At 37.3% G+C, this 61,326-nt stretch overlaps 7 protein-coding genes, 1 long non-coding RNA gene and 1 pseudogene across 12 annotated transcripts; 6 read left to right on the forward strand and 3 right to left on the reverse strand.

Annotated features, from left to right (window-relative positions):
- The first annotated feature begins 1,350 nt into the window (after positions 1–1,350).
- On the forward strand, positions 1,351–2,947 carry LOC120270888 (annotated as a pseudogene).
- Positions 2,948–6,529: 3,582 nt separating this feature from the next.
- On the forward strand, positions 6,530–7,020 carry LOC120270482. Its single transcript, XR_005539603.1, has 2 exons — positions 6,530–6,572; positions 6,685–7,020. It is a non-coding gene; the product is annotated as an uncharacterized LOC120270482 (long non-coding RNA).
- Positions 7,021–8,813: 1,793 nt separating this feature from the next.
- LOC120270481 (heat stress transcription factor A-3-like) lies at positions 8,814–12,305 on the reverse strand. 4 transcript variants are annotated; one of them, XM_039277509.1, is made up of 5 exons: positions 12,091–12,305; positions 11,654–11,985; positions 11,480–11,513; positions 11,118–11,250; positions 8,814–10,016 (listed from the first exon to the last, which is right to left on the reverse strand). In XM_039277509.1, exon 5 carries the CDS (start codon positions 9,946–9,948, stop codon positions 8,902–8,904), a length of 1,047 nt encoding a protein of 348 aa, XP_039133443.1. In that variant the 5' UTR covers positions 9,949–10,016; positions 11,118–11,250; positions 11,480–11,513; positions 11,654–11,985; positions 12,091–12,305; the 3' UTR covers positions 8,814–8,901. The 4 variants fall into 4 exon arrangements, with proteins under 4 accessions (XP_039133443.1, XP_039133445.1, XP_039133441.1 ...); XM_039277511.1 differs by having other exon boundaries at positions 8,814–9,176; positions 9,255–10,016; positions 11,654–12,305; XM_039277507.1 differs by having other exon boundaries at positions 11,654–12,305.
- Positions 12,306–19,502: 7,197 nt separating this feature from the next.
- LOC120270700 (PAN domain-containing protein At5g03700-like) lies at positions 19,503–21,437 on the forward strand. The gene is made up of 2 exons (XM_039277773.1): positions 19,503–19,757; positions 19,946–21,437. Exon 2 carries the CDS (start codon positions 19,947–19,949, stop codon positions 21,435–21,437), a length of 1,491 nt encoding a protein of 496 aa, XP_039133707.1. The 5' UTR covers positions 19,503–19,757; position 19,946.
- Positions 21,438–21,805: 368 nt separating this feature from the next.
- LOC120270407 lies at positions 21,806–22,502 on the reverse strand. Its single transcript, XM_039277404.1, has one exon. The coding sequence runs from the start codon at positions 22,401–22,403 to the stop codon at positions 21,984–21,986; it is 420 nt and encodes a 139-aa protein (XP_039133338.1). The 5' UTR covers positions 22,404–22,502; the 3' UTR covers positions 21,806–21,983.
- A 159-nt stretch (positions 22,503–22,661) lies between these two features.
- LOC120270406 (2-carboxy-D-arabinitol-1-phosphatase-like) lies at positions 22,662–25,905 on the forward strand. 2 transcript variants are annotated; one of them, XM_039277402.1, is made up of 9 exons: positions 22,662–23,052; positions 23,218–23,365; positions 23,483–23,699; positions 23,799–23,914; positions 24,172–24,270; positions 24,799–24,852; positions 24,940–25,038; positions 25,164–25,271; positions 25,412–25,905. In XM_039277402.1, the coding sequence occupies exons 1-9, from the start codon at positions 22,712–22,714 to the stop codon at positions 25,757–25,759; spliced, it is 1,530 nt and encodes a 509-aa protein (XP_039133336.1). In that variant the 5' UTR covers positions 22,662–22,711; the 3' UTR covers positions 25,760–25,905. The 2 variants fall into 2 exon arrangements, with proteins under 2 accessions (XP_039133336.1, XP_039133337.1); XM_039277403.1 differs by having other exon boundaries at positions 22,663–23,052; positions 23,260–23,365.
- Positions 25,906–27,187: 1,282 nt separating this feature from the next.
- LOC120270701 lies at positions 27,188–28,081 on the forward strand. The gene has a single exon (XM_039277775.1). The coding sequence runs from the start codon at positions 27,188–27,190 to the stop codon at positions 28,079–28,081; it is 894 nt and encodes a 297-aa protein (XP_039133709.1).
- A 19,506-nt stretch (positions 28,082–47,587) lies between these two features.
- On the reverse strand, positions 47,588–48,909 carry LOC120270703. The gene is made up of 3 exons (XM_039277777.1): positions 48,687–48,909; positions 48,335–48,535; positions 47,588–48,223 (listed from the first exon to the last, which is right to left on the reverse strand). Exons 1-3 carry the CDS (start codon positions 48,687–48,689, stop codon positions 47,588–47,590), a joined length of 840 nt encoding a protein of 279 aa, XP_039133711.1. The 5' UTR covers positions 48,690–48,909.
- Positions 48,910–49,676: 767 nt separating this feature from the next.
- On the forward strand, positions 49,677–50,611 carry LOC120270664. Its single transcript, XM_039277730.1, has 2 exons — positions 49,677–49,841; positions 49,964–50,611. The coding sequence occupies exons 1-2, from the start codon at positions 49,839–49,841 to the stop codon at positions 50,528–50,530; spliced, it is 570 nt and encodes a 189-aa protein (XP_039133664.1). The 5' UTR covers positions 49,677–49,838; the 3' UTR covers positions 50,531–50,611.
- Positions 50,612–61,326: the final 10,715 nt, after the last annotated feature.

A 61,326-nucleotide genomic window follows, 5' to 3' on the forward strand; every position in this document is an offset into this window, starting at 1 on the left:
GCTTAAACAGAGGAACACCCTAAATGAAATCAGACATACTAAAAAGACACCCTTTCTTTTATGTGCCATCTAATTATAACCAGACCTGGAATCTAGATTCAGATCCTTACCAACCGGATTCTTTAATGCTCGTATTTGCAACAATAAAAAAAGAAAAAAACCTGCTCCATAACCCCCCATATTAGCTGACTGTTCTTCCTGCAAGGCTGTGGGATTTTGAATGATAGGCACAAGCCTTTGACTGGCACCGTTGATCCTCACCAACCGTTCCAAATTTGTTTTTGATTTGATCATGTGTATAATGAGTGAAATACTTTTGTGACATGCTTGACAACTAAATGATAAAATTAAGATAAAAGTTATATCATGCAGGCAAACAAAAGGCTACGACAAACAAATTTTTAAAAATTGAACTTCCTTATCACACTGCTATAAATAATTATTCATTATTATAATTTTTTACATGAATATTTGAAGACTCAGATATATAGCTATAAAACAATATATAAATTTTCTGAAGTTTTTTTCTATTATATCTAATTTCATTTAAAATTTATCACTTATTATTTTAGCTAGTAACATCAGGAACAAAATGATACGCAATTTCTTTAATTCGGCCTTCAAATCACATGGTTCAAAAAACAATATGCTTGATTATACGTTTATGCTCATGGCTCTCATCCCTGCATAATTGCATATTTGTCACATGCATGTGTGTGGCCCTTGGTATGTTATGTATAACAATGAAAATAAAATTTTCAAATCATATGATATGATCATAGTAAAAACATTATTTTACATGCTAATGTGTAAATTAGGCCTTGGTATTCTGGCATTTATTCATACTTAATTACAAATCTCAAAAATAAAAAACAAACAAACAAAGGATGGGTTTGGGCGATGCGCTTTTATTAGTCTGATCTAATGAAGTCAAAGGAGGAGGGATCACGGTAGCCATACGAGACTCATCTTGTTTATTGACAACGGGAAGCTAAGCAGGCGCAGCACAAGTTGAAGTGGTGGATGCAAATATGCTATATTTACTTGTGGCTGGTTTACGAAGCACAGAATATTCGCGTCATGTCGTGTAAGTTGTAACTCAACTTCCAGGCTCCAGGGGTAAGGGGGGATGGCTCAGTCACATTGATTGACGACTAGAATCAGAAATCGAAAACATCACCAAAAGAAAAAAAAGAAATACAAGAATAAATAAATAAATAAATAAATAAAATAGAGCGAGAAGAAGAAGTTGATGCTGTGCAATGCACTGCGGTAGGTGAGAGATTGACCCAACCAAACACCTCCTCCTCCTCCTCCTCCTCCTCTAATTGGGTCCCATTCCTCCACCAATCTGGTTTCATTTTTCAATCAGACAAACTTTCTCTACCTCTCGTATAAAATCCCCACCTTCTTACCCGCTGTCTCTCCTCAGCTTCATCCAAGCTCTGGGTGAAGAAGAAGAAGAAGAAGAAGAAGAAAGAGGGAGACATTACCAATACCAGAGAGAGCTAGTCTTAAATCTTGTCCTTTTATAGGAAACAGAAAATAATACATATAGACAAACAGAGAGACACAGAGAGGTATATAGAGTAAATTAAGATGGCGGTGTTCCAATCCCTTGTTATCCCGAATCAAACTTTCATTCACCCCAAACCCAAAGTCAGACCCAGCACTAGTAGCATCCTCGTCCGACGATCCACCGCCATAAGTTCCATCTACCGCCCGGACTTGGGCGGTTCCGTTTTTCCCGGCGCCATTGGTGGCAACCGAGCTGACTGGCTCAGCTCCTGCGCAATCCTCTCTAGCAAGATCTTGGCCTCCAATCAAAATGATCATGCTGATAACCCTCCCTCTGGTGGTGCCGACGATGCTTCCCACCATCTCACCACCGTCAACGGCCACAACTCCTCCACCGCCTCTGCCTCGCTGGATCTGGTCCCAATCGCCAATCTCCCGAAGCCGCTCACCATCGCCGATCTCTCCCCTGCTCCAATGCATGGTAACCAGCTACGCGTGGCCTACCAGGGAGTCCCCGGCGCGTATAGCGAAGCGGCCGCTGGAAAGGCCTACCCTAGCTGCGAGGCCATCCCCTGCGATCAATTCGAAGTCGCTTTCCAGGCCGTCGAGCTCTGGATCGCGGATCGGGCTGTGCTTCCCGTGGAGAACTCGCTTGGTGGAAGCATCCACCGGAACTATGACCTCCTCCTGCGCCACCGCCTTCATATCGTCGGTGAAGTCCAGCTCCCCGTCCACCACTGCCTCCTGGCCCTCCCCGGCGTCCGAAAGGAGTACCTGACCCGCGTGATGAGCCACCCCCAGGCCTTGGCCCAGTGCGAGCATACCCTCACCAGCCTCGGCCTCAACGTGGCCCGCGAGGGCCTTCGACGACACTGCCGGAGCCGCTGAGTACGTGGCCACGAACGCGCTACGGGACACGGCGGCGATCGCATCGGCTCGTGCTGCGGAGCTTTACGGTTTGCAGGTCCTGGCGGATGGGATTCAGGATGACTCCGGGAACGTGACACGATTCGTGATGCTGGCCCGGGAGCCCATCATCCCACGCACTGACCGGCCCTTCAAGACGAGTATTGTGTTTGCTCACGACCGCGAGGGCACCTCCGTCCTCTTCAAGGTCCTCTCTGCCTTCGCCTTCAGGAACATAAGCCTGACCAAGATCGAGAGCAGGCCTCATCGGCTCCGTCCCATCCGGCTCATCGATGATGCCAATGTGGGCACCGCCAAACACTTTGAGTACATGTTCTATGTGGACTTCGAGGCGTCCATGGCGGAGGTGCGTGCACAGAACGCTCTCGCAGAAATCCAGGAGTTCACTTCATTTCTCCGGGTTTTGGGCAGCTATCCAATGGATATGACCCCTTGGATGTCATCATCTTCCTCTTCCTCTTCCTCTTCCACCTCACCTCCATCCTCACCGGCCTCATAGTCCTATCTTCCATACCACGCCTACCAAAGTACCAACCTCCTCCATACCATATCCATGTTGATGTAACTAGTGTGTGCGCAGCGTGTGAGTGTTTCCGAATTCCGACTCGATGGCAAAAAGGAGGTGTTTGAACTTTGAACACCGCATGGCAACAACGAAAATGGGTGCCTGTTATTGTTAAGCCCTTTTATTATCATTATTATTATTATTATTATTATTATTATTACTTCTGTTCTGTACTGTACTGTACTACTCCACGTGTTTTGTTGATTTTACCATTTCCTGGGTTTCCAATCCATTTACTACTCACCATTCACCAACCAACGCCCAAGGGGCACTTGTTGTGTTTGGTGGGCAGCGGCTGGTCGTCGACTCTCCCTCTGTTTGATGGGTCAAATCGAAACCTTTTTTACTTTGAAGCTATGATGTCATGTCATCATATTATATTCGGACGCGAATCATTTAATTGATTGATTGACTCTCACTCCAGGGCTTTCCCATTCACATTCACCGAAATATTAGCGGACAAGTTAATCAACATCCTGAGTAAACGTTTATGTGGAGTATTAGATTAGTATTATGGAAGATGTTCGTCAAACGTGCATAGTTAGTTATTCAGCCTCGACAAGTGCAAAATCCAAAACATTTGTTACATTGTGGATTAGGACTGTGTCCGTCCGTTCTAATATGTAGTATTTGTTAAGGCCTTGCTGCTAGCTGGAGTTTCATATGTATTGGTTACTAGCTCTATGTGGCATTGACTGATTAATGAACTTGTTAGTATGTGATTATGTTTTTATGGTAAATTGGTAACAGACTAACAGTAGAAGACAAATCACCCAGATCAATGATCAAACAGGTTTCCAACTGTGGTAGGTAGATGAGATCATAAACAATAATTAATATTCGGCTCTTCAAGGAGTAATATTCTCTTTGTGATTATTGATCCTTGGGATTATATTTAGATTTAGATTACTTAAAAGCGAGTTCAAAGTCAGCAACTAGAGATTCGAGACCCAAAGGCAGCCACGCGTGCGAAACTGCAGAGACTCCACCTAACTCATTGGAAATGACCAAATCAAATGAGACGTTTCTTCTTTCGAGTCCATTCCCCTTTGTACGTGTGGGCCTAAATTTTCAGGCAAGTCCTAAAGCGGTGGTAGTTGGTACTTGTTTTGTGTGTTCAGAGTCTGTAGAGAGTTTTTAAAAGTATGAGAGAATTTGAGATGCTACGGTTGCTGCAATCTTTTGCAACTGAGTGAGTTGTTGATGATCACATCGTCATCGACATTGTTGACGTGGCCAACAACCTTAACGGGCTTTATCTGTAGAGAGTAGTAGACATCTCCTGGTGTGTCGAGATCAGCCCAGTTATGCTTTCATATGGCATGGGCTGTGCTGAAAGTAAAGCTTCAGACTTTGGGGCTCTTAATTTGTTAGTGGGCCTAGAGTAATAGAAATCCATTGGAGTAGCAAATAGAAATTAATTTTCTTCGTATCTCTTTCTATGATTATTTATAATTTACCTATTTGAATGATTTACTCCATGGCCTAGAGGAATAGAAATCCCTTGGAGTAGCAAATAGAAATTAATTTTCTTCGTATCTCTTTCTATGATTGTTTATAATTTATTTTTTTATTTTATTTTTGAATAATAGGCACATAAACGCCTTTTTATGAATATAAATAGTATAGACAATGACTGGAGCCGGATGTACTGATATGAGAATAGTATAGAAATCCCGGGTGAACATTGTATGAACAGTATGAGGAATAGTACTGTTGGGGTGAGAGATTTGAACCCGTACGACCTCACTTCTGACTTTGGTGTCATCTGCATTTCAGTTTATCCGATGGTTGAAATAATTTACCTATTTGAGTGATTTACTCCATGTTAAATAAATACGCTATCAACTTGCAATTTTTTTCTTTTTGGAGAAAAAAAATCATCAACCCAGTTTATACATTATAATAAAATATAAAAATGTTGTCAGGCCGATGCCTTTTTCTCATTTCATAATCCGATGCTTTTTTCTCATCTCATAATAACTTAGAAGAGTCTTTTGGGTGATATCAAATCAAATCAGGGTGTCCACTATGGCTATGGAGACCTGCCATATCTGCTCCTCTTGTTGCATAAAATATCCTTCTCGCCGTATAAATGCATATCTCCCCCACAACTATGATTATCTCAGTACACGTGGGATGCACAAACAATTTATTAAAAAAAAACCAATGCCATTCTTTCATGCGCATGCTGCAAATTCCAAGGCTAATTTGGTGACTACTTATTGTTTCTGTAGTCAGTTAGTCGTGAAACGGAATGGAAGCTTTTCTTTTTTCATCTTGTGATAGAATGAAAATCCATTTCAAGTTGTTTGAGAACCATTGAATTAGTTAGGGTAATCAATTAATATGGCATGGGAGTCTAAAAGCAAGGTGTGGTGGTGTCACGTCCTTAGCAACTAGTGAATAATCTTTGGCTGGATGCTACCATACATCATATGGTGTGCAGATGGATTTTTGTATTAATGATTTGGTCAGCCCCTTTATCCCACCATCTTTTTTTCTTTTCTTTGTTTGGTCGCCACAACTATTGTCTGTATTTGAGATATCTACCATATATATCTATATATATAAATTTCAAAAATTAAATGTGTATGTATGCATGCATCCCGTGGGCGTGCGGAAGGAGGACAGTTGTCAATGCAGTAATCTGACGCCACAGAACAAACGTTGACTCAGGGTGGCATTTATGTATAGTATGTCCAAGTCCAGAACAGGAATACGACGAAACAATGCGTGTACTGTGTAACTGCTCACCTTATTCGCACCACCGCCTCACGAGCTCTTCATGGAATTGACCCAACACAACCCAACCCACCATGCCCAGTGGATTCCACTTCCCCAATCCATAAGACTAGTCCTCATAATCAATAGGCTAAAGAAAAGGTTAGTGATGAGAAAGAGAATAGAGGTCAATAACTGTGAGTGAATATTACTTCTCACTGTGAAACTGAAGAAAGAAAGGTTAAGGAAGCCCTTGAAGAGTGCTGTTGTTATAGACATCGAAGAACAGGAACAGAACAGTGAGTCATAGCTACTCCAGATGCTACCCGAGTTGAGTGGAGAGTGGGGCCCGAAGTTCCTGGCAACCGTTTTGTTTTGGGCTTCTGGGTTCATCTCTGTCACGTGTGACCACATCAAGTGCGCATATATGCATTTATATCCCCCTCCAGTCCTCCACCACCACTCCCCCAGCCATCCTACTAATAAGTAATAACATACCATCCATCTCTCTGCTTCATTCCTAAATTAACTCTCTTCATCTCTCTGTTTCTTCATCACTAGTCTCATCTTATTCCAGCATTTAGATCTTCCACCATGAAGATGAAGCAGCTGCAGGATAGATTTTTACTGCCCCATTCTCTTCCTCATAGTTGCCATCCTCCTGGCCATCCACACAGTGAAGGCCTCTCATGCACCAATGGAAGGTACTTGAAAGGCAAACAAGCACTCATTTTCATGCACACACTTGACTTTTGGCTGATGATATTGATGCTTTGCTTGCAGGAAGCAGAGATGGGGGAACTGAAGATGACGGAAGAGTTTCCTTTGTCAAACGCGAGTGATGGATATCTCTTCTTTATAAGACACACCATCTTCATCTTCCTCCTTTGTTAATCATTTATGTCAAATAATTAATTCTCTTGTTTTTGTTTTACAATACCATGCTGCAGCTGATGGAATTGGAGAACTGTGAGACCACCGGAGATGATGAATGCATGAAGAGGAGGATGATGGACGAGGCCCATCTGGATTACATCTACACACAGCACCACAAGCCATAGAAGAATGGATGATCAGCCAACTACCCTATTTCATTATAAAAAGTATGCACCAGTGTTTGGATCGGAGATTCCGAGATGCTTCCCAACAAATCTTATCATAGTAATCACCTTATAAACTACATATATATATATATATATATCAATATACATATAGATTTATGTAAGGATGTTCTGGCTAGCTGTCACTGGAGCTGGTTTAATTAATTTAAGGTGGTGTGTCTTGTCTTTTTTTAATTTTTTTATGAGGTAGCTTCTTGATCTATACGCTCTTGTAACAATGAAAATGTCAGCGCGCGTGCTTGACAGAACACCCCCGTTAACAATGAAAGCCATTGTTCTCGGTTTTCTCCGTCCATTCAGTATTAATTTATTTTTTAATAATATTCTCGACTTGATGTGTGACTTCATATCTTTCCTCTGCACAGCAAGCAGAGAGAAGACGCCATATGAAGGTCTAGGTGATCAGAATAACTCACCTTCTGATCACATCATCTTCTTTGAGAAAGCCTCTTCCTAATTTATCTTCTTATTCATTTAAATGGAAATAATAACAATAATAATAATAATATAATTAGAAAGTCACAAGTAGGGAATTATGCTGCAAACTACCTATAAGAAAGAAGAGCAGACATAAAGGAAGTAGTTCAAATGATAGTTTAGTTACTTTTGATGGGAATCTAGCATCTGCCTGTGTCTGTGCTCACCCCCACTACAGTAAATGATCAATCATCAATAAATTAAAGCATACTTTTCCTTTTTTCATCCTGTCTTCAATTTGTCCAAAGGGCTAAAGTGTCCTAGACAGAAGCTACACTGTTTGGTGTTTCTAATACTGATAACATAATAAATGAATAGCAACAGTACTCTCTCTCTCTCTCCTCCCCCCATTGTACGCAGTTGACCTCCATCCAAACTGGTAGGACTGACCTTTCAGAGTTCAGACCTTAACACCAGACAACGCCTACAAGTCATGACAGAATGCAGCAAGTTTTGCATGTTAATGTGTTACTTCTTTGTATGCCAATCTTTCTACAAGAGATTTATATGGGCAAATATATATGTACACACATGACACCTGCATGCAAGAGCAGGATGGCATTGATGAACAATGTGGCCCACTTCTTTTTCTATATTCTCTACCTTTTTATTTATTTGTTTATTCATTGACAAAAAGTTTGCCTGCTTTTTTCACAATATGCAAAACCATTTGGATCACGAGAACTATTGGGTCTCACATGTATCCCAATCAAGTAACCATCGTAGGAAATTTCAAGCAAGAACATAATTCCAGAAATGAGTGATTGTGAAAGAAAACCAACAAGCTGAACTTCATAAGACATCAAATAAGGAAGCCTGATCACTAAGACAAATCAAGGGACCAAACGCTTATCTTTTCATAAATAAGAGTACTATTTGTTAGCATCCAAAGAAACGACTCACATTCTTTCATGGATCCTTAAGGCATTAACTGATAGCTTTAGCATGAATGTGTATTTATCTTTTTATTTACCGATTTTCAATGTTTATTATGTTATGGTTCTGCACTACAAAGAATTGCTTAATTTTGCATGGAGAAAAAAGTCAGATGAACTCAAATCTTCATACAAAAGCGCTAATATATTCATGGTCACCAGCCTGCTTTCAAGAATTTAATTATGAGGAGCAACACACATGATATTCTACTTAACAATACTGAAGATATGAGACATAAATAGGCATAGAATTGACCAAACATGAAATGTGTACAAATAAATACCTGATCGAAGCCAAGAGAGAAAGAAAGAGTGCTGGAAGCACCAAGGACCAGATTCTTGCATAAGCCGTGCAAAGTTGAAAGCGACCCTGCAAATTCCACAACAACAATTTCTCAGTTAAATGTTTGCAAGTAGACAAAATTTGCTGATCAAGCTGCACTCCAGAAATAATGTAAGTCATCCAAGATTTTGTTCATTTTCAGTAAAAAACTTATTAACATAAACCGTTGTCATATGAATGATATCGCCAATTAAAAAAATGAATATGTTATAAGAATAATAATAACTGTTCCAGTGATGGCACAAACGCAACCCAAGAGGATGCTAACTATCATCCTAAACACTAGAAGACTTATGGTTTATCAATTTTATCTGAATCTTCATCTGGCAGATCAATTTGGCTTTCACACTGATAGGAATAGGAATCTGCACTCAGAAACTCATCAATATGCAATCCTTCATCCAATGTCTGCAAGACGGGATCCCATAACTCAGAATATCCAGCAGCACCTTCCAGTTCAGGAACATTCTGATCAAGGTCCGCCCACAAATCCAGGCCAGAACTGAATGAGCTCCCTCCAATCTCGAGGCCCGTGCTCCAGGCTTCCATATCTCCCATAGTAATATCTGTAGCAGAGGTAGCTGCATCAGGTAAGACTTTCTCTTGAGCAATAAATTCCGGAAATGGCATCGTAGTATCTTCACCTGGAGGAAATATGGTTTCTGAAAGGGTTTTCTCCGGACTGATATCCTCAGGAAACGATACATAGTATTCAGTGACAGCAAAGCTATCATCTGTTTGTAAGCTTACTTCTTGTGTGCAAGCATCAGAGGCTGGAGGCAATGGAGCCATTTCTAATCCGTCATGCTCTGAAGCTGCAAGAAGTACTTCTTTTGTGCTTGGATCAAGACCAAGCTTCTCCACCATGTCTTCCAGAAAATTATCTTCAAGTGGTTTATGCACACCAGCTTGAATGCCCAGCTGCGAAGAAGATCCACCAACATCAACTGAACATTGTCCATAATCCACAATTTTCTGTTCAAGGGATTTAACTGGCTCACTGCTGCAAGAGTGCTGCTTAAGGAATTTTCTTTTGGCCCTGGCAGGTACAATCTCTCTTTGTGCTTTTTGCTTCCTAATTTGGGCCAAGAATTCAGGATTCTGAAAAACCCTCGCCAAAAATGTTACCATCTGCTTCTGCCTCCTTTCTGCTGATTGCATGCGCTGATTTAGGGAATCCACCTGTCGGATTGTTGCAAGGTGCTCCTGCTGCAACTGAAAAACCTCCTGCATCAATGATTTCTTTTCCCCTCTCAGCTTCTTAAGCTCAATTTCCAATCCAGATTGCTTCACTTCGGGTTTCACTTCATTAACTAAAGAATTAATAGGATTAACCATTTCCTGTCCCTGTGATGATCGGCGCCTGCGAATGTTCTTCAATAAAGGCCTGTTCCCTTGCAAGAAATCTTCATTAGCAAACTCCCATCGATCAGTATCAATCTTACGAAAAACCCTGATGAGAATAAATAAATAAATAAATAAATAAATAAAAATGCAGCTAGATAATACCATAGAGGATTAGTAGCATGCTCCATTGAGTCAAAAATATAGACCATAAAAAAATTGAAGGTCAGAGATATCAAAAAGCATATCCAATAAATACAAAAGCAAATGAATAAGGAGAAAGAAGTCACTGCACACCAAAAGCCAACACTAGTACACTTGAATTTTTCTCATGATCCTTGTGAGAATATTTAGTATCAATTTGTTACTTTTATTTTTACATAATTGTCTAAAAATGTTCTGCAAATTCTCAATAAGCAAAAGCTCCTATGCCTAGATAACATGCCTTTACATGCGTAAGGGCATTAACAGCAATAATAAGCACAGTTCCAACTGAAAAATAGATAGTGACTTCATCATACTCGCTAAATAAAAGGTTTACTGAATGTGGAGATACTTGCCTCATCTATGCATTCATGTACCACGAGTGTTACAATAGAGGTAGGCCAAAGACTAATGTAAAACAACTTATAACAGAGGTAGGGAGCCAATATATCACAAAAATTCTGCACTACGATCTAAATCATTGAAGGTGGGAAAAATATCACCACACTACATACCTTACCACAAGATACAAGTTCTTGGAAGCACGAATGCATCATGAGGAATTTTTTTGAAGAAGAAATAGAATTACAAAGTGATATGCATGGTGTCTGGTGTTCAGTCATTGGTCAAAGAGGAAATCTAATGTCCCGCCTATAATATGAAGTTTCATAAAGAGTTTATCTCACACTGAAAGACCCACATTTTTTAGGCCAGTCACTGATGAAGTAGAAGATGCGAAAAGAAATGCATGAAGAGGATAAGAGTAGAAGCAGGTTATTGCAATGAAGGACGTCTGGGGGTGAAAAAAGAGGAGTGAATCCAAGAAACAAATCTCAAGAAGGAAAAGAAACATAAAGAAGAACGATCTTGGAATTCGATGGAAGATTTTACAATCTGCTTGAAATACGTACTATATCTATGAATAAACATTTCACTGAGATATAACTCGAGATGCTTACCAGTAAACTGCCACTTTTACTCCAATAAATCATCTCCACTGCAACATGTTGTTACAATCAACATTTTATAACTTGCCATGTACTAAATGATGGAGCTAGATTTCAGCAACTGCTCATGCTTTGAGTCCATGTACTTTATAATTATGTAAGGAATTATAATAACCATTAATTGTTATATATATATATATATATATATAGAGATATATAATTTTCAGAACAATTTCAGAGTACAAGAGAAACATCAAATAAACTCATACAAATCATGGTTGAGTGACAACAGAGAATTCACAATTTTATAACAATCGCATCATATTAAAGTGATGACGACAGAAATAATAACTACAGAATTGTATAAAGGATACACAGCGGTTCTACAGAATCCTCCTCGGAAGCAATCTACAGAACAAAGATTGATCATTTGAATCAAATAGGCATAATCAGAAATAAAAAATTATAGAGAAAACAAAAGGGGGAAAAAAAGAGTAAAATACACCGCATATAAATAAGAAACATTGATCAAAGGTTGAAATACGCACATAAGTATTGAGCTGCCGGATGAAACTGGAGAAATTGTTGTGCTTGAAATGCCGGGGCAGGATAGACATGGAGAACTCTGCAGGGTCCCACACGATGAAGCTCAAACCATTCGGACCCCACGAGATCAGCCGATCAAGGACGGGATCATCAACCAGGTCATAGGTCTTGGACAGGAACGGCGGGATGGGAGAACTTTGAAGAGCCTCAAGAGGCCGAGGGAGTTCCGGAACTTCTCCGCTGGCCTCACTGGGAAGAGTCGAACACGAAGATGAAGGGCCCGAAGACAAAAGCGGGATCTTCTCCGCCAAGGCATGAGCTTTTTGGGGAAAATCTAAATTTCCACCCGTAATTTCAATCTTAAGCTCCCTTGATAAAGGAGACGATGGGATTTCCATCAATGGAGTAGAGGAGGAGAAGGCAAAGCTCGATCTAGTACCTGACATTAGATGGTTTTTCCTCTCAATCAAGGATGACGACGACGACGACGAAGAAGAAGAAGAAGAAGAAGAAGGAAGGGGAGGGGGTTCATTTGAAGGACGAGGAGGGTTGTCTCTGGACACCATTGGCAACGAATATGGTCGCAAGCTCGAGAAGAAGAGAAAAAGGGGGGAGCTTTTGAAAAATCTGAGATGACAGAGATGAAGAACCGCGAGGCGAGGCGAGCGAGATATTTATACCGGTGGTGCTCCAACCGACTTACTAGTGGTTGGACAACGATGGTTCATTGAGAAACCAGATCCCGAGGCGTAAAAATGGTGGATTAAACATCTACGTGGTGGTCGGCTGCATCAGGTACAATGATATGAACGCAGAACACGAAAATGAGCCAATCAGTTGGGCCTGAATAGTATAAAGCTGTTGGGTCCCTCATTACGAATACGCGGGAACGTGACGAGAGCTAACAGCTAAGGCGTTGATGGATGGAGTAACCATTAACCAATGAGAAGCAGATATTTCGTGAACTTTTTATATTTATTGCGTCGATAATCCCAAGAATCTCTTGGCAGCGAAGGAAGCTCCTCCGGCACAAGTGGACCTCCGCGGACGAAGGGTGTCGGATACTTGTGCTCGTGCGCCTCTAAATTTATCTGCATTTTTTTCATAAAAATTAAGTTTTTGTTATATAATACAATTCTTTTTAAGTTGAGCAAACTATTCATTTTATGCCTCCGGAAGGCGTGGGACAGCCTGGGATTTTTTGATACTACTACATTCAATATGTTTTAAATCTTAGAACAATTAAAATTTTCATATAATACATATAATTTTTATATATAGTGAGATCAATATTATTACACTAAAGATTTTATAATAAATCCACTCATATTTTATTTGATGTTATTTAACTTTATATTTCTCAATATATATCATAAAATGGGCAGTAGATGAATGACAAAGGGACATATGGTTGGTATGAATAATTTATTACAAGTACAAATATTAATTATACCAAAAGTGCTGCGATCCAAACATTGTGGCAGCATTCTCATTCAAATCAAAACCTCAGGAACTTTAAATGATAATTGTATAAACTCGAACACCAAAAAGAAATGTTGGAACGGATGATCCATCACATTCATGCGGAACATTAATGGTACATGGTCAGTCATGCCGGTCTGACATAGTGCTATATGCTGCATCTACAGGGGGCCTCTGTTTGTGTCAAATCAATTAAGGAGATGAGCCAAAGCTTAATAAGCTATTATTGTCTAGAAACACTTGGGGTAAATTTTTTAGTAGGTCACTAAACTTTGGTTTATTTTCACTTTGATCACCGAATTTCAATTTGTATCAATTTGGTCACTTAACTTTAATTTAATTTCAACCGACAATAATTCAAGAATTTCAACCCCTAATTGATTACATGGTTGTCTAAAAATCTAAATCAGTGTTCCTCATGACACATTATTAAGTCTATTAGAGATGTCCATGTCATCGAAAAACAGCTACATCATTCATTTAGAGGTCGAAATCCCTTGATTTACAACCTAATAAAATTAAATTAAAATTGAGTGATCAAATTGATACAAATTGAAGTTCAGTGATCAAAGTGAAAATGAACCAAAGTTTAGTGACATACTCAAAAATTTATCCAAGACAGTTGCTTGCTTTAACTTTCATTGTGGCCAAGCTGCTTTTAGTTTGGATAATAAATTTATGTCCAAAAAAAGAAAAATAAATGTTTGGATGGATTATGACATTTTTTTTATTATTATTTTTCCTGTTCCATACTTTGTTCCTCTCATTAAATATATCTCATGCGTTGGTTTGTTTACTTTTATTTAAAAAAAATATATATTTTTTTATAAGTGCCTTATGAGTTATGACAATGAATGGATGGGTCTGGCATGAGAATGAGATCTACCATCAAGCAATTGAGACGAATTTCTCCAGTGGTCGCGATGGATCAAACTAATTTCAACCGTCTTTTCCTACAGGGTTCGGGTTAGCCGAAACCAGAACACGTGTTCGACGTTTCTCAGGCGCATCCTTTTTGTCGAATCAAAACTCACCACGTTTCCGAAATCACGCATAAGCATGAAACTAACGAAAGTTACGCAAAGGGCAAGGAAAGCCAAAAGAGAGAGAGGAAAAAAAAAAGGCTCTTTTTATTAAATTTTTATTTTTAACAAAAAAGAAAAAAAAGAGAGAAAAGTTCGAGTAAACTAAGAAACAAAACCAGGTGTGTGTCCTTTGCGTTCATCCCCCTTCTCTTCCTCTTTGTTTCGTTTCTCTTCTTCAGCGTATCTCCTCCACCCTACAATACCACTCGGGGGGTTTTTTATTATTATTATTATTATTATTATTCTTTTTCACATTTTAGCCTGCAAATTTTCAATATTTGAAACTAGCCCCCACCCCACCGCCCGGTTGAAACCAAAAGGGGGAAATCAGTGGCAGTTTGGATGGCGGGTGGCTGAGGCAAACCGAGCTCGAGTTAGCTACAAAGGCTCTTGTTCTCTCTCTCTCCCTGGCTCGCTAATGGCGTCCAAAGCCCAAGCCGCTTTGGCTAAGATCATCGCCATCATATCCACCGTCGTCACTCCTTCTCAACTAGACTCTGGCGCGGATCCCGATGCCCCACTTCCCAGCCGCAACCGAGGACTGGGTTTTGATCTTAACCTCAGGCTCCGCTCATGCCCCGAAGACGATGACGACGACGACGACGACGACTTCCGATCCGCCAAAGATGGCGGTGGTTATGGTGTTACGTGCGACGACTCAGCGCCGGCGGAGTCTGCTGTCGTTTCGAGCTCTGAGAAGAAGGGTTCGATCTCACTCAACGAGTCCGAAGCTGGAGATGCTTTGACGGTGGAGAAGAGCTCGCAGGGCGAATGCGACCCCGATGAGGCGGAGGGTGAGACTCGTAAAGCAATGGAGGGAAGAGCCAAGGAATATTCCGAGATTACGAATATTCCTGCGGAGCCGGAGGAGCAACCGTACCGAAGGGAGGAAGGCTATCTCGACCTGCTTCTGGAGGCTGTTCGACATGTCTCGGCCGGGGTTCATACTGATGAGCCGGATGAGAAGGAGACCGAAACCAGCAAGAGCTCAAAGCGTAGAGGGCCGTGCTGCACGGCGCTGGAGCTTTACGAGGATTGCGGCCCCGTTGTGCGATCGAAGCGGGGGGAGGAATCAAGTACTGCCGTCGAGGTATCGAGACTCGATCCTGGAGCCATGGCGGAAGATGCCCACCATCACTCGGTGTGGCAGGGCGGCCAAACCATGAACCGGTGAACCTCTGCGGTAAGGTTACCTTTCCTTCTAGGTTGCCTTTAAACGCTTGGGCAACAATTTGGTTCTTTCTAATTCTGTGTAGCGCGCATAAATTATTAAAAATAATAATAATTTACCATTTGCTTAGTTTGTCCGTCCTTTTTCTTTGCACTTTATATATATATATATATATTATTTAGAAATATATTAGATAGGAATAGGATGGAAGAAATTAAGATCAGCGTGCAGGAGAGAATAGACGGCTTGGCTTGGCTTCTTAAATGTTTTGAGGGGAATTGGTTTGCTACTCATTGTCATAATTAACCTCATGTAATTGATGTGTTCTGACCAGATTGAGAAATTAGTTTTTATGTAGCAATTAGTTTGGATATTTGATGATTAATTTGTTCATTTGTTCTTAGCTTTTCATATTTGAACTTCACTGTTAGTTAGCTTAATACTTGAATGTTTTTTTTTATTATTATTATGTGTATGATGGATTCCTTTACGAGTGGAGTTGGGGGCAGCTGGCCTCTAATTTATAATTGAGCAGATAATGAACTCAGATTTTGAGTTTGGCCAGCCTGATGTACTGTTGAGTTTGACTGCTGTCTAACTTTGAGTTGCTAGCAATCAGTTCTTATTACATGCCTCCTGCTATTATATATATATATTAATATATATAAGAGATGTTTATTAATTTCACTCTAGTTAGGTACTTAGATTAGGTGGGATAAGCGAGAAATTCTCCAGCTGCAGCGTCACTTGCTTTTTGTTGCAGTTGTCGTACCTGGTCATCCTTAATGATAATCTACTGTATTATGTGAGTCCCCGGGGGAATACAAATTTGGAGACCAGCTTAACCTGAAGAGCAACTGAATCATATATGGAACATCAAATCCAAATGCAATGGTTGGGCCAAGTAGTCAGCTCCTTGAATTTGGGTTTGCAAAGCTTTTTGCTGCTCAAGTTACTCATTATATGTTTGCTTTTGGATGCACATGACATGCATCTAGCAGCCATGATCTGGTGCGGTGGTACATGCTTGGTCGTGTAAGTAAAGTTTTTCTTTGACTCAGACTAGTATCGGATAATTTGGATGCTTCTTTGGAATGTAGACCAGACCACCATGCATATATACCCGTGAATAATACCAACTTATCATAATAATAGTCAATCGGCGTGCTTCTAATTTGGAACTTCATTCTTGTGTTGTTATTCAGAGAAATCTTGGTTGCCGTCAATTCGTCCCTGAATTTAAAAAATAAAAAAATAAAAAATTATGCATATTAAGAGAGAAGGTCCAAGACATCAAAGTGTTATTTATAATGAGAAGATTACAATGCTGTGTGGTATTTGGATAAGGTCCATCGCATGCGCTGGCTCTTTCCATTTTAACTCTAAATAGCCGGACATAAGACAACCCAGCAAACCACATCATGCAAGAAGACTCTTATCCTTGGATTTTGCTTCTTCTGGTTCTCTTGTCCCTTGTTTGAAAACCATATCGGACAATATATATATATCTACTGAACTTTAATTGCACAAATGATAATATATATATATATATATTGGACCCTAGTGTAGTTATGATAACAATTTTCATATATATATATACGTCTGACTCTGCAATATGAGAATATTGAAAGGAATTAAAGACCCTGTGTTTAATTCCTATCTGAAATAAATTTAAGTTCCACATACATTTGTGCAGATTCAATCATACATGTATATATAAACACAGTCAGGTCAGGAAGTTCCCCAGCTCATTTTCATCTTCAAGATGAGTGGTTAGTATCTATGCATTTGAAAATAACATACAATCCAATGAAGTCGGTGGTTGAGAAGTCTATATAACTGATTAGCTAGTGATAGAAACCACACTCTCCAAATGGATTGAATTCCTCATTTGTAATGCCGTAAGTTATAATTCTCAATCTGAAAAGAGGAACAAGGAAAAAGAGCAACAGTCATGAAAGATATGCTGATATTCTAAGTAAATCTCTTAATCACTGTAGGATGTGACTAGATTAGACGACTCAATAGCGAGTGTTCAGCATATACCTACTATTATACTAATTTGGAGACACCTGCTTCACGTAATATATACTGAGACTCTGGACCACAGTAAACAAGCCACGAGGACATTGATACAGGCCCATCTCTATGCATAACAGGCTTAACAGCACATGCATAAGTTTTATCAAATCAATTGTTTCAGAGAGAGAGAGACAGACAGACACAGACACAGACACACAGAGAGAGAGAGAAAAGGAGACTTTTATTTTTTATTTTTTTATTGCATATACACTCTCATGTGCATTTGGAAAAAAGTAGCATATGATTTATACTTTAAAGTCCTATTTGCGTGCAGTATCATTTTATTTTCCAGAATATTCTCCACCAGAGAGTATCACCAATAAAGAACATACAACTCTCTCCATGACACCAAATAACACAATCTCATTCACCAATTTTCCTTGCAGAGAAGTTCTTCAGATTTTAGTACAGTGTCATGCTCTAGACATCTAGCTTGTCTAAAGAGATCACGGCATGGGTTGAACAAGATGAAGTTGTACCTTGATGACTTAAAAGCAGGCTTTATAACCTTTAGTAAAAACTATATAACAAAAGTCAAAATTCATATGCTGGAAAGAAGAGGAAAAAAAAAGAAAGATGGTTGCTGGTTAGTGGATCCTAAATCCGTTAATTGTATTTATATGTATGCCGACATAGCCATGGATTGTTTTAAAAACTATCCATATGAATCACGAATGGATGCATATTAATTTGGTGGCCGAATACTAACCAACCAACCAACCAACCAGGAGTATTTCTGAGAGAGGGATGGGTGCATGGTTATCCATTATCAGAACTGTAGCACATAGTTTGTATTATAATAGCTTATGAGAGATCCTGTCAGGATTCAAAAAGTCAAAACAACTCATTAAAACGACATTGGTTGACTTTTGATCCTAGTGGCAAATGTCGTTCCCACCAGCCGAAATTTATCTTCTTTTTTTTTTTCTTCTTTTTCCTTTTTTCTTTTTTAGGCGGTCAACACAATTAAGTTAGTAATAAATGTTTGTGCCTATGGATGACTAAAAGAGAAAGTCATAAAGAGCCTTATTAAGGATGGCCCCCTTAAAGATTATACATCAATGTTTGGTAGTATATGGACGAATGAAGATAGAGAACCGATTCAAAAAATAATGTGATGGTGGATTTGGCATAAACCATTAGAACTTAGTAGTCAATCTGACTCTTTAATACTTGGTATTCAAGTCAACTATATAGCTAGGGTCACCTAGCAACTTGTCTTTTTAAGTGCTAGCTGGAGAATAACTCTATAACATTATCCATTTGATTCGCCAAGCTATCAAATAAAGAATAAGGAATTATTAATTCAAGACAGGGAAACATGATTAAGTAAAATAACCAATTAGCAACATAAGAGTAACACGTTGTTTATTGGAGCTACAATAGTATTGGAAAGAGGCATTCTGTGTATCATATTAAGTTTTTTTTATTAAAATAGATAAATTAATCATATTTTTTTTTTTAAAAAAAAACAAATACATTAAAAAAAGCAAATAACAAAGAAAAACAACTAGAGTTTTCTCACTAGCTGCAGGGAGACACTCGAAACATCGTATTATGTTTAATAAATACAAACTACGTACCATCATTTGCACAGTGGTAAAAGTGCCTTAACAGCGATATTTATAAGCAGATGGGCCATGCATCAGATTACCTCATGCATGACATCCATTCTGATGATTTCTAGCGGAGAGGCGATGCACAGACTCCCAACAGTTACAACCTACAACCAAACTTCTGAAAGTCAAACCATCAAACTTCCTTTCGGTAAACAATTAATAAATATTGCCTGATCCCACATGATCATCCACTGCGAAATTTACATTATAAATTAGTATAAATTATTCCTACAAAGGAAAGCATCTAGAAGTAATTAATCACTCTGCATGCCTAGACTTAACTATCTGATAAACAAGTCCCCTCAAAAATAAGTACACAGAGAGAGAGAGAGAGAGAGAGAGGTTCTTCTTCAGTGGTGGAAAACAAGAGGCAAGCCTTAATTGGCCAGAAAGGAGTTAGTGCGGTCTCAGCAGACTTTTCTACTTTTTTTTATCTCACATTTCCCTTTTAAAGCTTGGTTCCAGGCCATGCATCGATCGTCTAAACCTCACAGTCACAGCCATTCTTGATTTTGCTTTCCTATGCTTTTGTTTTATATTCTTTGAGAGAGACAACCATATATCCTTGACATATTCGCAGACAAGCAGTCCACAACGCAGCGCAAGGATTCTATGATTTCTATCTCAATTATCCTTTATATTATAAAAGAGCATAAACCAACAATCAGTAGGTTTTGTGTTTTTCATCTCTGTTCATCCCAATAAAATAAAATCAAAAGCACACACAAAATACTATAGATTTTTGTTCCGGACGTTTCATTCAAATATGCCGGCTGACCTTTTTCCTTCATACCCTCTTTGATAAACAAAGTTGTTGTCTTTAATTTTGTTAAGAGTATACGTGAAATCCTGCAGGATGAGTGCGAAGATAAAGCTTCCCAAACTTCTCAATCTTCTACTACTCTACATAATACATACAACTTCATGGACTGCTGCAGCAGCTGCAACCTCATCCTTCTCACAACTCCAGTTAATCAATAGAGGCTTCAGTGCAACCCCAAGCCAGTCTCCATTCCAACCAATTCTAAATGAGCCCAGCGGTGTTTTCTCTCTGGGTTTCCTCAAAGTAGGCTCCAGCCAGCTTGACCTTGCAGTCATCCACCTTCCATCCCGGCAGCCAGTATGGCGTGCTATTCCGGCTAGTCCGGGAAGCTGGGACAACTCCGTCACCTTCTCCTTTAATGGCAGTTTGGTACTGTCGGATTCCGGAAAGGGTGTGCTCTGGTCAACTGGTTCTGTGGATGGTGACACACTTGTCCTCCTCAATTCCTCCAACCTCCAAATCCAGAAGGCCGGAGAGCCAGCAGCATCAGTCCTCTGGCAAAGTTTTGACTTTCCATCGGACACCATCATGCAAGGCCAGAATTTCACCTCCAAAGCTGCTCTGTTTTCAAATAACCAAAAGTTCTCCATGAGCCTTGGCTTTGACTACCTAGCCCTTTACATGGAGTTCCCTGGAGTGGCCGCGCCTATGTATTGGAAGCGCACAGCACTCCAGGCCAAGGCGCTGGATCATCCAGGGAAGGGACCGATCTATGCGAGGGTCGACCCCACTGGCTTCCTGGGCTTGTACCAGACCGAAGCGGTTCCTGTGGACGTGATCTCCTTTGATACATTCAACAGAGGAATACCTGACCTCCGGCGCCTGACGCTGGAGTCAGACGGCAACCTCAAAGCATATTACTGGAATGGTTCATCTTGGGTTTTGGATTTTAAAGCCATCCCCGACTCCGAGGCTTGTCAACTCCTCAGTGCTTGCGGCGCATACGGGCTATGCCGTTTAGAGGAGCCCATGTGTGCGTGCCTGGATAATACTACGGCAATTTGTCCCCCCGCAGACTCAGGCAATCTTTGCAGCAGCGGCAGTATCAGTAGTGTGGGAGGAGATGACTACACGGTTTTCAGAACGAAAGGCGTCGAATTGCCGAACAAGGAGTTGGCAGGCTATCAAAAAATGGGATCTTTGGAAGATTGCGAGCAGTCCTGTGAGAGGAACTGCAGCTGCTGGGGTGCAGTGTATAACAACGTCTCCGGCTTTTGCTATTCAATTGATTATCCGATCCAGACACTGGTGGAGGCTGGGAATGTGCAGAAGACGGGGTATTTCAAGGTGAGGACGAGAGCCAGCAGCAACAGCAAGAGCAAGGCAGGGATGGTAGTGCTACTTACTGTTGGGGTTTTGGTCTTCTTGGCAGCCGCTGGTTTTGGGGCTTACAGGGTGTGGAACCAAATTAGGAGGAGAAGCCAGGATGGGCTGGATGAGTCTACAGTGGAGTGGCCCTATAAGGATCTCAAGTCCGGCTCCTCCTTTCGCTCCATCGAACTGTCTGAATCTTTCAGGAAGTGATAAGGGGAAAGTAGACATCAACAAGCTTTCAACCGGAGCCAATCCATGCCACGAATACATGTGATCGATCAGGGTCTCGCCATTATGATGAGATATGGCAGCTGCTGAGAATTTGCTGAGAATTTGTGTTCATGTACTCCAGAAATCTAATTCTTCTATATCAAAAACAGTTACTTCCTTCATAGTTCATCCCTTTCACTATGTGTTCCAATCCTACTATTCAGTTCAGTCGCCATGAATTAAAAAAAGCACAATTTTGGGAGATCCAATACAGGAGAAACATGTGAACAATACCATTGTAATCAATCATAAATTCCTTTTTAATGCAATTGGGTTCTTAATTAGAAGAGAAAAAGGGCACAATAGAATGTATAATTCCTTCTTCTTTCATTTCCATAGAAAGCATCCGATCTACATATACACGAATCACTAACACCACATTCAATAGAATTACACAGATGAAAGTTATCCAAAAGAGGGAATTCGTGACTAAAAATGTTTGAAAAAAGAAAGGTTTCTTTTTTTTATTTCTTTTTTGCCTTTGCGTCAGAGGAGGGTGATCAGAATGAAGAGAAGCAGAGCAGCGATGAAGGAGTACTTAAGAGCAGCGAGCAAGATGGCTACTGAGATAAAGAAGAGCTGCCAGAGGACCTGGACGCTGGCCCAAGCGAGCACACCCGTCAATCCGACGGCCAGGATGTTATCGGGATCCGGGTCTAGGAGGTCCCTCCACCTGAGCTTGAATCCAGGTCGGCGTTCCCCCTTGTTTAGATCTTCTCCTCCGCCCTCGCCTCGCCCATTCCGCCCATTCCCATCAGCGAATGCCATCACTCGCACTTTCAGATGACTTCTAGGGTTTCCGTTTCGGATGGAAAGGCGGCATCGTAGATTGCGATGATATGTGGCGGAAAGCCTTGCTGAAGCTGAAGCGAGAGGAGGCTGAACGGCGGGGAGAGCGGCAGCCATTCACAGCCTTCTTCGAGGATAGCATCAGGCCAAGAAACGATTTTTGGCGTTTTTACAGGTTCGTCAAAACGACACTAGTACTCAGTTTTGTTTGATCTCGAGGCATTCTGAACGGTGATATTGACGAAACGATAGAGGATAGTATGAGTAATCTCTCGACACGTGGCATCGTCTTGCCGTGAAGTTGTTAATACTCTTAAGCCATACACATACATTATACAAAGGAAAATATCGAGATATATATATATATATATGGATCGTATGATTCTGCTGGCTCTCTCATCATGTTCAATTGATTGCGTTGCAAAATGCTCTCTGTGGCTTCGCCGCCAGTTGCCGGCGGGTCCCTTCATATCAACAGGAAAAGGTCAGGACCCCAGCCGCCAGTGTGGGCGAGCTTGCAGGAGATCGAGAGACTGAGGATCGATAAGGACGTGAGACAGAAACCTCGACGAATGGTGCCAGAGATTCCGGCAATTCGAGTGGCCAAAAGGGTGGTTCTTGTGAGGCACGGGCAAAGCACTTGGAACGAGGAGGGACGGATTCAGGGAAGCTCTGATTTCGCTGTTCTGACGCCCAAGGGTGAGTCCCAGGCTGAGACTTCTCGTCAGATGCTCCTCGGAGACTCGTTTGATGTTTGCTTCACCAGGTCCCCTCTTCTCTTCTCTTCCGATGCTATATTGCGTGCAAGTTGATGTTAATTGTATTTTTGGTGGGGGGTGTATAAAAGGAGCGTTCTTTGAACTGTGTTTGAGCTAGGATTTTAAGAACAAAGTTAAAACTGAGTGGAAACGATGCCATTCTGTGATTTCAGCTTTGTTATTGATGAAAAATGGGCTTTTGAATGCTTTGCCAGTCCCCTTGCACGGTCGAAGAGAACGGCAGAGATCATTTGGGGCTCTCGGATGGAGGAGATGATTCCGGAGCATGATCTTCGGGAGATTGATCTTTACTCTTTCCAAGTTAGTACTGAATCTGGTTTACTAAAAGCAAACAGTAATTTACTTGTGAAAATTAAGAACTCAGTTCTGCGCTCGCTGATGTGGGTACTCTTGCTGTTTCTTATCTATGGAGCTCAGGGCCTTCTAAAGCACGAGGGGAAGGCAAAGTTTGGTGATGCCTATCGCCAATGGCAGATTAATGCTGCTAACTTCACCATTGATGGCCATTATCCTGTGAGAGAGTTATGGGACCGTGCAAAGAGCTGCTGGAACAAAATTTTAGCACATGAAGGCAATTCAGTTCTTGTTGTTGCTCACAATGCAGTTAACCAAGCTCTTGTTGCTGCTGCCATAGGTTTGCCCTGTTCATTTCTCTTGTATATGTTTTCCATGGTCAATGATCACATGTTGCGGTGGACACAAGCCTTTGTAAGACTCTTGCATCTCAATCCAGGATTGGGCACCGAGTACTTCAGGATTCTGCTTCAAAGTAATTGTGGAGTTAGTGTTGTAGACTTCAACCCACAACCAAGAGGCAACCCTCATGTTTCTCTCAATCGTTTAAATCAGGTATACATACACCTTACTGTGACTTATTAATCTCTATCTTCCTAAATTCCAAATTATGTTTAATGATTCATCTTGTAAAGTAGAAAAACTGTGTGGATAAGTTGTTTTGCCATGAATGGTTGTGTATTTTATCAAATCCTTGTTACTTTTTAGTTATGTATGTGTTGCTAAAAGCTTTTTATCAGATGCCCCTGAATTATCCATTAGTTCAGTGAAAATTGCTCAGAATTTTTACCAGTTGGTGATGCTGTTTCCAGACTCCAAATCCCCCTATTGCCGCTGGAGGTTCTGGAGGAAGAAAAACCAGTAAACGTATTGTTTTGGTTTGCCATGGAGCCACACAGAGCAACAATGAGGTATGGCTTAGAAGAGGAAATTGGAATATGTAATTTTTTCCCTTCTGAAAAACATTAACTATGGGCCCTTTTAAAATTTGCTGGTTCCTTGACACTGGCAATTCAAGAAGATGCGGGTCTCAATTGAAACAGATAGTTTGTTGTTTTAAGAATTTATTGATTTCTGTTGAGTGTGGTGAAGATGTACCTGATCAAGTATGTTTCTGCACTAAGATTTCTCCATGCATATGTGAAGGAGCTGTTATCAGACAGCAGATGAGCATCTCTATTTGCCCAATATAGTACTTCTTATAGAATTCTAAGGTTATAAGTCAGCATGCTCGATTTGCTTGATTGTAGTTTCCTCTTCCATTATTTGTTTCTATTTATGAATTAATCACATTATGTTGCAACAAATAAATGTTCACCAGTTTCTCTGCCAGGTGGCTCTCAAATAGCCTAGTATTTGCTTTCGATGATCAAAATCATACTGGGAAGTTTTCAAATTTGTTACTTGTACTAAAGAAGTGATTGTGCTCTTTCTTTCAGGTTACTTTTCCAAATATGGGATATGAACCCATGAACATGCTTGGCGTCATACAGGTAGCTACTTTCTGTTCTTTCAGTCCCAGGTAGATTATTGGTATTGAACTTATTCATTTAATTACCCTTTCTGCCCAAAAACAACAGTCTCAGAAAACTGCTGAGTTACTTCTTGACATGAAGATAGCTTGTATACTCACCAGTTCACAAATTGCTTCAGTAGACACAGCCGTGGCCATATCTGAGGTCAGTTGTTCTTTAAGAATGTTTTATTTCAAATATTTTTTGCAGGAGATATATCTTGCTCTTGGCAAATTTTTGTTGTTGCCCATTTTGCTTCATTTATTCCAACCAGACAGGCTTAATTGCAGGTCCAAGAAGCAGCTGATTGCTTAGGCGCCGACTGCATTCCTCGTTATGTAGAGATGAAGAAATTGCAAGACCTCGAAGTCGAACCAACTCTGCAGCAACCATGCACAGTATTAATATCTTTATATTTTGGGTCTTCTTGGAAAATAGATAAAATTTGGCTTTTTCTTTGTTATATATAGGCTATATAGCAAAGGAGCAGCAAGGCTGCCATTATCGCAAGTAATGTATTTGAGTTACACTTGTGCAGCCAGATTCTTGGGATAGTCTCAATAAAGCTACCGTTACAAAGTTGTGGAATCAATCAAAGAAAGCTTGGGGAGCCCTGCTGGAGGAATTATGTGCTGATTCAGAACCTGAAAGAAATGTAGTGGCTGTCGGTAACTCAACACTTCATGTTGCACTTATATGCCATTGTTTGAATTTAACTACAGAATGGTTGGGAGCTTTCCATCTTGATTCTGGGAGCATCACTGTTATAGACTTCCCGGATGGGCCAGCCAGGCAAGCAGTCATTCGATGCATTAACTACACTGCACATCTGGGGAGGTGGTCTATACCCATTACGAGATCCATGGCAAGTGATGAAGAATTTTAGCTGTTGCTGCTAGTTCACTTTGTTGCTCACTTTGTTGCTTGTTTAGTCATACTATAATCTTTTAACTGAAGTGCTGGAAAGGAAATTAATATGCTGGGTTGTATCATACTTAATTCATAACGTGAAGTGTATATATTTGTTTGAAAGTTTTGTATCTTTCGCTGCTTGGGTTGATTTTAGTATCTTTCCCACCGCCTCAAAAAGAAATTCTTTGACGGTTGGATGGTAGTTGCCCACTTTGCAAGCAAAAGTCTTCAGTAATAACTCTCGCCATCTAGTGAAGCAAATCCTTGTCGCAGCTGTTAAACATTACAGAAAAGGACATGGCTGGGGTGAAGTGAAAATGGTATTGCTGGTGAGATGAGATTGTTAACAGTTTCTATAGAATTAATTAATCCATATTTGTGCCAATGATGTGGCTGAGGAATTAAGCAAGAAGGCAGAAGGTAACACCGCTACCTGTGGAGGATGGGCAGCAGAGGGCACTTTTGGATACAGAATTAATTATAATTATAATTTATAAGTAGTTACTTGTACACCAAAGACAAGTTCTGAGAGTTTTCTTGTACATAAGAATGATCAAGTCCGTCTTTTGTGAAAATTTACTTGCAACCTAAGCAAAATGGTGCATATTAACCGTCAAATAAGCAAGGCCATAGTCAGTACCCATCAATTCTGATTCTTCTCTATCTAACCTGACTTTTGAGTAATCTATTAATCTGAATTAGTTGTTTATTGTGATCAATCTGTCTTTGTTGTTCTTTTTTCATGATATGAACTTTGCCTGCATTCTGGATTGTCACTGATCTCAGAAGCTTACAATCTAAGATATAGTGTCAGTAATAGTGGTCCCTTAACTAATGTGATAGATGGGATAATGAGCACAAGCTCTCCCTCTATCTGTAATTCTGTATGCTATATGCATGCGGCCTCTTCTTTTCTATTTTCTACAAAAACCTTTTCTTGGTTGTGATGGAGACACTGTCTGCCTTCCATGTACATTGAAATATATTGAGTCCGTCTGAGGAATTGTGAAACATATATACAAGCAAGCACAAAGGAATCACTTATATTTCTGTCGCACGTATATTCATCTCATTCTTGTCAAGACTCAAGAGTGCTGTGTGGGGATATATGCACCAATTTCCATATCCGTAGGTACTAACAGACACGCATTTAAAAAGCAGAGCATTGTCCATTGTGCGGAAAGACCCGACCAGACAAGGCAAAGTTTATATTCTCTTGTTAGATGTTACATAGTTGCATTCCCCTAAAGACTTCAATTTGAGGGATTGCCAAAGTTGATCCTGCCATGCTTCCCAATCAAGACATCCTCTTTGCTTTTAGTTTTACAGATAGAAAGATGAAGAGATAGATTAGCTACATCACTCAACATTCTTTCTATCTGTTTTTCTTTCTTTCACAAAGATGAGGAACTTGGCTTCATGTCTCAGCGAACATGCTGTCAGGGTCTCAGATTCTTCATGTTCTGGCGCCGGCAACAACAAAAACATCTCCTTGGCCATATTTGACCGTAATTCCTTCCAGAACTCGGTCACATGTCTCTATAAAACGAGGCTAATTTCCACTGCCAAGGAGCTCTTCTTCAAACTCACTTGGTCCAAGACCAACACCGGACCATCTCTCTCCGTCTCCATTGATGACAACACCCAAGTCTTGAGGGAAATGGAAGGGAAGCAATCATATAAACATGGAGGCTTGGTGATCTCCATACACTGGGATTTCTCTTCAGCCAGATATACATGCTACGCCCCTGACCCAGTGGACAACAACTTCTACGTCATAGTCATGGCTGACTCTGAGTTTGCTCTGTTGCTCGGAGATTTGAGCACAGACTACGTCAAGATGTTTGAAAACACTTGTAGTAGAGGTATCCCAATAGCCCAATATTCTCTGGTTTGCCGGAAAGAACAAGTCTTCACTCATGGTGTTTATAGGACAAAATCTCGGTTTGCAGACAATGGGAAGGTTCATGAGATCATGATAAAGTGCAAAGGGGACTCATGGGACGTGAAGAACTCGGGGTTGTCAGTGTGGGTGGACAAGAAGAAGGTGGTGCATGAACAGAGATTGTACTGGAACTTCAGAGGCAATCAGGTTATGTTCGTTGATGGTTTGCCTGTGGATTTCATGTGGGATTTCCATGATTGGTGGTTTGGAGGTCCTTCTGGGTGTGCTGTCTTTGTGTTTAGGACCAGGAGTTCACTGGAGAGCAGGCCATGGCTCGAAGAGGATGAGTTGCAAAAGGAACAGAGCTTCTCCGGGTTCTCTCTTTTGATCCAAGCCTTAAAAAGTCCATAAATGAGAGAGAGAGAGAGAGAGAGGCTTCAGGTTTCAGATTTCAGATTTCTTTCTAACTGCTTTACTGACTTGTTCCAATGGTTTCTTGCCTTCTTTCTGTTTGGATGGTGTTGTTACTTGTTAGTGAGACATGTTTGAGCGAGTAGAGTATTTAGTTTGTTGATTTGAGCTGCACATGTTTGATTTGTAAATTGTGCTTATCCCATGTATGCTTCCTGTTTTATTTGTTTGCTTATTTTGAATTTTCACTTATTTTGGAAGGCGTGCATGCAGCCAACATGCTATTGTCTTGTCCCTGTTCAATAGAACTCTTCCTTCTTATTCATGTATTATGATTGATGGTTAATTTCCCACCCAAAATAAAAAATAAAAAATAAAATAAAATCTCTCCTCTCTGTTTCTTCTTTTAAAGCTTGCAGGGTATTTCACTCTATCAGCACACACGCACACACAAACACGCACGCGCACATAACATGTCTGATTGGGCAACTCCAACAGATGAGAGATCTTGAAGAGCCGTCTGTATTTGTTTATTCATAAGTCAGTACAATGTGGTGGGAAATATTAATGGAGGAAAAAGGAAGTAAGTTATAATTGCACTTTCAAGTGGCAGTTAATGGAAAAGAAAAACTACCACCGTTTTATCAGTTTTCTGAATATCTTATTAGTCTTCTGAATTCATTGCTCATTTAAGCGTGGTTCCTTCCTCCTTGAATTTTCATATCTCAACTCCTAAAATTTCAGTTTGTCATCATCCATACGAAAGGAATAATATAAGACAGCACAACCAACATCCTTTAAGCGGAGTGAAAGGGCGGACCCAAATGGGCACTTCAGTGGGCCACTTTTGCCACATGGCCCACATCCACTTTAACTACAAGGGCTGGGCTTCTAATGGGCCATTACCGCTCCTATGATGAAAAAAGCCCAGATTCAGAGAGTCCAATTAAGTGAATATGCACAAATATATCCTCTTATATTTAATTGTTATAATCGTATTTTCAACTACAACATGCTTCCACCGTTATCAATCATAATAAAAATCTATCACATGTTTATCTCTTAAATTTATACAATTTGAAACCAAAGAGACTCAAGTTAGAAAAGTTCGCTTTTATAATTAAATGACACCTAAATTATTTTGGTTCAATTACCCCGGACTTAACTGATACAGTAACTCCTAACCTTAAATCAAACTAATAGGATATTTATCTTTGTTGGCCACAATGACCTCTTTGATTAATAATCCACTCCTAAGTCATTTTCTAGGTGACAATTATATTTTTATATTTTTGTTTCTTAATGGAATCCATATACTGCCTCCGTACATTTTTATCTGTCGTGAATAACCGAATCTCACATACCAATAAATTTAGTTATTTCACAAACTTTTATAAAAAATTTGTTCTCATTCCAAAATTACCCATAATTTATATCTTCACATTTAACTCTCATATTTAATTCCAAGAAAAAAATTGAATAAAGTGTTAGGGTAATTTTGAAGGAAAAAAATAATAATTAATGCTTCTTGATATTAGAAAATGACAGATAAAAAGGAACATGGGTTTACGACAGATAAAAAAGAACGGAGTGAATATATCACTCGTGAGTATAAAAGGCATCCTCCTAGTTTATTTGTCAGTCTGTAGTTTATATGCTTTAGTCTATTTTTTTTCTTCTTCTGTTTGTACCATTTTTTTTTTATTTTTTGTCAAAGTTATAATTTACATATTTTATATGTAAAAACACCTTTAATTTAATGTAATCCATATTAATAAAGCATATTACTCGTAGATAAAAAAAAATTAATATATAAGGGAGATCGTTCTCTTTCATGTTTTTTTAAATTATATTTTGATTTTTTTAAATTTCTTACCTCTATGTTAAATTATGGTTTTGCATATCTCCATTAACTCCATTATTTTAAAAATTACGTGATTTATTTACTTTAAAAAAAATATAACGCAAATAATTCAATTTTTTTTTTTTTAATGGGGTGTAAGTGCATTATTATTATTATTATTATTATTATTATTATTATTATTATTATTATTATGTTCATTTAAACTGATTAACACTCATAAAAAAATTAATTAAAATTAATTAATAATTTTAAATTTATATAAAAATGAACTAAATTTTCAAAATTACCCTTATTAAAAATCCATAAAAATTTAATTTCTCTCTCTATGTTAATTATGTCTTTTATTCCTTTGTCAAAATGGTGTTTTATGTTTTTAAAAAAAATATTGTAAAATAAAGGATTACGTTAGAAATAAATGATAAATTTAGAAGAAAAATATTGAATGCTATATAGATTTTCTAAATAGATATATAAAAATAACTAAAAAAACTTTGAAAAAATATGTAAATAGGACTGGAGGGAGAACGATTATATCTTAAAATAATTGGGCTACCATTATCTAATAAGCTTTTTATAACAATTGTTTTTTTTATTAAAGAAAATGGTGCAAGAAACTTGTATGTCTTTTTTTTCCTAATATTTTTTTTTTATCTGTAACTATAAACCATAAGATCATAATAAGATGAATGCAAATTGGCTTTCAATCTCTGTTTTATTTACTATATTTTGTTCCCTTTATTTTTGGTGAGAGAATTTCTCACTTTCTATTGTCGTTTTTCTTTTTAATAAATCAGTAATTTATTTATTTTTTTAAAAAAAATTGGTTTTGAAAAGGTGGATAAACCACTTCAATAAAATAAGAGAAGTACAAACACCCAGGACTCCCCCCACACAAAAAGGGGAAAGTACACCCAACCACCAGCAGTGGAGCAATCATCTCAAAACACACAAACTTACGGAAACAAAGGAATACATGCAAGAGAAAGAAAAAGGAGGAGAACAGGGGCCTCCTCCCCACCTAACAACCCAGAAAGAGGACTACTCCGTATGCTGTCCCGGCGCCTCCTCGGCCATAGCAACCTCAAGCACTGCCTCAGAACCGTGTTCCACCTCAGCACGGGGACGCAAGAACTCCAGACTCCTCCGAACACTCCCCATGGCCTCATCCAGCTTCCCCTTGTCACCCTCTGCACAGTTATCGTACCAGGACAATAATAAATGATCAATTTTAATAATGAGAATATGCACAGGCACGACATTGGCATTAAAAATGATATCATTTCTAGCAAGCCAAATTATCCAAACAATAGCTTTCACTAATAAATCCACAAAAGTCCTGGAAGACGGCAACACCGACCCCCTCCACGCGATCCAGAGATCGCTCACCGAGATAGGTGGCTCTGGCAGATTGGCCAAATTAACAAAGTAATCCCAAATCCTTCTAGAATAAGAACATTGGAGGAAAAGATGATCCGCTGTTTCGATCGCCGAATGGCACAAAACACACGTAGCCGTAGGCAGTTTGTTACATTTCCTCCTCTCCAAGTTTTCCAACGTAAGGACCTTATTCTTCCACACAAGCCAGTTATGAAGAATGATTTTCTGCGGGCAATTCTTGCGCCAAAAGAATCTCGCAATTGGACACATGATACCACCGTCACTGAGAAAAATATAGAAGGATTTCACCGAGAAAAGCCCGTTACCCGTTAGCAACCAACTTTTCTTATCACACCTAGCCCCCCTATTCGTCTTCAAACGATCAAAGACCTGAGAGACCCATGCATTAGCAGAAAAGAGCGGATCCTCAAGAAGATAGGACAACTCATGAACCGTAGCGTTCGGAAGATTACTACGACGAAATTCCTCCGGCCACAAATTCATAGGGGCAATGCCATTAACCCATCGATCCTTCCAAAACAGAGTAGACTCACCAGAATTTATGTTGTGCCCAATGCACCCTCTAAACGCTGGTAGAGTGTCAAGAACACCTTTCCAAAAGAAAGAGATCCTTCCCGTCAACCTGGGATAAAGATTCCAGTTGAGGAGCCCATAGTTGAACTGCACAACATCCGCGCCGCACCAACTAGGGTCCATAACTAACTTCCACCACCATTTCCCTAATAACGCCAAGTTAAATGTGCGAAGATCCAGTATCCCCCAACCACCCTGATCTCGTGGCCGGCATAAATTCCTCCACCCGACCAGTCGGCACTTAGGGTGATCAATATCCGGCCCCGACCACAAGAACTCCCTTCTGAGATAATCCAGCTTTTTAACAACCCACCTCGGAAGTCTAAAGATAGACATCCAATATGTCGGAAGTGCAGTCAGCACGGAGTTAACCAACGTAAGGCGACCTCCCAAGGAAAGATGCTTAACTTTCCAGGAGTATAGCCTCCTCCTCACTTTTTGAATCAATTCCTCCCAATCCTGTCTGCGAGGTCGTCTACCCGCAATCGGCACACCAAGGTAAGTAACTGGAAGAGACCCAGTTACACAGTTAAGTGTAGCTGCGGCTTCCGCCTGCGGTAATTCCCCCCACTTGCTCGAGAACAGGCAGGTTTTTGCAAAGTTAGTCGCCAAACCAGTCATACTTTCAAATAAATACAGTATGAGTTTAATAATCCTGAGATCTTCAAGCCCTCCTGTGGTCATAATTAGAAGATCATCCGCGTAATGAAGATTACATTTACTTCCAAACTCACCCAGAGGAACACCCACCAGAACTTTGGATCTAAGGGCATGCGAAAACATTGAGCTGAGCACATCAGTGACAAGCACAAACAACAGGGGAGATAAAGGATCCCCCTGACGAAGACCCCTCTGATACCTGATGTAACCATGAGGGGATCCATTAATCAAAAGATTAGCCTTAGAGGAGGATAAGATACTCATAATCCAACCCACCCATCTACTGCCAAAACCCCTAGCCTTCAGCAGGTCAACCAAAAAGTCCCAGTCGACCGTATCAAAGGCTTTTGGAAAATCCACTTTCAAAATATACCCAGGTAATCTGCGTTTATGAATGCTAAAGAGGAGTTCTTCAGCCGTGGCAATATTATCTAAAATACATCTCCCTTTCAAAAACGCCGACTGTTCTGATTCTACCAGGGAAGACAACACCTTGCTCAAACGATTTGCCAAAATTTTAGACAAGATCTTCAACGAGGAATTAATAAGGCTAATGGGACGATAATCCGCCGTGAACTCCGTAGTGGCAACCTTTGGAATTAACGCAATACTAGCCCAATTAATTCTTTCCAAATTGGCGTGTCCAGAATAAAAGTCCTCACACAGATGCAGGAGATCAAACTTTATCGTGGCCCAGAACTGTTTGAAGAAGAGGATCGGGAAGCCGTCGGGCCCAGGGGCCTTATTACTTCCTAACTCGAACACCGCACACTTAATTTCCTCCATTGTAAAAGGTTGCTCAAGGTGCGATAAATCGACCCTATTTCTGAATACCATAAGTCTTTCAAGATTGACCCTGATTCTCTTTTCCCGTTTCTGACCAAACTGCGTATTAAAATGCTCCGTAAAAACTCTCCCAATTTCACTAACCTCCTCCACCAGTGTAGTTCCCTGACGAATGCCATGAATGATGTTCCGGTTTTTCCGACCGTTAGCAACCGCATGAAAAAATTTCGTATTATCATCCCCCTCCTTCAACCACTGCAATCTAGACCTCTGTCTCCAATAGATTTCTTCTTGCTTATGAATAACCCTTAAATTTTCTAAGATCGCTTGCTCTTGTTGTAGCTCTGTTAAGGTAAGCCGACGACTCTCTTTAATGATATCCAAGATCTCGACTTCCTCTAACAGCGCACGCTTCTTAAGTTTAATCGATCCAAAACTGGACCTCGCCCATTCGCGTAGATGATTTCTCAAATACATCAGCTTCTTAGAAAAGATAAAAGCCCCACAACCCATTGGTTTTCAATAATAGTTGTCTTTTCTTAATGATTAAGAAAATAAACAAAGACCACAGGGGAAGAATGCTAAGATTAGGCACATCTTATCTTAATGCTATGCCAGCCATAACATTAATCACTTCCTTGTTTATGCTTAATTTCAAGGTCAATGCCCTATCATGCCAACCATCGATCTCAGTGGCTGGTGGGTGCGCCCACTTGGTTGGAGTCGTTATCCTTGGTTTCATTATTTTTATATATAGTTGCAAGGATTTTTAGTTTATTTATTCAATAAATTTAATTTATAAAAATATATAAATCAAAATTTTATGAAATAATTACAATATGCAAAAATACGATGAAAAAAATATGAATACAAAATCTAATATAGAAAAAGAACAACCATTTATATATATATATAAAAAAAAGTTACAGGTAATCTCCTATGAATAGTCAAAAACAAAATGTCCATTTAAAATGATACAAATAAATCAATTTTTGTAAAAAAATATTTTTAATAAAACATCTCTGTGACTTGTCATATAACAGTATAACACTCTCTTGTAAGGCGGCACTAGTTTCATGTGTCAAAATAATAATAATAATCATAAATTTAATATAATAAAAAATATTCCATGTATTGATTAGTTAGGGTCCATCCTATGCAAATTATTCCATGTATTGTTTGACTTTTATTTTTATAACCATAAATAATTAACCGGTTGTTTATGTTGGTAGACTTAAATTATTGCTTTGCAGGCAATCCACACTAAATATCGACATTTATTTTTTAAATTAATTTTTCAAAGGTTTTTTTTAAAATAATGGTTAATTTTTTCTCCATATATATATATATATATATTAAATTATATATTAAATTAAAATAAATAACAATCATCTAAACTTAGAAAGAGCACATCTTGTTTAAAGTGGTCAAAATTATAATTTACATACCTGCATACGTATCAAATTAAAAAATAATAATTTGATATATATAGAGTGATAAGAGTGAATAAATTACAACTTTCTTCCAATTTGGTAATTTTTATTGAAAAACACAAAGGGACTATTCTTTTAGAAGGGTAGCCTTTTGTTAATGGTTGGCCTGATCCTCCTAAGGACTTAGGATTTAAAAGCCTTAAAATATATTTGAACCATAATTACATGTTGATTGTTAGGTAATTATCATTGACGTTTAGTTTTATCCTATCTTGATTCAATGCACTCAATGATTCAGAGTGTGCAAGGATCATGGAGAACTAGTCTGTGGGAAAAAAAGATTGTTAGGACGACCCCAATTTGTTTAGCCAATTTAATTAGATGCTTTTCATTTTGTAGATCTTAACTTTATAAGTAGATTTTTTTAAAAAAATTATTTTATACTATTTTTTCTTAAATTTTGTACTATTATGTGTGTGGTTTATCTAATTTGGTGAATGAAAAAAAAATCTACTTAAACCAATCATATTCTATATAATTAATTTTTAGTCTTCTAAAGGGGGTAAATTTTTTAGTATGTCACTAAAATTTAGGTCATTTTCACTTTAATCATCAAACTTCAATTTGTATCAATTTGATCACCCAATTTTAATTTGATTTCAATAGGTAATAACTCAAGAGATTTCGGCCCCCAAATAAATGATGTAGTTCTTTTTCAATGACATAGACACCTCCAAAAGACTTAATAATATGTTATAGGGAGGGCTAATTTGGATTTTTAAACAACCATGTAATTAGGAGTTGAAATCTTTGATTTATTGCTCGGTGAAATCAAATTAAAGTTGAGTGACTAAATTGATATAAATTGAAGTTCGGTGATCAAAGTGAAAATAAGCCAAAGTTTTGTTAATGGAAGGGCAACATCAAAATATTCATTTATTCTAGTATTTTGTTGGTGTTAATTCTATTTTTTTCTTAAAAAAAAAAATGAAGCTATTATATCATGTTAAAAATAAAATGTGAAACGTTAGTTGACTGCGCGCAATGAGAAACAAGAGAGGGATATATATATTTCTTTAACCCACAAATCATTTCATAAACAAGGTATGTGATAAGTACTTCCAATGCATCAATTTCACTTGAAACAAACTAAAACCAAGGAAAGAACATATATCAATGAAACACTTGATAATAAACCTCAATACTGAAACCATTTATTAACCGAAACGTACATATTGAGAGGAAGAAAAAAAAAATTAAGCAGAAAATATAAATTAAGAAGTACACATGCATAATATGGATGTGTTGGGTCAAGCAAGCCATTGAAGGTGCTGCACTTACCATGGTGGAACAAATTAATTAGTGTGACTTCTCGCGAACTTTCTTAGTCCATGCGAAGTCTTCTATCTTGTTATTCACCATATTGAGATGCAAGTCTTTTATAATCACAGTCCCAGTGTTTTTTCGACGGCGGCGACGGCGGTTGCTAGAACCCTCATCATCAGAGAAGGATCCGGACTCCTTCAAGTGAACATGACGACCACTAGGAGATAGTGTCAATTTCTTCAGCAGGTCTGATAACTCCACTCGCGCACCAAGTTTCTCCCTCCTGTTGGGTGCTGGTGCTTCTTCATCCTCTTCTTCTTCTTCATCATCTTCCTCATCATCATCATCATCAATATATGTGCATTTCTTGCATCTGCATGTCTTGGAGTGACGAAGAGACCTTGATGACCTCTCATCTTCATATTCATCTCCATCTCCATCTTCATCTTCATCTTCCTCATCATCACTGTATGTGCATTTCCTACATCTGCAATTCTTGGAGTGAGAATGAGACTTTGATGATCTCTTATCTTCATATTCATACTCCTCTTCTTCTTCCTCATCTTCCTCGTCATCACCATCACTGTAAGTGCATTTTTGGCATTTGCATGACTTAGAGTGACGATGAAACCTTGATGATCTCTCATCTTGATCATTTTCATCTTCATCTTCATCTTCATCTCCATCTTCGTCTTGATAATCATCATAAGATTTGGATCGACGGTGGTTATTACGTCTGGGGAGGTCCTCACCGTAGCTCAGTTGTTTAATTGTAGCAGAACTCCTGCCTAGCCGACGTGGCCTTTGTTCTCCATAGTCGCACTCGGACTCCTCCTCTTCTTCACCTTCACCTTCGTCACTCTCATACGTCTCCTCTTCTTCATCGCTCACCTCTTCTTCTCTGTACCGGGGTTGTAAAATCTTCGGCATGCGATCTGAACCAACTCACTGATCTCTGTGTATGTGTAGCGTCTCGATGCGGCGCTAGGGTTTAGGAAAGAGGGGGAGGATAAGAGAAAGAGAAGAAAAGAAAGAGAGAGATATATATAAGAAATTGAATGATAGGTTGCCTGCCACTCATTCTCTCTTTTTATTTATATATTCTTTCTTTTTTGGAATAACAACGTCTTATAGAGTAACTTGTGTTTCACGCCATGCCATACTATTGGTTAAGGATTACAATCATCATTGATTATGAGATAATCTCTAGTAATCAGCCCATAATTAAATCATCAAACCGCGTGACAGCTGTCGCTTTCCGGTTGCTCCTCCTCAGCCCCTTTGCTGTTGAACATTGCCTCCCTTCTTTTTGACCATTTCCCTCTTTCTCTTGACCATTGACCGGTACAGTATGTATGTGTGTGCAACGCCATTGAAGAATGAATGGCAGATATAGTCAGGGTTTTGTGAATGACATTAAGGATGTGTTTGGTTTGAAGGAGTGAAATAAGAATCATTATTTATATTGTATAAATCCTTGTTTGGGTGTGGAGTAATGGAAGTGAGAAAGGTATGATGAAAGTGTGAGGAAATTATGGAGCAGGAGTCAAATGCACTTGAATTTTGAAAGGATTCTTAATTCCTTGACAATGAAATGACAATACTACCCTTACTTGAACCCATTTTTTTTTATATTAACCAAATTGTAATTAGTGATTTATATTAGTTAATTAATTGCTTATTATAATATTAACAATAAATTTTAGTTAAAAAGTAATTATTATGGTTCATAATATATTTATTAAAAAATATATTTAAATTAATAATTAGTTATTTATTATAGTTAATTAATTGTTAATTAATGATATTAATAAAAAAAAATTGAGATTCGGTTACCTATTTAAGTTAAATATTTATTTATAATAATTAATTTACTTTAATATTTAAATATTTTAAAAAATATAATTGTCACAACTCTCATTACTATATATATTATAATATTTATATAAAAGGCATAATAGTCATTTTATCATGCTTTTTCTTTTTTACCTTTCTCATCCTTAATAAACAGCCTCTACAATCTTTTCCATTAAACATAGTTTTCATTCTCATTACTTTTTCAATTCTCCTCATTATCATTACTTTTCCACTTCTTTCCATTCCATTCTTTACAACCAAGGGTCCCCTAAATATTAGTCATCAATGGGTGTTCCCATGGTGAGGATGTTTCCACATAAAATCATAAGGAAGGCACCCGAATAAAGTAAGAAGTTGCTTGTCAAAGGTTTTTAAGCAACGACAGTTTCTGATCCATTTGTTCTTTAAAAAATGACTAAGGGGGTGTTTGGTTCAGTGTAACTATAAATACAGTGGATTTCTAGATTACTGAATCGAAAAATCCATGGATTTTTATAATACTAGTCAGATCAAATCTAGTGTTTGGTTAGATGTACTGTAGATGTTGTATTATAGGATTTTGTATTTGATAAGAGATATTTATAAATTTGAAATTAGAAATTTTTACATTATAAATATTTTAATGATTTTTAAGTACCGTGATTAATTAATTTAACTATTAATTTTATTATTAAATTAGTTATTAAATTTATTAGTATATTTATTTATTTATTTTATTATATTTTATAATTTTTAAATTTAATTTTTAACCCAATAAAAAAATTATTTTGAACTTTTCATACATTTTTAGCATGTTATTAATGATTTTAATTATCGCATTGATCATTTTAACTCTTAATTTTATTATTAAATTAATTATCAAAATAATTATTAAATTTTTATAATTTTTCACTCCACAAAAAATATCCATAAATGTTTAATCATATTTGTTTTTTTCTTTAATTGGTCAGCATGTTATCGTTTGAAGAAATTTAAATATAAAGGATTTTGGTTTTACGCCCAATTTGGCCGTAAAAACCAAATCCCTCATTGGATGTAATATGAGTTACATTGGTTTTTGAAATCCTGTGAATCAAACACTGAATTTCAGAAAACCCAGTAACTCAAGTTACATGTAACTCAAAAACCCTCCAAACAAACACTACCTAAGAGGAAATTATATAAAAAGACTTCTGGACTTGATAATGCGCCACTAGCTAGCTACGACATCATAATTTCCTAGGCTTTTAAAAAAGACCATATACAAGTAGACTTAGTCAGGCATTAACATATTCTATCAATCAGTCTTTGTTTATATATATATATATATATATATATATATTTTTCCCCCTAACAAAGGATTCTCGAGGATTGTAAAATAAAAACCTTTTTCATTAATTTCTCCCACTTGACCTAATAATGCCATTGAAAATTATGATGCTTATCACAGTCTCCCATTTCTAAAAAAAACTTCTTTTAATAAAAATAAAAAAATAATGTCTGATCACAAAAAATTATTTTTTACTCACATAAAAATTATCAAAAGAACAAATACATATAGTGATACATGAGTGAACCCAATAAACAATAAATAAACAGTATTATATTATTTTATAATATTTACAAAGTAATATAATAGTTGATTTAGGAATTCGATCTAAGTCTGTCAATTCATTGTTGAAGGTTGTTAAAATATTATTTTTTAATTAATTTTAATATATTTATAATTTATTTATTTTTATAAAAAAACAATAAATAAAGACCATTCATCACACATGCACGCGTATGTATATTATAAAGAAAAAAAAAAAAACTTTGAAAGTTTGTTCGCACTCATCGCTTAGTATGATGCAGTAGTTGAACAGTCAAGATCCATTTCATGAATCCCCCCAGTCCCCAGATGCCTATATATGAGCTCCTCTGTGACTCTGTCTGCTTATGAAAAGCATTCAACAGCCCCCCAACTCTTGTTTTCACTGTTTTTCTCTCTCCGGTTATCACTTCTAAACTAATCCTTGTCAAGATGGTACGTAGCTAGCTAGTTAGTTCTTGATCTCTCTTTCTATGTGCAGGAGTTGATCAATTTATAGAATATATGTATATTCACTGCCAAAAGTACTACTGATCAATATTTATGTTGTTATGATTGCAGAGGTGCGCACCATCATGCCGTCCCTTCCGGCCCTGCTGCGTTCCAGGTTGCCCCTACTCAGGGGATGTCCAAGTAGGAGTGGACAACCAAGCAGGCAGAGACTTTGAAATGGACATCACCGACAATGATATCATTGGAGGACGTGGCAGAGACTCGCTTGGGTGCAGGCAACGATGCCGGCCGTGACAACCGCGCCAGTATATGCGAGAACCGCATCCTCAATGCCAACGTGAATGCCGATATTGGCGTAGGCAACAGAGCAGGCCGAGACAACGTCATGGAGGTCTACAGGAATACTGTGAGGGGTGGGCGTGACGGTGCCAACGTCCGTGTGGGGGCGGGCAACGATGCATGTGGGGATAACAGAATGCGTGTCTTCTGCAACAACGTCGAGGACGCTGAGGACGATGTGGATATTGGCACCGGGAACTCTGCCGGCAGGGATAACTTCATGGAAGTCTACAACAACGATGTCCGTGGTGCGCGCGGCGGTGTGCGCATTGGCGTTGGGAACCAGGCCGGCAGGGACAACAGGGGCCGAGTGTCCGGGAACATAGTCAGGCGTTGAATTATAAATATACCTATACAAATATGTTTGCATGCAGCTTATCTTCTACTTCATTTCGGGTAATCACTTTTATGTATCTGTTGTTGTTGTTGTTGTTGTTGTTGTTGTTGTGTGGTCCTTTTCTTCCCCTGCTCTGCAATACAGACAAGAGTTTGCATTTGGGAGGAAGGAAAGTTGCATGCTCTGTTTTTCCTCCTGAGTCCTGGTTAATTGTCTTAATTATGATTCAATGAAACAGTGTGTTGTTGGGTTATCCATTCGGGCATTCTAATTACGAGTTTTCTTCTTCTTCTAATTCTCTCTTTGTTTTATTTATTTATATATTTGGAAGACTAATACTAGATATGCGCTGAAACGTACCTTTTGCATCAAACCGAAAAGATTTATGAATCTAAAAGTTAAAGTTTTATTATTTTCAAAGATACACATTTGAGAAAGAGAGAGAGAGAGAGAGGGCGCGCAGTTAATTACAAGACCTTCAGTTTGCCTGAGATCTATGTACGCAGCTAATTAACGCCGACCCTTGCTGATTTTCTCCTTCTTGTTCCAAGCAAAGTTCCTAATCCTGTTATGAGACATATGGACATGCATGTCCTTTACGATCATAATCTTGCGGTTATTATCGCAGCTGCAGGAACTGTTTTTCTCCTGCCGATCACCATAACGAGATAATGCTAGTCGCCCGAACATCCGAGCTGCCTCCTCTCTCTCTTCATCATACTTCCTCCTTGCAGAAGTCTTTCTAGAACAACCATTACACTTTTGTCTCTGTTTTGAACAATACTCCTCCTCTTCATCATCATCATCATCATCTTCTCTCTTCCTCCTCCTCCTCCTCCTCTTCATCCTCATCATCATCTTCCTCATCACCTTCATCACTCTCATACTTGTTCTTGTGATATTGATGGCTCCGAGATCTTGGGTACTTGTTGTTCCCTTTCACGTAGAGATCATTATCAGACTCATCTTCAGTCTCAGAGTCCTCATCGTCACTCTCATCATAGCATCTCCTTCTGCCTTTGTTTTGCTGAGGTCTCACAAAGCAGTCTGCAGCTTCAGCTTCACTTTCACTGCTCTCAGTCTCTGAGGCCTCCTTTCTCCTTCCTCCATACTGCCTGGAGTATCCTCCATGGTGCCCAGAGTATCCTTGATGGTGCCTGGAGTAGCTATAGCCACTTACAACCTGGTGGTATGAGGCGAACATCGGCGTGTTAGTCAGGAGGTGTTTCCAAACTGAAGCAATGCCTACCCCTTAATTAGCGCAAGAACTCATGTATGCAAGGCTTTTTATAAAATCAGAGCACAGCTAAATTATCCTCTATGATTAAAAAAGAAAAACTCACAAATTCAAAATCATTTTAGAATTTGTCTTAATTCTTTATCATGATCTTCTGAATTGATATATCAAGAATCCCTTTTCTTTGCCACAATGTATCTTTTGACTTTGATTATTCTATGCTTGTCAATGTGGCAAGCATAGATATAGCCAAGTTATGATTAACAATATCTCAAGAATGGAATCCAATCTCTTCTTGCCCACTTTTCTGCAGTATTTTCCTTTACTCCACTTTTTAGAGTTTTGCTAAGAACAATTTCATCCTCGCCATCCAAGTTGGCTGCTGCATCAAAATGTCGTATTAAGAATTTCAATTAGTGGATATGTGAAATAAAGTTAGAAAAGAATTCAGCATATGCTTTCTTTTTTGGGAGTGGGAGAATTAAGTTCTTGAAACAGAGAATAATAGGAAACTGTCTCAATAGAAGACAAGCTTATTGCCAATGAAAATATTCTGATTAGGATGCCACATTTATTTATTTATAATAATAATTATTATTATTATAAAGTGGAGAAAAAACAAAGTAATAGCTGCCAAGAGGGGCAGAAAAAAATTACAAAAAAATTCACTAGTTATGGAGCAAACATAACTAAAGAGGAAAAAAATACTAAAAGTAAAACACAAGGCATAAAGTGCCCCTTAAACAACACATTTATTTTTCAAATAAATGACAACATGAATGAAAAATAGTTTTCAATGACACATAATCTTTTCTTAATTGATACCAAATTTTCTATAGTCCAAATCATTTTTAAAGTTCTTCAATTAAGTTGTAACTTGTCCAAAAGTTAATTGTCATTTTTGTTAACATAATTAATATTCTAAATGATTTATTTCCTTCCAAAATTTTACATATTCTCTTATAACTTAAACAACTCATTAAATAACCGCTAGGAAAATTAACTCAAAATTAAGCAAAAAAAAATAAAGATTTTTTTTTTAAAAAAAATTTTACATTTTAAAGGGCTATTTGATTGAGGTAATACCCTCGGAATGTAAACTAAATAATTTTATATTACTCAATTTAGTTATATAAAACTATAATATTATAATCTTATAATATAATAATGTGGCCAATGTATACAGAAAGTGTGAAAATGTGGCAATCTCACAATTCCAATGGAATGTAATTTTTTTCTTGTCATATCCTTCAAATTCAATAAAATCTCAAAAAAATATAATGAAAAGGTGGATAAACCACTTCAAATAATAAAATGAACAAGAACAAGGACCCACACGTCTTAACAACAAAGACACAACAAGGTACAAAAACAACCCCAAAGACCCGAACAAATCACAAGAAGTGGCACAACACAAAACAGACGACCAACAAAAGAAAGAAAAAACCACACACTGACAAAAATATAAACTTTTAAAAATTCAAAAATAAGTTAAAATTTTATTTATTTTAAAAAGGAAATTTAGACTTAATTAATATTAATAAAAATTAACTATATTAAATTAAAATTTATTTTTTTATAATATTAAATTTTAATATTTACTTCAAAATATTATTAATTTTGATATATTTAGTACTTATTAATTAGATAAGAGTATTATATTAAAATAAAAATTTGTATTAAAAAATTTCCCATTTATTTAAACGCTATATATTATATTACATTCCAGCTACATTATTGTCTTGTTAGCCAAACAAAAATTACACATATTATTTTAGTGGTAATATCACGCATAAACCAAACGACACTTAAGGGATTTGCCGATAAAAGATGAATTATTCATTGCTTTAATACCTTTGTCATATCCTATTGATCATCATAATGATTTAAAAAATTGCTAGCATTAGGTGGATATAACACATTTTAGGATAAGTTTTAAGATAAAGCGAATAAATGGAAAAAATTTCAGGTTATTGCTATTATTACAATTATTAATAGATAAACTATATAAAAGATATTAAAAAAAAAAACAAATACAAGTATATATAAGAACCAGAAATAGGCAAAACTAGTGATTAAATTTTTTTTTTTTTTTGAGGTTTTATTAAATTCTATGTGGCATTTTTATTAAATTCAAGATTCATGAGTCTTGACTCTTTAATCAGGTCCGTGGTTGGAGAAGTATTTCCATCTATTTCAAAATTAACAACACAAGAAATTGAGGCTGGTTTTATTGTAGTCATACAATATTTTGTTTGAGTCTCTTTGAATCATAGTTAATATAGAGAATCAAATGAAAAAAATAATTTTAAATTTTTAATTAGAATTCAGAAAAAAGAGTTGAGATAATTAATAAATTTTTTTTTGAATAAATTGGATAAATCACGAATTTATTAGCAAATAAAAAAACAAACAAACAGGACGTGCGAACAGACAAGAAATTAATAAATATTTTATAATTTCTTTCTAAATAGATATTCTGAAAAAATAACTCTAGTGATGAGCTCATTGGTAAGACAACAACATCATTCTAGGTTGAGCTTTCAAAATGAGTATATATATATATTTTTTCAAAATGAGCTTATCACTTGGTGGACGCTTAACCCTCGTGAATTCTGTCCTTTCCACCATTCCTGTATACTGGATGTCAGTTTTCAAACTTCCTACTTGGGTGATCAAAGAAATTGATAATATCAGAAGAGACTTCCTTTGGAAAGGACCTGATCTGAGTCCCAAAGGAATCAGATTGATCGCCTGGAACAGGATAACTAGACCACGCAACATGGGAGGTTGGGGAATCCTCAACCTTCAGGAATTTAATAAAGCTCTACTTGGAAAATGGTGGTGGAAATTATCCTGTAACCCAAACTGTGGTTGGGCTAAAATCATTCAATCTAACTATTCTTTCAATGTTGCAAATGGGCTCTTGTACCACAATCCACCTAGAAATAAATCCTTCTTTTGGGCAGGAGTGATCTCCACTTTACCACCTTTCCGCTCTTGCCTAAACAAAACTATCCAAAGTGGTTCTAGCACATTCCTTTGGTACGATCGTTGGCATGCCGGGCTTCTTCTCAAAGATCTTTGGCCAAACCTTTTTTCTCAATGTACCTCCCCTTGGATAACGGTCAGACAATTTTCTCAACATCTAACTAATCTAGAGATTCTATTTCCTTCTGTCTCTCCAGATACGTTGTCTCCTCTTCTCGATATTATTCCTGTTTGCTCTCTCTACCAGGAAGATATTCCTACCTGGGCCCTAGAAAAAAATGGAAATTTCACAGTCAAATCTTTTTACAATTTTCTTATTGATGGTGGTTTGCGCAGCTCTCTTCACCCACACTTCTGGAAAACCCGATGCCCTAATAAAATTACCCTTTTCTGCTGGCTTGCTGGAGAAGACAAAATCCTTACACTCACAAATCTCTTCAAGAAAGGGTGCAATAGACTAAACTCCTCAGATACATGTGTCCTCTGTCACAACGCCTCTGAAAATCTAAATCATCTTTTTCTCGAATGCGAATTCTCTAAACGTATCTGGACATATTTCTCCCAAATCTTGGATTTAAATTCTTCTCCCCAGTCAATCTCTTTACTGTGGACTATCTGGTTACCGACCATCCCTCCTGAGCACCGTATTCTCTGGGATCTTATCTCCCGTGCAATCTTATGGAACATTTGGATTGAACGAAATTCTCGTATCTTTTCAATCAATTGCGTTACCACCAGTATAACATTATGTTTAAAAACTGCTAATATGATTCTTTCTTGGTTTTCAACAGCTGCTGATAGTCATCAGCAAACACTCAATGAAGCTGCTCAGAAAATTAAGCGCCTCTCAATTTCCTTAGCGCTAGATCCTCAACTCCAACCGCGACTCCCGACCCCGATCGTCGCTCACGAGTAGACACTCCTTCTTCTCGACTTTCTAGGCGTGCCCCGAGATGCCCGTGGTGTCTTCCGTCTTCTTAGATTTTTATCCTTGCTTTTTTTTTTCTTTGTGGTATTTTGTTTCTCCTCACCACTGGTGAGAGGAGTTTCCTTTTTGTAATGTTGTTACTTTTCAATAAATCTGTGGTTTATCCACTTATTTCAAAAATTTGAGATGAAGTGATTAAAATGCACGACCAACACATTCTGAAATGATTTTATATAAATTCTAAATTCTTCTCAAAAACTCACATGATGCACTAAAAATCTTAAACAAAAATTTAGGTAAATTAAGCATGAACAAACTTGGAATATTTATATACATATATTTTAACACAATTTCACTTCTACTAGGACTTCTTGTTTTAGGGATTGTCTTCGTTAAACCTGTTATCAATACATTATTGTGAACAAGTTAAGTATCCGATTTAGAATAGTTTGAATTGTTATAAATCAAATATCAGATATAGAATAGTTTGAATTGTCAAATTAAAAATCTATAATTATTTTTGTTCTTGCGAATGATCAACTTTAATAGTCCAGGACAAAAAATTTATAGCTTAACGAGCAACATTGGTTCCGCTACAAAAAAATATTGGTGTGAGGATTTAAAAAGGCTTTGAGTTTAAATTCACTGGATGCCCTGGATATAATAAAAAGTAATAGATTTTTTATTATAGATGTTGATTTGCAACCTGAATCCCATGTCATTAAACGTTATGATTACCTCCTTTGTAAAAAACAGAAAGCAAAAAAAAAAATTCTGGGCTATATTTATGTACAGGACCTATAGTTGTTGTGGGTTGTCAAAAATTTTTTTTGATTTATTTTTTTAATTTGTCAAAACTCTATTTTTTTATTACATTTTTGCATTACAATACTATATAAATGCCTTTTAAGTAATAGTTCAAAGCTGAGAAAAAAATTCCTATCTATTTAGTTGATTGGTGATATGGTTAGTCATATACCTTAATTATAAATATGAATAAACCTGTCAAACAAGGGCCTAGCGAAATAAAAATGCATGTGATCGTGAGTGAAGAGGTAGAGAGTTGAATCCCTTTTATAAAAATATTGTAACAGAGATTGATACTCGTAAAAAATATTGTATATCACTGTTCATTCACTATTTATTAGATTTTTTGTATGAGTCATATTTTCACATTTCCGGGATTATATAGTAGTGGAGATTTACTATCATAGGGTTATACTTTCTGATATATTATTTTGAATACAGGTGGTAAGTCATTATTGCCCCATTTATTAGCTAACTATATATAGTAAATTTGTAGGGATCATTAACTAGTATGTGTTTGTTTTTTTTGACAACTCCCTGAGAGGCGACACTTGTCATTTTTATCAAAAGTATATATATATATATATATATATATATATATATATATATATAACTACAACATTGAACCCTCAATCTCTTAATTTGTGAAAAAATAAAATAATAATTTTTTTATAGTGTTGTCCTTTGTTTTGCTTGGGGTGTTTGTATTGGTTTGATTTGTTTTTATTTGTACTTTTTTTCGCTTCTTTTAATAAAAGTTCGTAGTTTATCCAATTTTCGATAAAAATAAAAAGAAAAAATTAGTGGGGATGATTTTTTTATTTTTATTTTTCAAACTGATGAAATATCTGAAAAATTAAAAAACTGAATTTTCATTGAACTCCTCTCATATAATATTGAAAAATTTACAACAGTGACTCATATGCATTGTTTAAAAATATATAATTTCAACAATTTAACATCAGAAGAAATTCTGGTGCGGAGAGGGAGCCTATCTGATGACACGGTTCCCACTGACCCTGCCACCAACTTTTTCCACCAGCGGAATTCCTTATTCCCATCACCACTTTGGATGGGTCTTCACAGATGACAATGTTATCATAAACAAGAGTGCCACTCTGTTTATCCCCAGATGAGGATGACCGCTTCTCTCTATTTTGAATGGCATCATCAGTAAGATATTCACGTCCATCTCTAAGTGGGTGTTGTCTGCCAATATGATCATTTCTAGGCCAATACTGATCTTGTCCATGGTACTGATCACCATGGGTATGAGGGGGCACAGGGTAAAACTCCTGATCACGGTTGTAGGGGTAGGGGCAGTTGTGGTCAAACATCCAGTTGCTCCTTGAATCTCTTCTTGCCATATGATCCCAGCCATGTTGATCAGGTTGATGGAAATTCTGTTGAGGTGGGACGATACCATCATTATTATTATTATAATTATGTGGATTTTGATCCTGTCTTCTTGAAGCTGAAGTATCTGGTCCCGTGACATTTGGAAATTTGTCAATACCAGCTGGTGGCGGTGGTAAAGCTGGTTTAAAATCAGGCTGGTGCACTTCAGTTTGGACTATGTTTGGCTGTGTTAATCAGAGGGAAATTAAGCATGTCTGTGTTACCTATTCACGGAATAATTGTAAATTCCATTTACTAGCTCTTGATGAGATATATATATATATATATATATATACCTGACCCTTATCCTGGGCTTGTGATTCTTCGTGCACCGCTGCCTCTAAAGGAGATGTAGCTACTGCCGTTGACGACGCGTTGGTCTGTAGCTGCTCCTTGGGTGGTGTTGCTTGGGATTCTGCATCATTTTTCTTTGGAATAACTGGGTCTGGAGAACTAGTCTCGCTCCTGCGCTCTGCTTCCTTTGATTGCTTGCCTCCCTGAAGTTCCATTATGAATTTTCGATAGCGTTTAAACATATACGAGACGAGTTGAGAAACTGATTATTCAGAGTGCAACCAAGAATAAAGATATATATATATATATATATATATATATATAGTTAAAGATATATACATAAAAGGAGCTTACCATCGAAAAAGGTTAGAGTGAAACTCTCCGATTCCTTTTAAGTATAAAGGAGACGAGGATCACAAAAGCTAGTGAGGAACAATAGTATAAAAGAAAGTGAGAGCTCAATTGGACAAGTGCAAAGGCTTCAAGTTGTGGGGAACTTATGCAAAAGATCTCATGGATTGAATTTGATGAAATGCATCTTATCTACCCATATTTATTATATTATGTTTCTGCAGGTCTAATATAGTCGTTGGTCATTTTTAATTAGTTTCTATTGCTGTTGAAGATAAACAAAAGAAATAGGTTGTATACAATGAGAATCAGAATTGGTCCGTGTCGAATAATTATAAAAAGACCAAAAGAAGCTCAGCTGCTTAGGATTCTTGGCCATGCTTTATTATTAAACTCACTGGTCTTTAAATAATCCCAAAGTCGATCTTATTATAGCTAAGATATAGTTGGTTCACAAGCCTTTGTCATCATTTCATTAAATATCGTTATCTTGTTTTTATTCACACAGATTATTTCATTCACTCGAGGTAAACTTTTTTTTTTTGGATTAAATGAATGAGTTTTGACTTGATTCGGTTAAATGAGGATTGATGATCTATACTTGGTAAATCAATTTGTAATTTGCCAATACTAATAATAAATTCACCATAAGCAGCACCCGTAGTGGAAATTCATGTGCTTAATCTGGTTGCAATGTGCCAAGATTGGAAGGTAAAAGTAACAGCTAAATATCATGGTTGGCAAGTAGCAAGTCAGAGAGTCAAGGCATGGTGTCGCACTTGCTAGGCGATGATGACGATGATAAATGGCTATAAAACTGTTTAACATGTACAATAAACTATGCTAGTACAGCCAAAAAGTCAATGATATTGAGCCCATTGAAATTTCGACCATGGGCCCAACGAATTGGAATATACATTTTTGTAAAAATATTTTAAACAATGACTTGACTTGATGACCTTCTCTCTCTACCTGTTCACAATTAAGCACCAGCCATCCATCTATCCATCATGAAGGTAGCTGCTCGGTTTCATGAATTCAGGGGGTGCCTATATATATAAGCTTCATCCTTTCTTCCTCTTCTAAAGCAATCCACAGCTAAATTAACTCATCTTATTGATCCATACCTCATCATATCATCATTAACCAAGATATATGGTACCTCCGATTCTCTGTTACATATATATATATATGGTTAATTAGTTGCAGATACATATATGTATATATATATATCAGCTGGTAATTGATTCTAATTAACATGCATGGTGTTATGATTGCAGGAGTGCGACCGGTCATGCCGTCCCCACCGGCCCTGCGGCGTCAGGGGCTGCCCTTACATGGGAGACGTCCAGGTCGGGGTTGACAACCGCGCATGCGGAGACTTGGGAATAGATGTCACCGACAATGACATCATAAGGGGTAGTGGTAGAGTTCGTATGGGTGTAGGTAACGACACCGGCCGTGACAACTATGCCCGTATCTACGAGAACCGAGTCTTGGACGCCGACGTGAACGTCGATATGGGCGTAGGCAACACCGCCGGCTGCGACAGCCGCATGGAGGTGTATAGGAATACCGTGACGGGTGGTCGCCGGGGTACCAACGTGCGTGTTGGAGCAGCCAACGATGCACGTCGGGACAACGACATGCGCGTCTTCTGCAACAACGTGGAGGGCGCTGAAGACGATGTGGATATTGGCGTCGGGAACACGGCGGGCAGGGACAACTTCATGGATGTCGACAACAACGATATCCGTGGCGCGCGCGGAGGAGTTCGCATGGGCGTGGGGAACCAGGCCGGCAGGGACAACAAGGCCCGAGTGTCCGGGAACATAGTCAGGCGTTAGAATTATCTATCCGTGCTTGTGCTTGCATCTTTATCGTTTTCTTCATTTAGCTCGTGTGTTTTGCTTTCTTGAATAATCTTTGTGTATTTGTTGTTGTTGTTGTTGTTGTGTCGTTTTTTCTTTACATCCTGTTTTTTAGGCTGTTGCTTGCCTTCATTATGATCCAATAAAAAAGAGTGTCTTATATTCCCATTGTTATTTATTTATTAATTATTAACTTAAGACGTTTTATGGATAATATGTACAAAACTAAAATAGGATGCGATAATAATAATAATAATAATAACAATAATAATAATAATAATAATAATAATAATAATAATAAAGAGTGCCTCATTGTTCTCACATGTTAATTCATCATATCGACCTCACTGAACAACCCTTCCTCTCTTTCGCCCCTGTTTGGTAACTAATGACCAATCTGATTCCACCTAAGTGTGGCTTCATTAGTTCTTTGTATCATATAATTAGCTTGCCCATTTGTTAGGGTTTGCTAATCTGCAATGCCTAGGTATGGATTTGACGGCAATAACATTCTCCAAACTTAGACCTTGCACTGGTAGAAGTCCTAGGTAATCACTTTCCCTGATCCTAGGCTAGATAATTCTCACATAAAGTGCAGGTTGACCTTTTACTTCTAAAGGTTCCTTTTACACTCGAGGAACTAAAAGCTATGATTTTTTTTGATTTTTTTAGTTTGGTGCTGAGAAAGCTCCAAGTGAGATATTTACCTTATTTTCTTTTTTTTTTTCCTACACTACAACATTAATACAAGGCTCGAGCCTAGATGAAAAAGGCTCAGGGTCACTACATGGTTGGGAACACAAGGAACTCAAGTGAAATGATCCAATATCACTCCAAGGTGTGAGATTCTTTATGAGTGGCATGCATATCTCCTTATAGTACTGTAGCACAATCCATGACTGTGGGCAATCGATAGTAATTTTTGGAGTTGTATTTGTCACCTTGTGAATCTCAACCACTGTTGCCTACGTTTGATGTGTCTTGTCGTCGCGGAATTGGGTGTGGAGAAATAGCCTTATTCCCATGTTCTGCATCCTTTGTTTGCTAGCCTCCCTAAAATTTATTTAAAAATTGAGAATAAAGAGTACATATACAAGACAAGTTAAGAAACTCATTATTAAAGTTAAGTGTTGATACTGTAAATTTTGAGGTATATTTCAATACAACTCTTTTAATCCATTGTTTGATCAGCAACCTCTCAATGAAGCAACTCAGAAAATCAAACGCTCACTCAACTTGCTCAGCAATAGAGAATCCACCTCAGTTGGCGATCATGACATCGACACTGCTATGGAGTAGGTGATCATGTTGTTTGTCTTAGTAGGCCTGAGATGTCAGACGACATCTCTCGTCTTCTAAGCTCCCATACACTGTCTGTCTTTTTACTGTATTCATCTTCTTTGTACTTCCTCACCTTTGGTGAGAGATGACTATTTCTCTGTTCCTATGTTTCTCTTTGTACTGTTGTTTTCTTTAATAAATTTGTGGTTTATCCACATTTTATCAAAAACATGGGAGTATAACACAAAATTAAGGAATGTGTGAGTATAGCACAACTTGATGTAATTTTTGTATTTTCAAGACCTGGGGCACACAAAAACTCACTAAGGTACATGACATGATTATCCTAGTTAAAAATAAAAAAATTTTTGTTTTTTTAAAAAAATATTTATATAGTTTATAAATAAATAAATTTCGTGAATCTTTATGAAAAACGCTAATTTCTTGCCTTAAATATTTTAGGTTGAACATTAAAAAAATTAATTATGAATTCATAATTTTATTAATAAAAAACTAAGTGATGCATATTGTAAAGGCGAGAAAAATACTTACAATATTTTCTTTGAATTTTTTAATTATAAAATAATATAAAACAATACATAATGTATTATAATATTTTTTTTGAAAAAGATAGATAAACTACTACTTTATTAAAAAAAACAGCACACCAAAAAAATAACCAACAAAAAAAAACAAAACAAATAATTCTCACCAACAGTGAAGAGCTCAAAAAAGAAAAATACAATTAAATAAGGAGGACAGCAAGTAAACAAAGAGGACAACCGGGAAAGCAAAAAGTATTATAATAATTTCACACTTTCTCTTTCCATGTATTCCTTCTCATCGCTGTGATTCCGCCTATGTTCTCATGTTTTTGAGAGCTTTGCTCATAGTTTTGGAGAGGCTGCTAACAACTTTTTCGGAAACACTAGAATCAAAATAGGAAATGGAATAGTTTGTTATTACTAATTTTTTAAACCAGTATTTGTGCAAATAAAATTGGAAACAATACCTAAAACCTTTTGTGATATCCATTGAACATATAATATAAAACAGTACAAGCATTTATATTGTATCTCAATTATTTTTATTGTATTGTGCTTCTTATGTTGTACTTGTTTACAAATGAAATGGAGGGCGCACCAAAGAGCAAACATATATATATATAGTTAATGATACATAAAAGAGTTTACAATCCGAAAAGGTGAGACTGAAACTCTCTAATTCCCCTTAGATTAATTATTCTTGTATTCGAGTAGTGGCTGTAGCATTCTTGAAAGGAGAGAAGGATCACAGGAGCTAATGAGAAATAACAGCATAAAAAGAGAGTTTAATTAGACAAGTGCAGATGCTTCAGGTTGTGGGGAATTAATGAAGCAGATCTCATGGATATTGAAATTGATGAAATGCATCTTGATTATCTACTATACCCATATTTATTTTAATGTTGTAGCAAGTCTAAAATAGTAGTTGGTCATTTTTAATTACTGTCTATTGCTGTTGAAGATAAACAACATAAATAGGTTTGTGTACAATAAGAATCATAATTGGCCTGTGTTGAATCAATGGCATTACCTTCTGCTTAGGTTGCTTTCCTTAATCAATTTCTTCATGAGTCTGAATGATTCAAATAATTATAAAAAGACCAAAAGAAGCTCAATTTCCTCACTGGTCTTTAAATAATCTAAATTAATTTATAGCTAACGCAGAGTTTGTTCAGACGTCTTTGTCATCATTTCATTTAATATCCTCATGTAATTTGTATTCACACTAACTTTGACTAGATATGGTAAATGAATTTATAATTTGCCAGTACGTACTGATCATAAATTCACCATAAATTACATCCATATATAGTTGAAATTCATATACTTAATCTACGTGCCATGATTGGAAGGTAAAAGTGACCATTAAAAATCTTTGTTGGCAAGTAGTGACTCAGAGAAAAATAAAAAGGAAATGACACTTGCCAAGTGATGACGATGATGCATACTTGTAAAAACTGTTCTACATACACCAGCCAAAAAAGTCAATGACACCGAGCCCATTGGATATCGGCGTTGGGGAACTCGGCGGGCAGGGACAACTTCATGGATATCTATAACAATGATATCCGTGGTGCTCGTGGCGGCGTGCGCATGGGCGTGGGGAACCAGGCCGGTAGGGACAACAAGGGCCGAGTGTCCGGGAACATAGTCAGGCGTTGAATTATCTATATATATATATATATATACTTGCAGTAAGTAATTATCTTTTTTTCCTTCATTTCGTGTGCTTTGCTTTGTTGAGTCATCTTTATGTATTTGTAATTTGTTGATGTGTAGCCCCTTAAATTCTTTAACTTAATTCTGTTCTGTCCAGGCGGCTGCTGCTGCTTCTTGCTTCTGCGTCTTGCTTCTGAATAAGGTGGATAAACCACAATTTATTAAAACTGCTTCTTGCTTCTTCCTCCACATTGTCTTCATTGCTATTCAATAAAAAATGAGTGCCATATGATATATATATATATATATATATATAGGGTAAATATCATCTACTGGGACGTTCCTCCACAGATGTGATGACAGTACTCAAATTAATTGCTATAGTGAGACATAATGAAAGGTTAGTTGGATTAATTAATTTTGGTTTGGGTTATAGTTTCGTTAGTGTTGATCTAGTAGAAAAATAGTATTGGACGGTTCAGATTTGTTTAGTTACTGTGCAGAAATTGATTGAACGATCTTTGGATTGAAATCCAACGGTTGAGAGCAACGTTCTATCCTCTTCTTCATCTATATATTCCCCATTAGTCTTTTTTTTAATTTTAATTTTAATTTTAATTTTTTTAAATAAATATGGATAAATGAGGGATTATTTAAAAAAAACAGCACATAACAAAAGATATTCAATGAACACAAACTAACACAAACATGAAAACAACAATAAAAGAGAGGACAAATTACCATCCACTCTGGGTAGAAGAAACACTTAATATTTTTTATTGATAATAAGTCACTAGGTGATAATAATAATAATAATACCAAAAACGTTCGATATATATATATAATCTAATTTAATAATGTTATTTAATATATACTATGTAATACCCGAACACATGGATAACTGTTAGAAAATATACTCGGGAGTATTACTTATAGTGGTAGTAAGATTTTCTACGATTAATCTTGTTGAGAAACCCCAAGTGAAAAGAATAAGGACCTAAGTGTAAAAAGTTTTTTTAAAAGATTTTTAGGGTTAAAGAATAAATGAAAAGGATGGACATGAAAATGTTTATGAAACCGAGGGACTGAAAGGTAGGGATGGAAGGGATCTTTTTAAAAATGTTGTTTTATAATCCAGGGGACCACTGGATAATTTGAAAGGACCTTTTGAGAATACTATTTTCATAATTCAAGGATCATTTGGGAGTTTTTCAGGGACTGTTGTGTAAGAAATTATGTTTTGAGGGACTAAAATTGAATTTCGGCTGAAAACTTAAGTTGGAGAAAAACTCTAGATTTTTGATGGTTCATCTTCTTCTCCCTTCATCCGCTACAAATGAACGCAGAGAAGATGAAGAAATGGGAAGAAATTGGAGGTTTTAAGGAGAGGACTTGGAGATCGTTGGAGTGAGCTCACTGGGAGGGATGGGCTTGGGCTAGTAAGAGGCTTCAGTATTGTTTTTAGCATGTATATGTATGCATGTATATATATGTATTTATGGTTGGATTTGATGAAAATGTTGATGAATTTGAAGAAATATTAATGAGAATGATGAGGGTGTTGTTTTGAGATGAAATTTGTGTCAAAAAACCCTTGTATCCATGATAAATCAAGGATGAGATTGCGGAATTACGTAGCAATTCATGTAGCAACGAGATTAGGGGTTTGGTTTGATTAATTAAGTTGATGATTATGATGATTAAGGTGTTAATGATGATGGTTGGATTGAAATTGGTTGGGTTTAGCCAAATTGATTTGGTTGAGTTGAATTGAATTGATTGAGTTGAGTTTGATTTGGTTTAACCAAGTTCATTTAATTGAATTGGAATTGGGTTTGGATGAGAATTGAAGTGGTTGGGTTTTAATTGAATTGATCTAGTGCAGGGTTTGATCAAATCAAGTTGAGTGTAGTTGGACTTGAATGGTTTGGTTGAATTAAATTGGTTGAAGTTGATTTGGGTTTGGTTTGGATGTTGGGCTACGGGTTTTGGGCCGAACCAAGTTGGTTCAACAGAATTTGTATAAGAATTAAGTTGGTTCAAGGCTGGTTGGTTTAATTAAACCTGGTTCAGTGAATTTGAGTTTGGTTCAGTGAATTTGATCTTGGTTCAGCGGAATTGAGGCTGGTTCAGGTTGGTTCATAATAGTCTAGCCCAAATTGAGTTGGCTTAATTGTAATTGGAGACCAATTTGGTTATACATGGTCGAGGGTTTGAGCCGATTGGAGTGAGTGAGCTAGATTGAGAGTCGGGTTATTGATTTCTTGTATTTTCTATTGGGATAAATTATATTTTTTTAGTTGTCGATGTTTTATTTATTTTTATTATGTTATCATGCTAGGGTGTTGATTAGGCTTTGGGAGGAGTTCGGGTCTAGCAAGGAACTCAAGGACACCAGTGTGAGTTGGTAGTGGCTATTATTTTAAATAATTGATTAATTATTATTATTTTGAAATAATTGTTTAATGGCTAGTATTTTTGAAATAAATGTTTAAAGTATTTCATTTTATCATGTTTGATTCCATATATAGTTGAAATATACATGTATATTTGTTTGCCATTGATGTTCATGATAACCCAGTATTGATACATTCGTTTTTGTATAATTATACGTATTTGTGAATAGTAAAAATACATGTATATGTGATTTAATTATTCGGTTCATGTATTTATTTTTTTGATGGGTATATATGCTTTGATTTGGAGTGATTTGCAGAAACCATGTGAGCATATTAAAAGATGTTTTATCGGCATTGTTAATAGAATTGGTTTTCATTCCTGGTATAGGAATGGTATCGATGAATCCGGGCTTCATCGGTATTATGCATTATTATACGCTTGGCATTGGCTTTTGTGGAAAAATAATGTTTATTTCCGTGATGTGAATACTTGTCCTGGAAAAGGATCATGTGTTATGATTTATACAGATGGTATTATTCTACGTATTTACTTGATGGTTTTGATGGTGACGGGCTCAAGGTCCCGACTATCGCGATGGTGGGTCCCCACGGGCCGACCTTTAGAGGTGGCGTGGTGGACCCGGGTATTGATACTACGAGGGCGCTCGGTGGGAGTGTGGAGCCACTGATCGGATATTCATCGGGTAGCCGGGTCACCGACCGGTGAGCCGATGGGTCAACGTCAGAGACATGAGTTCCTTGACGGCTCCGAACCCTAGCCGTGCCACGGCGAGGGTTTAGAGAGTTTTCTGAACCATGTTATCTTTGGGTGAGTGTTGGGTATTCTTGTATTTTAATTTGAGATTTATGTTATTTTTGAATTGTGATGAGGCGTCCTCCACAAAATTGTGTTTTCTGAGAAAAATCAAATTGATGTTGATTTATGTTGAATTTATGTTTCAAGAGTTCTTTAAAGATGTATTTTTGCTAGAATTCGGTATTTTTGGAAAAATTGGAAAAATTATTTCGAGCAGCTTGGTATTTATATATTTTATATATACGTGATTTAAGTATTTTGAAAATTATTAAGCCACTACTCGACCAACTGAATGTCGTAGTAGGCTGCAGGGAGCGGGACCCTAGATTGCACGATTGAGTATAGAGCTAGTCGGGGTTGAATCCGAGGATCGCGATGGGTCCTCCTTCCTTTCTTTCTATTTATTGGTGTCGTGATCTCTGTAGCCGTTGTACTCGCAAAATTTGAGTTATCGTATTCATAGGTATTTATGTATTTCGAACACAGTAGTTGGTGTAAAGTTGTAAATTGTGATTTGTAGGTCCGATTTTGTTTAAAAGCAGGTGATCGGTTTCGCTAAAAGGGAATTTTAACGATGGGTGCCACATTTACCCTCGAGTAGAAGGGTGGGTGTGACATCTTTTGGTATCGAGACGTAGGTTGAGATATCCGGGTTTGGTAGAGATCACGGGTTGTGATCTGAGCCTAAGTTTAGAAGTCATGTCTAGACTTAGAGGGTTAGTGAGTGATTAGCGAGAAAGTTAAGGGCCCGATAGAAGTATTTAGAGTCTCCAATCGGGTTAAAAACCTAAGTTGCGTGTTGGGATTGAGGGATCGATAGTAGATTTTGACATTTGAGACAAAGAGCTGAGTAGTGTACTGTGATCAGGATTATGTGTTGAGATATTTGTCAAAATTGGTTTTATTCAAAATGAGTTAACTTAAAGATGCCAAAGAAGTGTGTTTGGCATGTTGTTTGTTGACTGATACATAGTGATTTACAGTGTGATTATTTACTATTGAGCAGGATTTGTAGCAAGAGAAAGCAGGGGTCTTGGAACAAGTAAGTGAAATTCGAAATGATATCGGATGGATAAATGCTAAGAAATTTCGAGGGGACGAAATTTTTTTAAGGGGAAGGATTGTAATACTCGAACACCTGGATAACTCGATAGAAAATATACTGAGGTATTACTATAGTGGTAGTAAGATTTTTTTCTACGATTAATCTTGTTGAAACCCCAAGTGAAAAGAATAAGGACCTAAGTGTAAAAAGTTTTTAAAAAGATTTTTGGGTTAAAGAATAAATGAAAAGGATGGACATGAAATGTTTATGGAAACCGAGGGACTGAAAGGTAGGATGGAAGGGATCTTTTTAAAAATGTTGTTTTATAATCCAGGGACCACTGGATAATTTGAAAGGACCTTTTGAGAATACTATTTCATAATTCAAGGATCATTTTGGGAGTTTTTCAGGGGACTGTTATGTAAGAAATTATGTTTTGAGGGACTAAAAATTGAATTTCGGCTGAAAAACTTAAGTTGGAGAAAAAACTCTAGATTTTGATGGTTCATCTTCTTCTCCCTTCATCCGCTATCAAGAACTCAAGAAGATGAAGAAATGGGAAGAAATTGGAGGTTTTAAGGAGAGGGACTTGGAGATCGTTGGAGTGAGCTCGCCGGAGGGATGGCTGGCTTAGTAAGAGGCTTCCTTGTATTGTTTTTAGCATGTATATGTATGCATGATATATATATGTATTTATGGTTGGATTTGATGAAAATGTTGATGAATTTGAAGAAATATTAATGAGAACGATGAGGGTGTTGTTTTTGAGATGAAATTTCGTGTGCAAAAACCTCAGATCCACTGATAAATCAAGGATGAGATTACGAATCATCGTAGCAATTCATCGTAGCAACGAGATTAGGGTTTGGTCTGATTAATTAAGTTGATGATTATGATGATTAAGGTGTTAATGATGATGGTTGGATTGAAATTGGTTGGGTTTTAGCCAAATTGATTTTGGTTGAGTCGAATTGAATTGATTGAGTTGAGTTTGATTTGGTTTTAACCAAGTTCATTTAATTGAATTGGAATTGGGTTTGGATGAGAATTGAGTGGTTGGGTTTTAATTGAATTGATCCGTCTGGTTTGATCGAATCAAGTCTGAGTGTAGTTGACTTGAATGGTTTGGTTGAATTAAATTGGCTCAAGTTGATTTGCGGGTTTGGTTTGGATGTTGGGCTACTGGTTTTTGGGCGAACCAAGTTGAGTTCAACAGTAATTTGTATAGAATTAAGTTGGTTCAAGGCTGGTTGGTTTAATTAAACCTGGTTCAGTGAATTTGAGTTTGGTTCGAGTGAATTTGATCTTGGTTCAATGGAATTGAGTCTGGTTCAGGGTTGGTTCATAATAGTCAAATTTCCAAATTGAGTTGGGCTTAATTAGTAATCGAGACCAATTTTGGTTATACAAGGTCAGGTTTGAACCGATTGGAGTGAGTGGGCCAATTAGAGAGTCAGTTATTGATTTCTTGTATTTTCTATTGGGATAAATTATATTTTTAGTTGTCGTATTTATTTATTTTTTATTATGTTATCATGCTAGGTGTTGATTAGGCTTGGGAGGAGTTCCAGGTCTAGCAAGGAACTCAAGGACACTGCGTGAGTTGGTAGTGCTATTATTTTTAAATAATTGATTAATTATTATTATTTTGAAATAATTGTTTAATGGCTAGTATTTTTGAAATAAATGTTTAAGTATTTCATTTTATCATGTTTGATTCCATATATAGTTGAAAATATACGTGATATTTGTTTTGCCATTGATGTTCATGATAACTCGTATTGATACATTCGTTTTGTATAATTATACGTGATTTGTGAATAGTAAAAATACATGTATATGTGATTTAATTATTCGGTTCATGTATTTATTTTTGATGGGTATATATGCTTTGATTTGGAGTGATTTGCGTAAACCATGTGAGCATATTAAAAGATGTTTTATCGGCATTATTAATAGAATTGGTTTTCATTCCCGGTATAGGGAATGGTATACAGTGGATCCGGGCTTTTACTCGGTATTATGCATTATTATACGTTTAGCATCGGGCTTTGTGGAAAATAATGTTTATTTACATTGATGCGAATACTTGTCCCGGAAAAGGATCATGTGTTATGATTTATCTGACGATGGTATTATTCTTGTATTTACTTGATGGTTTTTGATGGTGACTGGGCTAAGGCCCGACTATCGCAGAAGATGGGTCCCCACGGCCGAAAGCCTTTAGAGGTGGCGTGGTGGACCTGGGTATTGATTACTACGAGGGCCGCTAGCGTGGGAGGGTGAGCCTCGGATCGATATTCATCGAGTGGCCAGGGTCATGGCCGGTGAGCCAGATGGGTCAACGTCAGGACATGAGTTCCTTGACGGCTCGAGCTCTCAGCGGCCACTGGCGAGGGTTTAGAGAGTTTTTCTAGACCATGTTATCTTTGGGTGAGTGTTGGAGTACTGCAGTATTTTTGAATTTGAGATTTATGTTATTTTTGAATCGTGATGAGGGCGCTCTCACAAAAATCGTGTTTTCCGAGAAAATCAAATTGATGTTGATTTATATGAATTTATGTTTCAAGAGTTCTTTAAAGATGTATTTTGCTAGAATTCTGGTATTTTGGAAAAATTGGAAAATTATTTGAGCAGTTGGTATTTATATATTTTATATATATTGTATTTAAGTATTTGAAATTATTAAAGCCACTACTCGACCAACTGAATGTGTCAGCAAAGTTTGCAGGAGCGAGGACCCTAGATTGCCTGATTGAGTATAGAGCTAGTCAGGGTTGAATCCAGGATTGCAGTGGGTCCTCCTTCCTTTCTTTCTATTTATTGGTGTCGTGATCTCAGTAAATGGTTGTACCCCATAATTTCGAGTTATTAGATTCATGTATTTATGTATTTGAACCCCATAGTTGGTGTAAAGTTGTAAATTATGATTTGTAGGGTCCGATTTTGTTTAAACAGTGGTGTCGAGCTTCAGTTAAAAGGGAATTTTTAAATCGATGGGTGCCACATTTACCTCAAGAGAAGGG

The sequence above is a fragment of the Dioscorea cayenensis genome, chromosome 10, assembly GCF_009730915.1.
Source record: "Dioscorea cayenensis subsp. rotundata cultivar TDr96_F1 chromosome 10, TDr96_F1_v2_PseudoChromosome.rev07_lg8_w22 25.fasta, whole genome shotgun sequence".
NCBI classification, from domain to species: domain Eukaryota; kingdom Viridiplantae; phylum Streptophyta; class Magnoliopsida; order Dioscoreales; family Dioscoreaceae; genus Dioscorea; species Dioscorea cayenensis.

Bases quoted from the DNA above. Each gene is read 5' to 3' on its own strand.
- LOC120270481 (XM_039277509.1), bottom strand. From the start codon at position 9,948: ATGGTTAATCCTATTAATTCTTTAGTTAATGAAGTGAAACCCGAAGTG.
- LOC120270700 (XM_039277773.1), top strand. From the start codon at position 19,947: ATGAGTGCGAAGATAAAGCTTCCCAAACTTCTCAATCTTCTACTACTC.
- LOC120270407 (XM_039277404.1), bottom strand. From the start codon at position 22,403: ATGGCTGCCGCTCTCCCCGCCGTTCAGCCTCCTCTCGCTTCAGCTTCA.
- LOC120270406 (XM_039277402.1), top strand. From the start codon at position 22,712: ATGCTCTCTGTGGCTTCGCCGCCAGTTGCCGGCGGGTCCCTTCATATC. The intron at 23,700-23,798 runs GTTTGCCCTGTT...ATCTCAATCCAG, and splicing joins TCTTGTTGCTGCTGCCATAG to GATTGGGCACCGAGTACTTC. The intron at 24,853-24,939 runs GTAGCTACTTTC...CAAAAACAACAG, and splicing joins ACATGCTTGGCGTCATACAG to TCTCAGAAAACTGCTGAGTT.
- LOC120270701 (XM_039277775.1), top strand. From the start codon at position 27,188: ATGAGGAACTTGGCTTCATGTCTCAGCGAACATGCTGTCAGGGTCTCA.
- LOC120270703 (XM_039277777.1), bottom strand. The intron at 48,224-48,334 runs GTATATATATAT...TGATTAACACAG, and splicing joins AAGCCCAGGATAAGGGTCAG to CCAAACATAGTCCAAACTGA.